This window comes from Narcine bancroftii, chromosome 4 (assembly GCF_036971445.1).
Source record: "Narcine bancroftii isolate sNarBan1 chromosome 4, sNarBan1.hap1, whole genome shotgun sequence".
NCBI classification, from domain to species: domain Eukaryota; kingdom Metazoa; phylum Chordata; class Chondrichthyes; order Torpediniformes; family Narcinidae; genus Narcine; species Narcine bancroftii.
In genome coordinates, this window is record NC_091472.1 from 208,957,952 (window position 1) to 209,030,040 (window position 72,089).

At 44.8% G+C, this 72,089-nt stretch overlaps 1 long non-coding RNA gene and 1 pseudogene across 2 annotated transcripts; one reads left to right on the top strand and one right to left on the bottom strand.

Annotated features, from left to right (window-relative positions):
• Positions 1 to 29,517: 29,517 nt before the first annotated feature.
• On the bottom strand, positions 29,518 to 55,795 carry LOC138761537 (zinc finger protein 432-like; annotated as a pseudogene).
• Positions 55,796 to 55,834: 39 nt separating this feature from the next.
• Positions 55,835 to 59,280, top strand: LOC138761569 (uncharacterized). 2 transcript variants are annotated; one of them, XR_011356376.1, is made up of 3 exons: positions 55,835 to 55,915; positions 57,510 to 57,572; positions 58,201 to 59,280. It is a non-coding gene; the product is annotated as an uncharacterized lncRNA (long non-coding RNA). The 2 variants fall into 2 exon arrangements; XR_011356375.1 differs by having other exon boundaries at positions 55,850 to 55,915; positions 56,293 to 57,572.
• The last annotated feature ends 12,809 nt before the right edge of the window (positions 59,281 to 72,089 follow it).

Consider the following 72,089-nt stretch of genomic DNA (forward strand, 5'->3'; position numbering starts at 1 on the left):
TTTGGGACCGATGTGTCGGAACTTGATGTCCCTTAGTGACTGGTCTAACACCCAAATACCGACAGTGCAGTTCTCCTCATCTGGTCAGGCATACAGAATTTTGTCTCCGACATATGATCAAGTCCTCCTTGAGCATAGACAGATTGAACGCTTTCATTGTAGAGAGAAGATGGATCACCCCGACTTGGCCCCTATGCTAGATTCTCTCCCTGAGAACCTGTGGTCAGTGGGACCAGCAGATGTGGGTTTTTGTCAGCAGGTTGATCCCATAACCTTCGAACTGTCAGATTACACCCCTATTTGGCAGATGCAGTATCCCCACAAACCTGAAGTTGAGGAAGGTTTGGCAGAGACAATTGATGGCCTTATGTATTCAGGGGTGTTGGAACATTCGCGTTCTAGTTGGAATACACCCATTTTACCTGTTCCTAAACAAGACACGGACAAATATCGGATGGCCCATGACTTAAGGCGCATCAATGGTATTGTGAGAACACCCACAGTTCCAGCACCAAACCCATATACTGCCATGACTGCTTTAACCCCCAACTACAAGTGGTTCTCTTGCATAGATTTAGCGGATGCTTTCTTTTGCTTGCCGCTGGCAGAACCATTAAGAGATGTGTTTTCGTTCACGTATAGAGGTAGAAAGTTGCGGTATACTAGGCTTCCGCAGGGCTTTATCTTATCTCCAGGGATTTTCAATCAGGTGTTGAAAGAACAGCTGGGGGGGCTAGCACTGCCAGGTGGGGTAGTTCTGATCCAGTATGTAGATGACATCCTATTAGCAGCACCTGATCATACTTCCTGTTTGGAGGCCACCTGTCTCCTGCTAGTGCAGCTGTTCAAGGCAGGCTTTAAAGTCTCTCACTCAAAGCTGCAATGCTGCAGACAGGTGGTCACCTTTTTAGGTAGAATGGTCTCAGCGAAAGGCACAAGGATTTCCCCTGCACATCGAACAGCGATACTACATCATCCAAAACCAAAGATAGTTAAGGAAATGCTTTCATTTTTGGGTTTGTCAGGTTATAGTAGGCAGTTTATCCCATCGTATGGTGAGTTGACACATCCACTGCGAACTTTGGTGAATGAGCAGGGGATGAGGAATCTGGGAGCTACACTTGATTGGACGGCACAGGCTGAGATGAGTTTTATTCTATTGAAGCAAGCTCTTACAACAGCTATAGATTTGGCGATTCCAAATTATAAACTACCTTTCTTTTTGGATGTTTCTGAAAAAGCACACACAATTGATGGTGTTCTTTTTCAGAAAAAAGGGGGTGGAAGATGTGTGCTCATGTATGTGAGTATCACACTAGACCCAACGGAAGACAGACACCCACCATGTACGAGACATGCAGCGGGAGTAGCAAAGATTTTACAAAAGGTGGCACACATAGTAATGGGACATGGCCTGACGGTATTAACAACACATAGCATTATAGCATTTGTGAGCTCGACAGCATTTACAATGACTTCACTAAGGCAGACGAGACTAGAAAAGATCCTGAATGCTCCAAATGTTACATTTACCCATGAAGGCATTAACATGGCAGACAATATGGGAGAGGGAGAACCACACTGTTGTGAGAAGAGGGTAGTGAAGGATATTAAAATAAGACCTGACTTACAGGCTACACCCTTAAGAGAACCAGATGAAACCTTGTTTACAGATGGGTGCTGTTACAGACACCCCACAGATGGATTGAAAGCTGCCTATGCGGTGGTACGAAAAACTACAGGAGGATTTGAAGAAATCATTACAGGGACAGTGAGAGGAAAGGAGTCAGCACAACTCGCAGAACTACAGGGAATGATAGCAGCATTAGAATGGGCAGAAGGGAAGGAGGTCAATATATATACAGACTCGGCATATGTGGTAGGGACAATACAGGTTGAACTTAGTCAATGGATTAGAAGTGGGTTTTTAACAGCAGCAATGACCCCAATTAAACACGAGAAGGATGTTAGGAAACTGGCTGAGGCCCTCCTGAAACCAAGGGCATTAGCAGTTCTTAAATGTAAAGGACATGATAGAACAGATACGATGATGGCTCGGGGAAATCAGGAAGCGGACATGGCCGCTAAAAGGGCAGCAGGATACGGCCCTCAGTTTATTATGATACAGGCAGACAGAACAGCACATGACTTATTACCACCGTGTAGGGTAGAAGTAATAGTACAGGAACAAGCAAAGGCATCAGCTCAGGAAAGGATGGTATGGGAGGAAAGGGGGGCAACCGAGGATCAAGGACTATGGAGATCGATAGACGGGAGGCCAGTTTTACCATCTGGACTCATGAAACCCCTCCTCGAGGAGGCGCATGGGCTAACACACTGTGGAAAGAAGCAGATGATAAAGTACTTGATACATTGGTGGCACCCCTTCCTGCCGGCGATGGTGGAGAACCATATTAGAGAGTGTGAGATATGTATAACTTTCAATGTCAAGGCGACTGTTAAGCCACATGAAGGACAGTTCCCGTTACCTAAGTTACCAGGGCAGGAAATTGTACTTGATTATACAGACATGATTGAGAGGGTAAGTGGCTATCGATACCTCTTAGTAGCAGTAGATGTGTTCACAGGGTGGCCGGAGGCAATCTCTGCCAAAAGAGAAGATGCAAGGACGGTAAGTAAATTCCTGATCAACCAGTATATTCCGAGACACGGATTTCCTAGAAAAATTAGGTCCGATAATGGAAGTCATTTTAAGAATAAAGATCTACAGGAGGTAGAAGCAAGGTTGGGACTGAAACATGCCTTTGGAATGGTGTACCATCCACAATCCCAAGGGAAAGTGGTGAGGATGAACCAAACAATAAAAGGTAAGATCGGGAAAGTACAGGCACGGACCAAACTAAATTGGGTGGATGCGTTGCCCCTGGCATTAATGTCAATAAGGAGTTCGGTAAGTTCTGTGACAGGATTTACTCCATATGAACTACAAACAGGGCACCAGTTTCCAGGACCAGGAGCCGGAATTCAGACTACGAAGAATGAGGTAAGTTCAATGGGATGCAAACTTTATTATGAAAAACTAACGGCTCTGGTGTCAGATTTTTCACAACAGGTCACAAGTCCCAACAGAGAAGGGGAAACACCGATACTTTCAGTCGCGGAGTGGGTTCTGCTAAAGTTCATCAAAAGAAAGTGGTCGGAGCCCAGGTGGACAGGACCCTACAGAGTGGTGGAGAGAACGTCCCACGCGGTTCGACTACAGGGAAAAAGCGAGACGTGGTATCATTGGAGTCTGAACAGCAACGGACCCACCGACATGGACACTGGAACAGATTCGAACGGAGATGACTGGGACTCTGTGAAGAAACCACGGACTAAGAACACTTAACGTCCCTTTTTAAAAAGACTATTGGACTACAGTGACTGTGTATCAGCGGTTGATGGTATAATCCATTTATTGGCATCAAAACAATGAAGGGAACTGGGATGAATACTATGTGGAGACTATGGGTGATGTTGTTCCTAGCCCTTGAAGCATCTGGAGAAGGAAACAACTGTACAAAGGGTTTGTGGTCAGCCTGGGAGGCCCACAACGAACTGAAAGAGTACTTTGCGGATTGGACTGACGTTTCTGAACACTGTGTTGGGGGCCCCCACTGGACTGAAGTGTGTTCATAATGGCTAAGTTTGTGAGGTTAAGTTTAACAAGGGGTCGGAGATGCTGGTCCTTGCAAAAACTCCTGAGGTCTTGGTCCCATAAGTTAACTGGTGGTTGGTCTCATGGTTGGTCTCATTTTCATGAGACCAAAAGCTGGACTGTTGGAATCTAGGGTTTAAAACATTATGAAAGAAATGATTAATTAATAAGTTTATATTTACTGCATGGTTCAGGGAAAAAGAGGAATGTGATTAAGTGGCAATCACAGCATGGAGCAAAGTTGGCAGAGCAAAATTGTCTGCTCCCAAATACAGGGAGAGGAAATGCATAAAACGATTTAGGAGGAATGCTCAAACTGAAGGAGGTGGTGAGTAGCACAGGAGACACAGGCCAGACCAGAACAAAGAATGGCCTGCAAGAAACAAAGGGAATGGAAAACCAGTCTAGGAGGAAGATTAAGGCAGGAGGAGGTGTTAAAGAGAACAGCAGAAATTGGCCAGACAGGAGCAGAATGGTGATTAGAAATATCTGGGGATGAATTAATTTCTGATCAACACAACAGGATAGTCTGGCCTGGAGGATTAAGATGGGAGTGCTACACCCCAGAAATCTGCAAAACAGGAGATGACTTGTGATAACCCTTATGCAAAAAGATCTAGCAAAGGAAGACAACTTTTGTTCTGTATGATAATGAAATCTAGCAAAGGAAGCCAACTTTTGTTCTGTATGATAAAGTTGATCTATATAAACTGAGCCAACTGGACAATAGGGGTCAGTCTTGGGGAGTAGCTCACTGTGCAGGTGACCTATGAACTAATGAGTGACCCAGAGCTCTGTTAAGTTTTATTCTTGTGCTGTGTAATAAATTGACTGTTGAATCGAATACCTTCTCCTATCACTCAGACTACACATAGACTAAATTAAGAGTAAGGTAAAGCCAGAGTCCGACAGGGTATCAGACTCCAGTTACCAATAAAAAGTCTAGTCCATCCCACACCGGACCAAGGTTGCCAAGTCTGAACCTGGGTATGGGAAGATTTTTGAACTCCTGAAGAAGTGTCTTTAACTGCCTGACTATTGTGAGCATTGTCCTTAACCAGTCTTTCACAAACACTGCCTTCGAGAGCCAGGCGGTTTTTTTAAACTGTGGCTCGTATCTGTCATTTTTCTTCAGCCCCTAAATTCAGGGTCATTGCTATCTGTTCGGTGATGATCTCCAAGGCTGCCTGGAGTCTGATTAAACGATTTAAATGCCAAGCAGCTTTAGTATTCTGGAGCAGCTTACTTCGTTTACAGCTGGAACTCCCCTTACAGTGGTGGTTTTTTTAACATTCCGAATGTCTGTGTGACCCAAAGGATGCTTTACAGGAGACCAAGTTGGGGAGGGGTGTTTCTTGTCACTTAACCTGTGAGTTGCAGCTTGTCTGCGAACATTAGCATAAGTATCACTGAGCCTGTGAGTTGCAGCCTGTCTGTGAACATTAGCATATGTATTAACTCTATCTCTGCCACATGTACAATCCTGACTACCATTCTGTCTGTCTTTGTCCCACCATCTCCTTTGTGCTATCCCTTTAAAACTCCTCTCTTTAATACCTGTAGAGGCCAAAATACAAATCAAATCTACTCCTCTAGAGCCGTTCTGTTCCCCTGGTCCATGTTGGGATCCTATATTAACCCATACCCCACTATGACTATACTTTATATCTGTGAAATAATTGTCACCTCTGCTGCCCCTATTTCAGGAGGACTTAATGCATCGTGAGTAATTTAGGGATGTCCCAAAAACGGGGAACCAACAAGTAAACAATATAGTAAATGGTAAATACAACATTACAGCACTTTTTCCCGGCGTAGTGTAACTTTCAGATCAGAAGGTTGAAGGACAGCACGCCCGGTGGAATGTAGATTATCAATGTCTTTAGTCTGTGGTTCAGCAGCTCGTTTAATTTGTTGGATGTGGCTCCATCCCTTTTCTTTCATTCGCACGGCAGTGTCTGTAATCAAAAGTACACAATAGGGGCCATCCCAGACAGGTTTTAGTTGGTGATCTTGCCATGCTTTTACATATACCCAATCACCAGGTTTAATAGAATGAATAGGATACTCCAGGGGTGGGCAGTAACAGCTGCATGTCTATTTTCTCCGTGAGCGCAGCCTGTTTGGCAGCTGCATCTGCCTGTCTGTTCCCCTGTGCTTCAGGTCTGTCACCACTTTGATGTCTCCGTACATGCACTACAGCTATTTCCTCAGGTAATGTAAGAGCATCTCGAGATTGGACAATTAAGTTTTCATGGATCAACTTTTGTCCTTTTCCAGTTATCATTCCCCGCTCTTTCCAGATCTTCCCAAAGGTGTGCACTACACCAAAAGCATACTCTAAGTCTGTGTAGATCATGCCCACCTTGTTCTCTAGACCCTGGAGAGCTCTACAGAGGGCATACAATTCACAAGGTTGTGCTGACCAATGACGGGGAAGGTGACCGGCTTCAATCACTACTCCTTCTTTCCCATCTACTACACTATACCCGCTATAGCAAGTGCCATCAATGCATCGAGAAGATCCATCAATAAACCACCTTTCACCCTCCTGTAAAGGCTCATCACTTAAATCCTCTCTAATTTTGGTCTGTAAATCTATTACCTTTAAACATATATGCTCTAATTCATTTATGGTATTGTCAGAATTTGGAGAAACCAAGAAAGCTGCTGGATTGTGATCTTTATTCGTAATCAGGGTCAAATCATCCCTATCCATTAGGATCGCTTCATATTTTAAAATTCTAGAGTCTGTAAGTCACCTTCCAGCATGTTGTAAGAGAATATTGCTGACTGTGTGAGGGGTGTGAACTATCATCGGGGCACCAAACATAATCTTTCGTCCTTCCTGAACTAAAATAGCAGTGGCTGCGATGGCTTGCACACACTCTGGCCAACCACGACAAACAGGGTCTAAAACTTTTGACAGAAAAGCAACTGGCTATCTGCAGCCAGCCCTCTCTTGTGTTAGTACTCCAGTGGCTACACCTCCTTTCGCATTGGTATATAGGTCAAATGGCTTCTTTAGGTTGGGTAAAGCCAACAGTGGGGCACTAATAAGGCATTGTTTCACCAAGTTAAAATCTTTAATCTCTTCCTCTCTCCAGACAACAGCTTCTAGAATCGTGAGTTTATCATAGAGAAATCTGACCAGGCTAGAATAACTTTCAATCCAGATTCTACAGTATCCCACTAAACCAAGGAATTTCCTAAGTTCTTGAGAGGTGGGATCTGTAGAATACCACGTATCCTCTCTGGACTTATTTTCCTAGTTCCCTGACTTACCAGATGACCTAAGTATTTAACTTCTGATTGAACAAATTGTAATTTGGATTCGCTCACCCTGAGACACTTATTCTCCAGAAAATTCAAAAGTTCAACAGTATACTGTTTAACTAATTCATAAGTTTTTCTCGTAATTAACAAATCATCAACATATTGTATCAACTGACAATTCTCTCTCCGAGGAGCCTCATCTAGTATTTGTTCTAAGACCTGTCCGAATAAATTTGGTGATTCTGTAAAGCCGTGGGGAAGGACCGTCCACCGGTATTGATTCTTGCGTCTAGTAAAAGGATTTTACCATTCAAAGGCAAACATGTCTCTGCTCTCTGTTGCTAACGGACAGGTCCAGAAAGCATCTTCGAGGTCAATCACACTAAACCATTTACTATGGGGATCGATTTTACCCATTATTGTATAGGGATTAGGTACAACTGGGTGACGGGTGAGAATAATTTTGTTCAGCTCCCTCAAGTCCTGCACTAATCGATAGGTACCGTCTGGTTTTTGGACAGGTAAAATTGGGGTATTAAAAGGTGACATACAAGGTTCGAGTATACCATCTTTCACCAACTGGTCAATTACTGGCTGCAACCCCTTTCGGCCAGCCATAGGAATTGGATACTGTTTTCGTCTAATTACTTGCTCAGGATTTTTAAAGTAACTTGCAGGGGAGGAATATCTAACACTCCTCTATTGCATCTTTCTGCCCATACTCCAGGATTTATTAGTTCTCGATCTTCTCGCTTAATACATACAATTGAACCTCGATACCTGATTCCTGTGTTCTGGTACTGATAGCTAATTGGTCCTGTAAATCTCGTCCTAACAAACAAACTCCAGCTTGGGGAACTAGTAAAATATCCTCTGTTATTACCTTTTCTCCCATTTGTATTCTTACATCTCTTAATCCAGGGACTGTAAAGTCTCTTCCTCCTACTCCCGAAATCATCACGGTCCCCTCTATCTTAACACCCTCGGGTGGTTGTAAGGTACTAGACCGGGCTGCCCCAGAATCTACTAAAAAGATCATCTTGTCACTGTGGGGTCCTATGCTTAAATTTACCAATGGTTCTCCGTGCAGCCCCACGGGTGTGTATTGACTGAGAACCGTGACCCCCCCTATTCATAATCTGCTTCCATCTGTCGGTCTCTGGCTTTACCCTACCCTTAATTTAGTCTATGCGTCGTCTGAATCCAGCGTGTTCGTTAAATGAAGTGATAGGAGAATCAGTTTATTACACAGCATAAGAATAAAGCTTAACAGAGCTCTGGTTCAGTCATTAGTTCATAGGTCACCTGCACAGTGAGCTATTCCCCAAGACTGACCTCTACTGTCCAGTCTCTACAGTTTATATAGCTCAACCTTATCATACAGAACAAAAGTTGGCTTCCTTTGCTAGATTTCTTGCTCTGCAATTATCTGGGGTGTAGAGCTCCCATCTTTTTTTTTAATCCTCACGGTCAGAATATCCTGTTGTTTTGATCAGAAATCAATTCATACCCCAGATATTTCTAATTATTTCTTTGTTCTCATCTGGCCTTATTCTTCTGTTCTACTAAACACCTCCTTCTGTCTTAGCTTCTTACTGATTCCATTCTCTTTTGTTTCTGACAGTCTCTGTCAGGATTCTTTTTGTTTGTGCTAATCAACACCTCCTTTTGCCTTCATAAATTGTTTCATACATATCCTCTCTTTTGTATTTTGGGAGCAGGCAATTCTAAACCTACTGTAATCAGCCAACTTTGCTACTTACTGTGGCTGCCCCTTACTTACATTACTCTTTCCCTTCACCATTAGGTAAATATTAAATTGTTACATAGTACTGAATTAATTAAAGTCGCCTCTCTCACTTGTCAATAGAGGTGGTAATCGAGTACTTTGTGAAGGGTCATCATACCACCCCTACTTTCTTCTCCTTTCTTTAGCTGTGGGGGAGGAGGGGAAGGTGCAGAAGGGTAGGGCATAGGAGGGGGAGGAAAGATAGGAGCCGGCATAGGAGGAACATAAGATGGTGGGAGGGAATGTAGCACATCCCACCCCTGTGATTCAGGGATAAAAGGTTCCTCCTCTCTCTTATCCCTGAGTTCTTTCTCATTCAAAACCAGTTGTTCAATGGGTCCCTTGAGCCAGCAGGCTGCATATTCCCTGCTCTCAACATTGTCTCTCTGGTTTTGATAGAGCCAGATGTTCAAAGCTTGACACATCCATTCATCCTTGGATCCGAACTTTGGCCAGTACACAGAGCTCCCTTTAACTGGGCGTTTAACCCATTCAATACAACAATACCTGACCATTGTCAGTTTGTCTTTCCCACGGGTCCTTCCCGTGCCCCACTCAGATAACATCAACCCAAGCGGGCTGTATGTAGCTATCTGGTGTTCACATCCTGAACCAGGCCTCTCTTCCTTGCTACTCATAATTTCCATACTTATAGGCAAGTAAAATTCCTCTTACCGAGTTCCAGTAGCAATGCTCTAGCGCGCTTCCTCCCGTTGTTTGTTCTCAATGCCTCTTCTCGGATATCACTCGCTTCTTCCACTGACCAGCCACCCGTCGCCCGTGAGTCCAGCTGAATCAGCCGGGGTGCACCTACTCTCGTCGTCGGGGTACTCTGTCAGTGGAGGGAGTGTGATCCCGGACGAGTCCCCATTTGATAGAAACAGAATTTACCTTTAAAGAAATAGCTCGAGACAAAAATTGAGAACAAAGAACATTTATTTTACAACAATGCAAAGTTGGGTGCTTCCCCTGACCCTGGAAATACACACATACACTGGGGCTCACCCAACTTTTATACAGTTGATTTCAGTATAGGAATACCTTCCCCCTTACATTCTTCTGTCCCCGGATGGGTTTGGCATAGGCAATCCTTCCTGCCTAAGTGCAGTTTCAGTACACTTGGAGGACCAGGGGGTATCCTGTCGGTGTCCCTTCATGTTATTGTCCTTATTCACACCTTCCTGATTCTCGGGGCTATAGTCTCTTGGTATGCAGAGTTGACTCATCCTATCTAGGATTGGCTAATTTAATATGTATAAATCTGTGTAAGGTTAGCTAATTAGATATGTAGGACTTGGTACTTCTATCTAGGGCTAGGAGACCCTTATCTGATCCAGACTACCTCAACTTCCTACATTCTATTGTACCTTACCATTCCTTATCTTAGTCTTATGACTAAGATTCTTATGTTTATCGTGCTGACTCTGCTTTCCTGCATCCTAATCCCCAAGCTCATCCTGTTTGTACTGGTTACAGCCATTAACTGATGAATTTTAGTTTCTTCCATGTTCATAATTTTAGATCAATTTTCCCATCTCTCACAGTCACCTGCACAGTGAGCTATTCCCCAAGACTGACCTCTACTGTCCAGTCTCTACAGTTTATATAGCTCAACCTTATCATACAGAACAAAAGTTGGCTTCCTTTGCTAGATTTCTTGCTCTGCAATTATCTGGGGTGTAGAGCTCCCATCTTTTTTTTTAATCCTCACGGTCAGAATATCCTGTTGTGTTGATCAGAAATCAATTCATACCCCAGATATTTCTAATTATTTCTTTGTTCTCATCTGGCCTTATTCTTCTGTTCTACTAAACACCTCCTTCTGTCTTAGCTTCTTACTGATTCCATTCTCTTTTGTTTCTGACAGTCTCTGTCAGGATTCTTTTTGTTTGTGCTAATCAACACCTCCTTTTGCCTTCATAAATTGTTTCATACATATCCTCTCTTTTGTATTTTGGGAGCAGGCAATTCTAAACCTACTGTAATCAGCCAACTTTTCTACATACTGTTGCTGCCCCTGACTTACATTACTCTTTCCCTTCTCCATGAGGTAAATATTAAATTGTTACATAGTACTGAATTAATTAAAGTCGCCTCTCTCCCTTGTCAATAGAGGTGGTAATCGAGTACTTTGTGAAGGGTCATGATACCACCCCTACTTTCTTCTCCTTTCTTTAGCTGTGGGGGAGGAGGGGAAGGTGAAGAAAGGGTAGAGCATAGGAGAGAGGGGAAAGATAGGAGCCGGCATAGGATGAGCATAAGGTGGAGGAAGGGAATGTAACACATCCCATCCTTGTGTTTCAGGGACAAAAGGTTCCTCATCCTTCTTGTCCTTACATTCCTTTTCATTCAAAACCAGTTGATCAACCGATCCACTGAACCAGCAGGCTGTATATTCTCTGCTCTCAATATTATCTCTTTGATTTTGATAGGGACAGATGTTCAATGCTTGACACATCCAGTCATCCTCGGATCCGAGCTTTGGCTAATATACTGAACTCCCTTTAATCGGACTTTTAACCCATTCCAAACAGGAATACCTGACCATGGTCTGTTTGTCCTTCCCACGGGTTCTCCCCGCACCCCAATCAGATAACATTAATCCTAACGGACTTTGCTTGGTTATCTGATCCTCTCATCCTTCACTAGGTCTCTCTTCCTTACTGCTCACACCTCCCATACTAACAGGTAAGTAAACTTTCTCTTTCCGAGATCCAGTAGCTAGTTCTAGCACGCTTCCTTAACGTCCTCTCGTTGTTTGTTGTCAATGCCTCTTCTTGGATATCACTCGCTTCATCCACTGACCAGTCACCCTTCGTCCGTGAGTCCAGCTGAATCAACTGGGGTGCACCTACCCCCGTTGTCGGGCACTCTGTCAGTGGAGGGAGTGGGATCCCGGACGAGTCCCCATTTGTTAGAAACAGAAGTACCTTCACAGAAATTGCTCGAGACAAAAATTGAGAACAAAGAACATTTATTATACAACAATGCAAAGTTGGGTGCTTCCCCTGACCCTGGGAATACACACATACATTGGGGCTCACCCAACTTTTATACAGTTGATTTCAGTATAGGAATACCCTCCCCCTTACATTCTTCTGCCTCCTGGATAGGTTTGGCATAAGGCAATCCTGCCTGCCTATGTGCTGTTTCTGTGAACTGGAGGACCAGGGGGTATCCTGTCGGTGTCCCATCATGTCATTATCCTCATTGTATTCACAAACCTGTCTTTGTTCTAATTTACACCTTCCCAACTCTCAGGGCTATAACCTCTTACATGCAGAACTTGCTAATACTGTCTAGGGCTTACTACATATGCAAAACCTGCTAATTCTATCTAGGGCTAGAAGACCTTTATCTTATTCAGACTAACTCTACTTTCTACATTCTAATATCCATTTCTTATCCTGTTCATACTGGCTTTATTCATTTACCCATATATCTATATTAGTTTCCTCATCTTCATATTTTTATATCAGTTGTGCTCATCTCTCACAATCCTCACTTTTCTTTTAGATCAGTGATACTGATCTCTCACAATGATCAGTGTTACTGATCTCTTACAAAAATGAAGCTGGAGAAATTATAATGGGTGAGAAGGAGATGGCAGAGTGTAATGGAAGATTCTAACCTGTTTTTTTAATTTGCTGCTCTTGGTTTTGCAAGGCTGAGAACCTGCTTGTGTTTTGGAATCAGCAGACATAAGCTAAATTCCACCGAGGGGCCAGAGATGCTGTTATCTGAAGAAAGGACATCTGTATACCAAGAACATTTAATCTTCCTGCTTGTTTTGATCACAGACTGTCAGAGGCCTAGCCTTGATGCAAAATAAATCATTGTATTCAAAGTGATAAGCTGAAAATTATGTTATTCGTTAATAGCCTAGCATGCTAGCTTGCTTGCTTATCTTTCTTGCTGTGCTGGGAATAGGTGCTTGGGTAAGCAGTTTTTGGGTAATATAAGCCCGCTGCTGAAGAGAGAGACTCTCTGAGAGGTGGCAACATCTCTCAGCAAGAAGAAGAACTTCTAGAGTCCAGCCAACGTCCCGGTCAGGGGAGGTGGAGGAGCTGCTGCTGGCACCCTGACAACCAACTACAAGTGTGCAGTCGTTGCCTCGCTTCGGCAGTTGGGACCAGTCCAAGCATTGATAAGTATAGTTGGGAAGGGCTTGCATATTGTAGTGTGAAATCAACTTTTGAATTTGTAATAAACATTTGTATAAACTGAACTGCTCTCGGTGTGTGTGTGTGTGTCTATTTTCTTTCGGTAGCTCAAACACTGTGACCAATCTAAAATGAACAAAGTGAGAGGTATAAGTTAACCCAAGACAATTGGCGCTGCGAGCAGGGTTGGTCTCAAGATGTTTCGCCAAAAGAGGTGAGCCCTGAGCAGTTCTTGATTCCTGGATGGACTTCCAAATATGATGGGTTTGGCATGTTGGCCAATACCCTGTCTTTGTTGGGACCACCCATTAGTTGGGCTGAGAAGTTAGACCCATCAAGTGCACCTCTGGGAGAGCGGGTTGCCACTCTCCTTCGAGAAAGAAAATTTCCTGATAAAAAGGGGATGCTGACGGATGGTTTTTGGTTGCTGGCCACAGCCTTATGCCACTCCATTCAGCGTGACACAGAATCAGTTCAGCGAAAAGTAGAATCTCAGCGCAAGAGAAAGCAATTAGAAGAGGAGCTAGAAGCCATGCGACAACGCTGTTCCATGATGAGCGAGATTCTTTGCACCAGTCAGGACAGAGCCAAACAATGGGAAGATAAGTAAGCATGTCCAAACGATCTGCCGTAATATTAAACTCCGGCAGCAGCTCTGTGCAGATAAGGAAAGGCAAGGAGTAGAACCCGATCCATATCGTATTTGTGCCATGATAATGAATGGTGATGATCCTGATGTAATTGAGGTTTGGGATGGGAATATCTGGAATGACAATGGTAATAATGCAGATACTCCTCAGCATCTGCCTAACATACTACCCTCTCCACCCGCTGTTTACGCCCGCCCCGTTAGGCAGCTGACTTCCCAAACAGACAGAAGGCGGGATGATGTAAGGGTAGAGATTGAAGGGATAGATACCCCGGTCTCCCAAGTGGATCCAGGGGAAAATGCCCAAACCCCTGCTTATGCTCTATGGCCTACTCCCTCTATGGGATGGCCTTGACCTCCTCCCCTAAACTGGGTAAAGGACCCTGTGGGCCAAAGTGGGAGCAGAAGTCAAGAGCAGTCAATGATCCGTGACTTCTCTGTAAAAGAGCTGGCTGCCATTGGAGATCGATTTAGGCAAAAGGCAGGAGAAACTCTGGCAGCCTGGCTCCTGTGTGTCTGGGAACAAGGGCGGGGGGGGGGGGGTAATGTATTTTTAACCCCTGAGGAATTGTTGGGATTAGGAACATTATCTACTGATATCAGGGTCACTGCTGAGCTGCGGGGTAGAGAGAGAGAGATGGATTACTTACTTACTACTCTAGGGGATGCCCTGCTACGAGTATACCCATCACCAGTAGATTGGGATTTACATTTGCAGAACAATTCGAGAACCCCAGAGGAGGGTATAGCAGTAATTCGTCAGCAGGCCCTGGCCTCTGCCTTGTATGCAGGGTGTTTGAGGCTGTGGGTACATGGGGGGAGCCCTGATGAAGAGATATTCACAGCCGGAATGCATACCCGATTGGTTCGTTCCACCCAACCCACTGTATGGGGACTGGTTCTGTCCGTAACTAGTCCGCTAATTGGGCACCCTGTGTCTGAGGCGATGCACGCCTTATCTGGGCTTCAAGAATTAGAATTGGGAGGTAAAATCCACTCACGTACAACCCAGGTTAAATCAGACAAGCAGGATGAAAAGAGAGGGGCTGCTGCTAATAACGGACCGACAAGAAAGGACCTTTTTCTAACCTTGTTAAAGTTAGGCATACCTAAAAGTGATATTGATGGGAAACCAACTGCAGTCCTTTATGCCCTTTATAAGAGGAAGGCAGGGGAACATCTTCCCCAGCCATTGAATCCTCCTGGCCCAGCTGTGCCCTCTGCTCCCCCTGCTGCTCCTATCGAGCCAGCTTCTCTTGCTCCAGTTATCCGTGATGAGGTATAACAAATAATTAACAAGGCTCTTATGGATAATAGTGGCATGTGGGCCTGGAAGCCCCCGAACCCTACTAAAGCATGAAGGTGTGGGCAGGGCTCCCGTGTCTACACCATTGAGATACGGCAGATACATGGGGACCCACGGCCCTCCATACCGTTAACAATCCATTGGGATGGGGTGTAATGACCGCCAATATTTGGCCTTGGTCGATACCGGTGCGGAGCACTCGGTGATACCGGGTAACGCCGACCTCTGGACTGGACCGACCTTTCGAATAGAGGGGATGGGAGGAGTGGTTACCCTGGCAAAGGAAATAAAAGTCCATGCCACGGTGGGTGATAGCCCTTCCCCTGTCTGGTTACATGCCCTGGTGGCTGCTACTGATGAGTGTATCCTGGGTATCAATATGTTGGCTGGTACGGCCCTTAATACTAGCCAAGGGGGATTTGCATTTGGAATTCGGACTATTACAAAAAAACTAGTAGTGGGTCAGGCTAAGTGGGATCCTGTGATGGTGCCACCCCCATGAAACCAGTGTGCATTCCACAATATCGCCTCCCTGGAGGGCAAGAAGAGATTACTGCCACCATCGATGCTTTGCAAGAAGAAGGGGTAGTGAGGCCCGTCACGTCGCCCTTTAATAGCCCTGTTTGGCCGGTCTCGAAGCCGGACAGCTCCTGGAGAATGACAGTTGATTATCGCTTTTTGAACAAACATGCCCCACCACTTGCTTCAGCAGTTCCGGACATTGTTACCCTTATTGAAAACATTGCTACTGGGAACTCAGGAACATGGTATGCTGTCATTGATCTCGCTAACGCCTTCTTCAGTATTCTTATAGCTGAGGTCTCACAGGATCAGTTTGCCTTTACCTGGAAGGGGCGCCAGTATACCTTTGCTCGCCTCCCTCAGGGTTATGTACACTCTCCCACTATTTGCCACAGCCTAATTGCCCGTGATCTGGAGACTGTGCCAGTATCGCCTTCCCCCTCGATTCACCATTATATTGATGATGTGATGATCCAAGGGGCCACAGAAGAGATGGTACAGGAAGGTTTGGAGAGTGTCCAAGATACCCTGATGCAAAGAGGGTGGGCCATTAACCCCACCAAGGTACAGGGCCCGTCCCAGACAGTTATTTTCCTTGGAATTCAGTGGCATGCTGGAGAACAAGTGGTTCCCGATAAAGTTCGCAATAAAATCACAGACTTGGCCACTCCTACTAACAAAAAAGAGACCCAACGTTTCTTGGGGTTATTGGGATACTGGCGATGCCATATTCCACACTTGGCATTGCTTTTACGTCCTCTGTATAAGGTTACCCGAAAGAAAACAGACTTTGTATGGGGTAACGATCAGGAAAGGGCGTTCCAGTCCACCAAATAGGCTATTCTTCAGGCCCTGCCCATTGCTCCCCGCATCCCAGATACCCCCTACGAACTACAGGTCTCCGTTACTGATGATGTGGCCTGCTGGAGCCTCTGGCAGAAACAAGAGGGTCGTCAAGTCCCGCTGGGATTCTGGTCATGTACCATGCCTGAGGCTGCCACTCGTTATTCTGCTTTTGAACAACAGTTACTAGCCTGTTATTGGGCCCTGCTGGAGACTGAAAGGATGACAGGTGATGCAGATGTTCAATAGCGACCTGCACTTCCAATAATGAATTGGGTTCTGGCTAATGATGCTAATCTAAAGATCGGGCGAGCTCAGCAGTCTTCTATTGTTAAATGGAAGTGGTATATTCAGAGTTGTGCAACCAGAGGGCCTGAAGGGGTGGGCTGCATACACGAACAGGTGGCTGATCTTCCGTCTCATCATGAGGACGTTGAACCTGCCTTTCCCCCTCCTTTACCCCCTTCACCAGTTCAGTGGGGTAAACCATATGATTTGCTCACTCCAGCAGAACAAGAGGATGCCTGGTTTACTGATGGTAGCAGCCGGTGGGTGCAAGGAAAGCAAAAGTGGAAGGCAGTGGCTTACCATCCCAAGTTAGGAACTCACTTATCAGAGGAGGGGGATGGTGGCTCCAGTCAGTATGCTGAATTGAAGGCAGTCACTTTACTACTAGATCCCCATGATCATCCTCTTTGCCTGTCTACTGATTCCTGGGCTGTGGCTAATGGACTTGTGGTATGGATGCCTGATTGGCAAAAGAATGACTGGATGATACATGACTGCCCAGTGTGGGGCAAAGAGTTGTGGCAGCTGTTGTGAGATGCTTCCCACCACCGTGAGATAACTGTGTATCATGTTGATGCCCATACCAATGTGGCGACTAACATGACACAACATAATGCAGTAGCAGATCAGCTTGCCACTATCAGCTGCGCCGATACCGTCCCCCTGGCTCGATGGGCACATGAACAGAGTGGAGGAGAAGAGATCAGCTATGTGGGCCTGAACACATGCTTTACCCGTCCATCAGGACGATGTCCGCATGGTCGTGCGTACATGCCCAGAATGTCAACTTGTGAAGTCCCATATCGTTCCTCCTGGTCCGCATGGCTGAATAAAACGGGGTGCTCGCCCAGCTGTGGTTTGGCAAATTGATTACATAGGCCCTATCCCAGACTGTATGGGTAAACATTACATCCTAGTAATGGTTGACACCTTTTCAGGCCTGGTTTTTGCTTTTCCCACCAAGACGGCTGACCAAGCTAGCACTATCCAAGGACTAAACCATTTAATTTCTCGTTATGATGTTCCAGAGGAGATTGAACCCGATAATGGCTCGCACTTCTCCAGGAAGGCAATCTGTGATTGGGCAAATGACAACAGTATCTTATGGGTTCACCATATTCCTTAATACCCGCAGGCTGCTGGGTTAATTGAACGAATGAACGGCTTACTGAAGGAACAAATTCGTTTGTTAACACCACTGGGAACCCTGAAGGGGTGATGTCATGTGCTGCAGCAGGCAGTCGACAATTTGAATCATCGCCCTTTAAAAGGAGGTACACCTTTCCACAGACTTCTTCACGCTTCTGAACTACAGCCTACTCCAGAGGAAAAACAATCATTGCCCCCAATTCCTGAACTAGAGAATGCCAGACAAAAGGTATGGGTGGCACCACCAGGTATTGGCCCTCCTATAAAAGGAGAAATAGTGACACCTGCCCAGGGTAACACTCAGTGGGTAGCTATTGAGGGACAGGATGATTTAATCTGTTTAAACACTGAACGCTTACGGAATCGTGAGTGACATGTGTCATGCTTCTTTGTTCTAGGTACTCCGTTTTACGCTCCTGGTGATCTGGCTTAACAGCTGCTTTGGTGCCAACAATTGGATTTGTAATAACGAGGACGTTCCGAGGAAGTTGCCCGTGGGAGACATGGTCCGATGCATTACATCAAGGAAGTCCTCGGTCACCCGCCTCAAGTGCAGCTTATATGTTTCTGTTATTATTCAGCATGTTTCGAATTCTGTTCGTGAGCTCCAGTGTCTGGGTATTGTGGCCCTCAATGATAGTTTGAGCCTTGGTTGGAATCCTTTTTCATGGTTAGCTGGTACATTTGGGGGGTTGGGCCACACTATTCTCCGTTGGTTGCTCCCTTTATTGCTTGTTTTTGTGATTATTGTAGTTTTGATTTCTCTTTTACGCTCTTTTTGTACTCTTATGCTTGTCAAGTCTCGTGTCTGACAGCCTGTGACCAAGGGGTGGAACTAAGTGGATATTTTGTGTCAGTCTTCACTAAGAAGACCACAGCAATATATGTTATTGTGATGCACAGCTGCAGCAGGAAGCAGACACAAAACTCGAGAAAGACTGTACAACAGGCTTTATTCAGTTAAAAGTCTCTGCTGCAGTGGTAACTGTACTAGTAACTCCTGAGTGACTAGCTCGGGAGGGGCCAGCTCAGGATTATATCCCGAGTGGTTGATTGGCAACCAGCCAGGTGTGGTCTGTCCTCAGGTGATCTTCCTGCATGTACAGAGATCACCCTCTGCAGTAGGTTAGTGGTGTATCACCACATTCACCCCCTTCTTTAAAATTGTTCTGGTTTGTGGTGGTGGGGGGGTAGCAACATTCTTAGGTGGTATATGTGTATTACAGGTTAAGATGGTCTGACGGCCATCGGAGACTCTGTGACTGTCGCAGGGTTAGCTCCTGGTCAAAGGTTGGCGAGGGTGTGCTGGGAGGGCTAGACGGGTTGGCTAGAGCGGGTGCTGGAGTGGTTGGTGTAGTGCAGCGTGGTGGGGTGGCCATGGCGGCCTGGATCGGCAAGCCTGTGAGGTGTTGGAAGGGCAGGGGCGAAAGGTCATCCCCCGCAGCGTGATTGTCTGAGATGCAGGGGGGACGCTTCGGGCCGACGCGATCCTAGGGCGGTGGAGGCTGCTGAGTTGAGATGGGTGCTCCCGCTGAGGCCAATCCCTAGTTGAGACACTGGGGTACCTGAGGTAGGCATAGTTGTGATTGCTGTGTAGGAGGAACACCTGCTCAACCAGGGGGCCCGCACATGTCTACGCAGGAGCACCAGTCCCGGAAACATGAGCCATGCTGGGAGGGAGATTCCGGTCGCCGATTTTCTGGGGAATGAAAACAGGTGTTCTTGGGAGCTGCCCATTGCCCCTTGGGTTGTAGCTAGTCGTGCGACTAGTTGCAATGTCCCTTGCTGTCAGGTACTGGCGGAGCTCCTCACTCATGAAGCTGGACCCCCCGGTCGCTGTGGATGAACAAGGGGTAGCCGAACAGAATGAAGCTTTGTGCCAGTGCCCTGATGATGGTGGCTGTGAAGGTGTCTGGGCACGGGATGGCGAAGGGAAAATGGGAGTCTATCACTGCAAGAAAGTAGACGTTCTGGATTATGGAAGGCAGGGGGCCCTTAAAGTCAATACTGAGGCATTCAAAGGGCAGGGTGGCTTTCACGACGTAGGCCTGGGGTGGGCGGAAGAAGCAGGGCTTGCATTCCGCATGGACCTGGCATGACTCAGTCATGGTCTGGACTTCCTGGACGGTGTATGGGAGGTTCCAGGACTTGAGGAAATGGTAGAGACGTGTGACGCCCAGGTGGCAGAGGGATTCATGGAGTGCCTGCAGTTGGTTGGCCTGGGCCGACGTGCAGGTCCAGGACTCTCCAGTGCAAGATCTTGTTGTTTTTGATCTTGCCTTTGTGGGTGGTGCTGACCATGAACGCCACTGCACGCTGGTCGGTGAGGAAGGTGAATCTCCTGCCTGCCAGGTAGTGACACCAGTGGCAAACTGCTTCCATGATCGCTAGGGCCTCCTATTCAATGGGAGAGAGCCCGAGTTCAGAACCATGGAGGGTTCTTGAGAAGAAGGCAACGGGTCACCCTTCCTTGTTGAGGGTGGCGGCAAGGGCCACATCTGAGGCATCGCACTCCACCTCGAATGGGGAGTCCTCATCCACTGCATACGATCTCCTGCCTTATGCGGGTAAATGCTGCCTGCACTTTGGGTGGGAGGGGAAAGGTGGTGGCCTGGGCCAGTGGGCAGATCCTGTCCGAGAAGCGGGAAACCCACTGGGAGTAGTAAGAAAAGAGGCTGAGGCACCTGCGGAGGGCCTTGAGTGTGTGGGGGAGGAGGAGCTCCATTAATGGGTGCATGTGCTCTGGATCGGAGCCAATAACACCATGTGCCACAACGTACCCCAGGATGGCAAGGTGGGTGGAGCTGGACACACACTGCTCCTTGTTATAAGTGAGGTTCAACTCTTCGGCCGTCCGGAGATATCTCTCCAGGTTGGCATCATGGTCCTGCTGGTCGTGGCTGCAGACGGTGACATTGTCCAGAAATGAGAAGATCGCTCTCAATTTGTGCTGGTCTACCATGCAGTCCATTTCACACTGGAAGACAAAGATCCCATTTGTGACCCCGAATGGAACTTGGTGGAACTGGCCTGTCTGCCTCAAAGGCGAGTAGGGCTTGTCCCGTGTGTGGATCGGGAACTGATGATAGGCCGACTTCAGGTTGATTGTGGAGAAGACACTGTAGCGAGCCATCTCATTGACAATGTTGGCTATCCTGGGTAAAGGGTAGGCGTCCAGCTGGGTGTACCGTTTAATGGTCTGACTATAGTCTATGACCATTCTCAGTTTGTTGCCCCTTTTGACTACCAGGACTTGGGCTCTCCATGGGCTGGTGCTGGGTTCTATGACGCCCTCTGCCAGGAGCCACTTTACCTCTGCTTTAATGAATTCCCTATCGGCTGTGCAATAGCACCTGCTTCTGGCCGCTGTCGGTTTGCAGTCTGGCTTGAGATAGGAGAAGAGGGCAGGAGGGGTGATGCACAGTGGAGAGACTGCAGGTGGGCTAGGGCTGATTGGACGGTGCGCTGTGAAGCGTGAGCAGTGGTAGGAGCCCCCCGAAGGCGAAGGTGATGCTCTGTAGGTGGCACTGGAAATCAAAGCCTAGGAGGACCAGGGCACAGAGTTTGGGCATGACCAGGAGCCTGAACCCATTGTATGTCTCCCCCCACCCCCATAGTCAGGTCAATGGAGCAGCGCCCAAGGGTTTTATGGAGCGGTCCTGGGCAGCAAAAGTGATAGCAAAGCTTGTAGGGTAGACTTTAAGTCTCAAAGTTCGGGCCACGTTCAGGTATATGAAGCTCTCGGTGCTGCCACTGTTGAATAGGCATTTTGTTACCTGACCCGTTAATAGCAATATCCATCATGGAGCGCCAGAGGCCGTATGGGATGTCCCTCTTTAGTGTAGTGGCTGCTAGGACCATCTCAGGGTCTGAGTCGCTGCTCCCCGATGGTTGAGGCGAGTGGCGGCCGGTGGCGTCCTTTGCAGCCGTGGGATGCGTTGATTGAGATGAGTGCTGGTCGCTGGCATCCACAGGTTTGGGGTGCGTTGGGAGGGCAGTCTGGTCAGCACCCATGTTGACCACGTCATCATTGTCATCCTGTTCTGGGTGGTAGGTAGGATTGTACGCTGCTGCCTGCTTGGGGGTAGGTGATGTCATCGCACTCTGCGTTGGCGGATGTGACATTTTCTGTGGCACCGGAAGTGATGTCTTCACTTGCTTTAGCTGGCAAGGCTTTGGGAAGGGCGACGCTTGTGGCGAGAATGCGGCAGTAATACCCGTCAGGGCCGGAAGTGGGGCTAGTGAGGAGGATGGAAGTTGCTGGGCGAGTAATGGTGGCACGCGACCCTCTTAGGTGGCAGCGTCCCGGGGGGATAGCGAGGTGATCGTAGAGGGCTGCTGAGCTGCCGGCCTCGAGAGGCATATTTTTGCGTAGTGGCCTTTCTTGCCAGGCAGTTTTGGCATGATCATCGATCTGACCCACACCGGGACCCACAGTACTTACACGGGCGCGGGGCTCCTGCGGCTGTGGTGCGTTCATCTACCAGCGGTCCCTGAGTCACGACAAGTCTGAGCTGTCAATGCGGAAGCTTAGGGAAGTCGCGAGTCGAAGGCTTCGGCATGGAGGGCTGCAGACCCCAAGGAGCGGACTACCTCTATAGTTCGGGACAAGGAGTAGATATTATCTTCTAGTAACTTCTGGCGGGTGTCTCTCGAGCGCAGACCTTGAATGCAGGCGTCCCTGACCAATCTCTCGACTTCCTTTTCGCTCAACCCGGGCTCAGCCAGGCACGAACGAGCTAGCTCAGGCAGGGCTCTCAGGTAAGCTTCGGCTGTCTCACCTGGCTGCTGGGCCCAAATACTCAGGAGGTATCTGGCGTAGACCACATTCATTGGGGGTTTGTACATGGCCTGCAGGGTAGCGATCGCTTCTGGGTACTCTGTACAGTCTTTGATGTCCTGGAAAGCACGGGCACCCAACTTCGTGTGGAGCACCATGAGTTTCTTCTGATCCGATTTCACCACATTGGAATGGGCCTGGATGACTGCCTCGACTGCATGCCTCCAAATTTCAAAGTGTGCAGTGTGCTTGGGCTTCCGGGTGGCGAGGGTCAATCTCTAGGCTCCCGACAGTTAAGAGCTTTTCCATAGCAGGTCTCAATTTTTAACTGAATAAATTGTGATGCACGGCTGCAGCAGTAGGCAGACACAAAACTTGAGAAAGACGGTACAACGGGCTTTATTCAGTTAAAAGACTCTGCTACAGTGCACTAGTGACTATGGAGTGACTGCTTGGGAGGGGCTGGCTCAGGATTATATCCCGGGTGGCTGATTGAAAGCCGGCCGGGTGGAGTTAGGTCTATTCAGGTCGGCTGATTGACAGCTGGCCAGGTATGGTCTGTCCTCCGGTGATCTTCCTGCAGGTACAGAGATCACCCCCTGCAGTTAGCTAGTGGTGTATCACCAGAGTGATAGAGTTCTCCGGGAATAGAATTTAGTACAGTCAGGATTACTAGAGAGAGAGTGCATAGTAAGATGAATGGTCTAAAAGAAGATATATCTCCGGGACCGGATGAGGTGCACCCACGGGTTCTGAAAGAGGTGGCCTTGGAGATTGTGGTGGCATTGGAATTGATTTTTCTCAGGTTTGGTTCCTGAGGATTGGAAGTCGCAAATGTGGTTCCGCTATTTAAGAAAGGAGGGAGGCAGAAGAAAGGAAATTATAGGCCTATTAATCTGATGTCGGTAGTTGGAACGTTATTGGAGTTGATCCTCAAGGATAAGGTCATGAAATACCTCAAGGTGCATGACATGATAGGTCCAAGCCATCATGGTTTCATGAAGGGAAGATCCCACCTGACGAACCTAATGGGATTTTTTGAGGAAACCTCAAGTAGGATGGGCAAGGGAGAGGCTGTGGATGTTGTGTTTTTGGATTTTCCAAAAGCCTTCGATATGGTGAATAAGAGGCTTCTAAATAGGAAAGGGCAGGAAGCAAAGGGTGGGAATAAAGGGATCCTGTTCTGGTTGGTTGCCGATTACTCGTGGTGTTCTGCAGGGACAGAAGCAGAACTGGGGCCGCTTCTTTTTACAACATATATCGATGATTTAGATTATGGATTGAATGGTTTTGTGGCAAAGTTTGCAGATGTCACCAAGATAGGTGGTGGGGTAGGAAGTGTAGAAGAAATCAAAAGTTAGGAGAGTGGGCGAAGAAATGGCAGATGAGATATAATATTGAGAAATATTCAGTTGTGCATTTTGGTCGAGGGACTCAATGGTCTGATTATTATTCGAATGGGGAGAAAATTCAAACCTCAGGGACATTTGTTAAGGCTACTCAGAAAACTTTAAACTAGAAAGGTTGGTGGGAGGGAACCAAGCGAAGAAGAACAGCAAGGAGAAGGTTAGACTGCAAACAGAGAAAGTTTGTAGACAGAGTTTGGGGGTGGATAGGCAGGTGATAGAGAAGGAAGATGCTCTGTACAAAGATGGAAGGGAGATGATAGAAAAAAAGTTGTAAGGATAGGGACAAACAAAGACTAAGTAGTGGGAAATCTCTGAAATGCATATACTTTAATGCTAGGAGCATTGTAAGGAAGGTGGATGACCCGAAAGTGTGGCAGTATGACATGGTGGTGATTAGTGAGACGGGGTAGAAGGAGGGTTGTGACTGACAGCTAACTATTCCGGGATTTCAATGCTTTAGGTGTGATAGAATTGGAGGGGCAGTGGGGGTAGCATTGTTTGTCAGGGAAAATATTACAGTGGTGCTTAAGCAGAATAGATTGGAGGGCTCGTCCAGGGAGGCTGTAAGGGTGGAATTGAGGAATGGGAAAGGGGTAGTCACACTTATAGGGGTTTATTATAAACCACCTTTTTTTAAAAAAACTTTATTTGTTCAAAATACAGATAATAAGTAACATATATAACAACTAAACAGGAACGATATATTTTATATATATAAAAGAAAAAAGAAAGATAAAAAAGAAAAAAAAGAAAAAGAGAAAAAAAAGAGAACCCCCCCCCCTTTCAGCCAACTCTCCTAAGGAGAGCCATAAAGAGAAAAAAAATAAAGAAAAATTAAGCATACATATTAAGATCTAATCAATGTAAATCAAAATGTAAATATTCTGAATATAACAACCACATTAATAAAAAAACTATAGTTATCACGTGAAACATATGTGATTTTTTCCATTATTAAACAATATTTCATCTCATTATGCCATCTACTAATATCAATCATATTCGTATCTTTCCACATACTAGCAATACATTTTTTTGCTACAGATAATGCTAAATATACAAAAGCAAGTTGCAATTTATCTAATTCCAGACCTTTCAGAGGTTGCAAACTACCCAATAAAAATACTGTCGGATCTAAAGGTATTTTAATCTTATACAGGTATTCCAGAAACAATTGTACTTGCTTCCAAAAAGATTGTATATATATATATGTATACATGACCAAACTGAATGAAAAAAAATTCCAACAGCGTTACCACATCTAAAACACAAATCTGATTCATGAAAACCATATTTTTTTAGCTTTTCAGGTGTTAAGTATAATTGATGTATTATAGACCACCTAATGGGGAGCGAGAACTAGAGGAGCAAATTTGTAGGGAGATAGCAGATATCTGTAATGGGCACAAGGTTGTGATAGTAGGATATTATAATTTTCCAAATACAGATTGGGAAACCCATTCTGTGAAGGGGCTGGATGGATTGGAATTTGTAAAATGTGTGCAGGATAGTTTTTTACACCAATACGTCGAGGTACCGACTAGAGAAGGAGCAGTGTTGGATCTACTGTTGGGGAATGAGATAGGTCAGGTGACAGAGGGATTTGTGGGGAGCACTTCAGGTCCAGTGATAATCGTGCCATTAGTTTCAATGTAATTATGGAAAGGAATAGGTCAGGGCCTAAGATTGAGGTTTTTGAATGGGGTAAAGCTAGATTTGAGGAGATGAGAAAGGATTTGCAAGCAGTGGATTGGGACAATTTGTTTTATGGGAAGGAGGTAGAGGAGAATAGGAGGTCTTTTAAAGGTGAGATTTTGAGGGTGCAGAATCTTTATGTTCCTGTCAGGATATAAAGCAGAGTCAAAAGTTTGAGAAAGCCATGGATTTCAAGGGATATTGGAAACTTGCTTCAAAAAAAGAGGGAGACCTACAATAAATATGAGAAACAAGGAATAAAGGAGATGTTTGGAGAATACATTGAATGTCAAAAGAATCTTAAGAAAGAAATAAGAAAAGCTAAAAGAAGGTTCGAGATGGTTTTAGCAAACAGGGTGAAAATAAATCCAAATGGTTTCCATAAATATGATAATAGCAAAAGGAGAGTGAAGGATAAAATTGGGCCCTTAGAGAATCAGAGTGGATGAATGTGTGTGGAGTCAAATAAGATGGGGGAGTTCTTTTCTCTGTTATTCACTAAGGAGAAGGATATTGAATTGTGCAGGGTAAAGGAAGAAAAGAGAGTAATTATGGAAACTGTAGTGATTAAGAAAGACGAAGTACTGGAGCTTTTGATTAGTCTCCATTTCCTGACGGGATTTTTCCCAGGATCTTGAGAGATGTCAGTGAGGAAAAAGCAGAGTGATTTTTCAAATGTCAATAGAGATGGGTATAGTGCCAGAGGATTGGCTTATTGCTAATGTGGTTCCTTTGTTTAAAAAAGGTTTGAGGAGCAAGCCTAGCAATTAAAGGCCTGTAAGTTTTATGTCTGTGGTAGGAAAGTTAATGGAAAGCATTCTTAGAGAGATAATATATATATAAGTATCTGGAGAGACAGGGTTTGATGAAGAATTCTCAACATGGGTTTGTGCGTGGAAGGTCATGTTTTACCAATCTTGTTGAAGTTTTTGACGAGGTGACTAGGAAGTTGAGGGTAGAGCAGTGGATGTTTTTATATGGACCAGTAAGGCCTTCGATAAGTTTCCACATGGAAGGTTGGTTAGGAAGGTTCAAGCTCTAGGTATTAACTTCGAGATGGTCAAATGGATTCAACAGTGGCTGGAAGAGAGATGCCAGAGAGTCGTAGTGGATAACCCTTTGTCAGGTTGGAGGCTAGTGACAAGTGGTGTGCCTCAGGGATTGGTGTTGGGTCCCTTGTTGTTTGTCATTTACATTAATGATCTGGATGATGTGGTGGTAAATTGGATTAGTAAATATGCAGATGATACTAAAATAGGTGGAAATGTGGATAATTAAGGTGGTTTTCAAAGATTGCAGAGGGATTTGGACTGATTAGAAGAGTGGGCTGAAAGGTGGCAGATGGAGTTTAATATCGATGTGTGAAGTGCTTCATTTTAGAAGGAATAATCAAAACAGGACGTGCGTAGTAAAGGGGAGGGCACTGAGGAATACAGTGGAGTGGGAAGATCTAGGAATAATGGTTATCGTTCCCTGAAGGTAGAATCTCATGTGGATATTGTTGTGAAGAAGGCTTTTAGTCTGCTGGCCTTTATAAATTAAAGTTTGGAGGCGATGCTAAAACTATTCAAGGCATTGGGGAGGCCAAATTTGGAATACTGGGTGCAGTTCTGGTCACCAAATTATAGGAAGGATATCAACAAGGTAGAGAGGGTGCAGAGAAGATTTTCAAAAATGTAACCTGGGTTTCAGAATCTAGGTTACAATGAAAGATTGAGCAAATTAGGTCTTTATTCCTTGGACTGTAGAAGGTTGAGGGGAGATTTGATAGAGGTATTTAAGATTATGAGGGGATAGATAGAGTTGATTTTTGTAGGCTTTTTCCCTTGAGGGTAGGAGAGATTGAAAAAAGAGGTCATGAGTTAAGAGGCAAAAGTTTAGAAGTAACAAGAGGGGGAACTTCTTCACATAGAGAGTGGTGGCCATGTGGAATGAGTTTCCGGGAGAAGTAGTGGCGGCAGGGTCGACTTTGTCATTTCAGAAAAAATTGGACAGGTATATGGATGTGAGGGGAATGGAGGATTATAGGCAGCGTGCAGGTCGCTGGAACTAGAGGAAAGGACTTGGTTCGGTGCGGACTAGAAGGGCTGAGGTGGCCTGTTTCCGTGCTATGATTGTTATTTGGTTATATGTACAAAGGGACTTGGGGGTCCTTGTGCAGGATAACCTGAAAGTTGACCGCCAGGTTGGATCGGCAGTAAAGAAGGTGAATGCTATGTTGACATTTATTTCAAAGGGGATTATGTATAAGAGTAAAGAGGTGTTGATGAGACTCTATGGGGCACTGGTGAGACCTCATTTGGAGAACTGTGTGCAGTTTTGGGCCCCATATCTTAAAAAGGTTACAGCAAGGTTGGAGAGGGGACAGAAAAGGCTTACCAGAATGATTCCAGGGATGAGAATGATAACATATGAGGAACAATTAGTGACTCTAGGACTCTATTAATTTGAATATAGAAGAATGAGAGGGGATCTCATAGAAACATTTCAAATAATGAATGGATTGGACAGAGTGGCTGAAAATAAGATGTTTCCCTTGTTGGGTGATTCCAGGACAAGGGGGGCACAGTCTTAGAACACAGATGAGGAGACATTTCTTTAGCTAGAGGGTCATGGATTTATGGAATTTGTTACCACGTACAGCTGTGGAGGCCCGATCATTGGGGAAATTTAATAGGTATCTAATTAGTTAGGGTATCATGGGATATGGAGACAAGGCCAGATCTTGGAACTAGATGCGAGAACAGTTCAGCTCATGGAGGTTTCACGGAGCAGACTCGATGGGCCAAATGGCCTGCTGCTGTTCCTTTCTCTTATGATCTTGTGATTCACAACCAGCTACAAACTGCTGGCAATTGGAGCATGAGAACCAGGTCTTGAAACTGGGTTTGAGAGGATGCTGAGGGCAGCGAGGGCTCCCCGAAGGGCCCTGCACTCTGCATCGTGTCAGAGGTTTGCCTCTAGGCTTGGCTTGCCAATGATGTGAACTGAACTGGGGTCTGGTCTGTCGAGGTTGTGGGAGCCTAAGAAGTGAATCCAGAATCTTCAGTGGTTCTGAGGGGACCTTCTTTTGCATCTCTTTCTCTGACTGTAATGGGAACACATTAGTATGTGATCTGAGACACTCTGTAATGGAGGATATTTCAAGCCATGCCATGAATTGACAGGTGGAATTCTGCATCTGCTGATTGTCAACAGTAATTCAGGGGCACCTGGTACTCAACATCATCCAAGATGGCAGCAGCCCCCACTGCCCACACGCGGCACCCCTTGGGTTAGAAGGTGGTTTGGATTTGCATCCCTTCGCATAGTGTCCCTTCGTCCTGCAGCCAAAACAGGCTGCGTCCTTCGCCGGGCAGCGCTTCCCGGGGTGCTACTGCTGGCCACAGAAGTAGCACATCAGGTGCTCGCATGACCATAGTCAGGTCATTGTTGTTCCAGGACATCCACAACTGATTTACTTCCATCAGCCACTTCAGTGTCTTGCTGACAAAACTTGCCCCCTCAGGGTTCTCCAGATGAGAACCTCTTTCTTTCAGGTCACCACAGAGTTCCTTGCTGTTTCGCTTATTTCAAGTGAAACATTAGACAGCCAGTCCTCTCCTCTTGTATGAACTACAAGGGCTTTGAAAAGGCTGAACTAAGAACTCACAATCCGTCTTCCAAATGGGGTTTTCCACAACCTTGCCAGCTTGTCCTGTTGCAGACCGAGCTGCTGTTGCTGGCTGTAACACTATAGAACTTATTTCTGTGTGTGTCTCTCTCTTTGAAAGAAAGCCTGTTTGACTCCTTCTGCTTGCAAAACCACAGTTCCCCACCAGACTGTCTGCAGCTCCAACATGCTCTTTCATCTGTTGCCTTTTTGTAAACAACAATCCATTAGTGAAGTCGCTTGGGCACTCTCCAAAACTCTTGGAAAGGCTGTTGGTCCTGATATGTCTAGCATGAGCAGAGTTCCAGTATTTCAAATAAGATCTATTTTAAAGTGTTCATATGTAACCTACTCTAACAAAGCTTTCCCAATTTATCTCCCAAAAACTTATCTATATACTCTGTCACAACCCGCTGGTGGGTCAGCAGGTGGGAGGACTGTGTGAAGCTTTTACTGCACTTGGAGCAGATGAATGGTTGTCACTGCTGTGAATCTTCTGATGACTTTGCAAGTTTGATCAGCTGGTGAACCCCTTTCCGCACACAGGGCAGATGTGGATCCGCTGGTGGGTCAGCAGGTTAGAAGACTTGGTGAAGCCCTTCCCACACTTGGTGCAGTTGATGGGCCTCTCCCCAGTGTAGACACACTGGTGCTTCAGCAAGCTGGAGGACTAGGTAAAGCCCTTCCTACATTCATAGCAGATGAAGGGCCTGTACCAGAGTATTCCACAAGATTGGACCTCTTGGTGAACCCCATCCCGCATTCGGGGAAGGAGAAAGGCCTCTCCCTGGTGTGTACCTGCTGGTGGGTCAGCAGGCTGAAGGACACGATGAAGTCTTTCCCTCATTCGTTGCAGATGAACGGCTTCTCCCCGGTGTGAACCCGCTGGTGATTCACCAGGTGGAAGGACACAGTGAAGTCCTTCCCACATTCATTGCAGATGAATGGGCTCTCCCTGGTGTAGACCCGCTAGTGGTCAGCAGTGAGGATGATCCGGTGAAGCCCTTACCGCATTTTGTTGCAGACGAATGACCTCTCCCCATTGTGGACCCACTGGTGGGCCAGCAGGTTGGAGTGCTGGGTAAACATCTTTCTGGATTCAGGGCAGGTGAATGGCTTCTCCCCGGTGTGGACCCACTGGTGCTTCACCAGGTGGGAGGACACAGTGAAGCCCTTCTCGCACTTGGGGCAGGTAAAGGGACTCACCCAGGTGTGGACCTGCTGGTGTGTCATTAACTGACTCAACCTTTTAAAGGTCTTAACACAGTCGGAGCACCGAAATGGATTCATGGCTGTGGGGATGAGAGGATGTAACCAGGGGATAAACTAATACAGTCCTGCCCCAGGGTGCACAGCGCGTGCTCAGCCTGATGAAGGCTCCCAGAGAGCTGGGCAGCATGTTAAATCAACACCAAGGCAGGAACTAGGGCCAGGTCCTGGGAAGAAGTGTCCTCTAGTTGGGTGTTGCAAGTCTCGGAACTACAGGAGTCCTCCGTTCCAGGACCCAGTGCTGCGCTCTGCTCCCTGCTCCCAGCACCTGCTGCTCAATTGCCTTCAGTCCCTGTGAAGCACCGGGAGCTTTAGGGAAGCTCACATACACGTGATACCACTTCCCGAAAACATGCACATTCCCTTCTTTCACTCGTTGATGGAGCACTTTCTTGGCCGAAGGGGTTTCTGGGTAACAGCCATCACCATGAAAGGCATTGAGCAACTGTCTTTAAATAAAGCTGTTCCCGGCCCATGTCTCCTAAATCAATCTTCCAGGGTGCGATTGCTATGATGGATGAAGCACGACCACCCATCAATGCACAGAAAGATCCCATCAATGATGACGATAATGATGGTTTTTTTAAAATGTTGAATGAGGAATGAATATTCCAGGATTATTTCCCAGCGACTCCTAGGAACAGATCAGCAGTGAAGCCAGGATTTGAAATTGGAGGAGCGAGAGCACATGAAAAAGGTGAAATGTGGGGTGGGCGGTGACCGGGGGCTTGGGGTGGCATTGTCCAGAGGGTGGGGAGAGCTGTCCAGAAGATGGGGGTGCTGTCCATGGGGTGGGGGGACCAGACCGAGGGAGTGGGCACTGTCCAAGGGTTGGGGTGCACTGTCCAGGGGGTGGGGGGCGGTGTCCGGAGGTGGGGTGCCCCTGTCCAAGGTGGTCGGGGGCCCTGTATGGGGTGCCCTGTGGGATGCGGGGACACCGTCCAGCAGGGTGTGGGGCATTGTCCACAGATGCGGGGTGCTGTCCAGGGAATGGGGGATGCTGTGTGGGGTGCTGTCTGGGGGGGGCATGCGGGATGTTGTCGGGGGAGGATAAAGGACGCTGTCCAGCAGGGTGCAGAGCGTTGTCCAGTGGAGTGCAGGGCACTGTCCGGGGGATGGGGATGCTGTCTGGAGGGTGCTGGGTGTTGTGTGGGGTGCTGTCTAGCAGGGTGCGGGGCATTGTCCGGGTTGGTGGGGGACAGTCTCGGGGGTGGGGGACGCTGTCTGGAGGGTGCAGGCGTTGTCCGGAGGGTGCAGGGCGTTGTCCAACGGATGCAGGACACTGTCTGGGGGGGTGGGGTTGAGGCTGTCCAGGGGGTGCGGGGCACTGTCCAGCAGGGTGTGGAGCATTGTCTGGGGGGTGTGGGCTGCTGTCAGTGGGGTGGGGGACACTGTCCGGGGTTGGGGGACACTGTCCGTGGAGTGGGGAATGCTGTCTGGAGGGTGCAGGGCATTGTCCGAGTGATGTGGGATGCTGTCCGGCGGTGGGGGATGCTGTCCTGGGTGCGTTGTCCAGGGGGTGAGGGACACTGTCCAAGGGGTGCAGGGTGCTGTCCAGCAGTTGTCCAGGGAGTAGGGGACGCTGTCTGGGGGGTGCAGGGCAATGTCTGGGGATGGGGATGTTGTCCGGGGGTCGGGGCTTTGTCTGGGGGGTGCGGGACGCTGTCTGGGGATGGGAACACTGTCCAGGGGGGGCGGGCTGTTGTCCAGGGTGTGCGGGACGCTGTCCAACAGGATGCAGGGCGCTGTCTGGAGGGTGCGGGGCATTGTCTGAGTGATGCGGGATGCTGTCCGGGGGGTGTTGTCCAGGGGGTGGGGGACACTGTCCAGGGGGGTGCAGGGCCCTGTCCGGGGTGTGCGGGGCATTGTTAGGGGATGGCAGATGCTGTCCAGGGGGGTGGGGTGTTGTCCGAGGGGTGCGGGACGCTGTCCAGCAGGATGCAGGGTGCTGTCTGAGGGGTGCAGTGTGTTGTCCGAGGGAATGCGTGGCGCTGTCCAGTGGGGTGCAGGGTGCTATCCGGGGGAAGCTCTCCAGTGGACCGGGTCCTGTTCCCGGGGGGGAGGGGGGTGGCATTGTCCAGGGGGATGGGTGCTGTCGGGGGAGGATAAACAGGTAGCTGTCCTGGGGGGGTGCTTGACCACGACCCCCTCCCATAACAAACACACCCCCTCACTGCCCCTCCCATTCGCTCTCCCCTTGTGGAGGCCAAAGCCAAAAACATGATGGTGCCCCCCCCAAGCCGAGCTCTCATGAGAAGTTGGCGTGATTTCCTGTGGACACCCCCCTTCACCCGCTGGCTAATCCTGGCCCTGCCCCTTGGTGTTGGGTCATCAACACTCCTCCCCCCAGAATTTATGGACATTTTGAGGCCCCCTGGGTTGGGGCTGGCATCCCACAATGACCATGAGTGTGGGCCTATTCCCTGCGGTCCCTGCCAAGTGGAGATCAGGCCGATAGACAAGTCCTTCTCCTCCAGCTGATCAACAAACTGTTCACCAGGACCAACAACCCATTTCCTCCAATTCCTGTTCCCGCTTTTTCTTCCATCTGAAGTCAACTGGGGATCTTGTGGCATCTGAAATGTATGTGGCACATCACGTGACTAATGATCATCCACACAACTCAAGTTTGCTTTCCTTCCTTTTCGAGGATGTGTCTGGAAGCTCATTGAGAATTGCTCGTTCTGACGAATGGCGTTTAATAAGTGGCTCACCCATCCAGCGCTGCCCAAATTCACACATTTAATTGTACAATCGCACAGGCACTTCTCGTGGATAACAGGGGGGTGGATTTACAATGAAAGCTACATGTCCGCGGCATTAGGAAATCATTCGTTGGCTCCCCAAAGATGGCTTGTTCCATTTTACTTCGCCTCCACTACATTGAATGATTCCTGCAGCAGAGTGAACTCGGATGCTCTGCCAGGAAGGAGCGAATATGCGGTTTTTGAGATATTGAACCCAACAGGTGTTGTTTCAGAAGCACCTGTATAAACACAGAGCCATTTTACTTCTATCTGTAAGGAGTTTGTATGTTCTCCCTGTGTCTGTGTGGGTTTTCCCTGGGGCTCCAGTTTGGTCCCACCATTCACAATGTACTAGAGATGTAGGTTAATGAGGTGTAAATTGGGTGACACAGACTCCTGGGCCGAAATGAACTGTTACCATGCTGTATGCTTAATTTTAAAAAAATAACTTTAAATTGAGATTCTGGTATTGAGTCCAAGACACACCAGTCCTGGAGAAACTCAGCAGGTCATATAGCACCTGTAGGAAGGGGAACCAAGGTTTCGGGCCTGGGCTGGTTGAAGAGTGGCGGTCTGTTTCATGTTGTGTGACTCCATAACACAGGGCAGGGATATGGAAGCCATCGCCTCAGTGAGGCAAGTGTGGGATGTATTTGTGGGCTGAGGGTAAGATGGGAGGAGGCAGTGGCAATGGCGCCAATACCGACAGACCACCTATGGCCTGAATATGCTCATTCTTTATCAGTCAAAGGCTGCAGACTCCGGGTTTCAAATGGAAATGTTTTATTTGTCATAGATTCAAAGCAGTAAACTCTAGCCCAATCACAGGGATTGCCTACATCAGCCATGCCCAGTGACCAGGATTCAGTCCTGGGCACCATGGGCAGCAACAGTGACTGCAGAACCCGACACCTGGCAGCCCCTGGTGAACCTGCCTTTGACCCGGCCACTGCTATGGTTAAAGATTCAACCCACAGCACATTTAAACTTTCTCCTCAGTGTGAACCCGCTGGTGTCTCAGCAGGTGGGATGACTGAGTGAATTCCCTCCCGCACTTGGGGTGTCGTGGGTTTTTGATGTCCAAAATCGGGTCAGGCAACACAGAGAATTCCTGAAAAGTTAAACTTTTATTTGCAATAAAGGCTGAGGCCGTCAGAGAACAAGTCACTGATCACCCGACAAACACAGCGAATATCCTCTTTTTATGTTAGAACCTTGACCTTGCTTGCTCAATCCATCATGTCCCTTATCTCAGCTGCACACCAATTCTGAACCTGCCACCATTGTTTCTTATTTATTTCTTATGGTGACTTGCACCACGTGCTTCATCTATTATCTTTTACTCCTCTATCAGAGTCTCGTCTTGTGTTTGTCTCAGCTTTCCCCCTCTTATTTTCCAAGACATCATAGTTTACTAATTGGAAACATATGGGTACATAGTAAGTAACAAGTAATCATTTGAAAGTATAGAATAATACAAAGTAAATATTAAAGTAAATGTTTAAGAATACAAAATAAATGTTTCCATATATTTTCCATAGGGGCAGGTGAAGGGCCTTTTGCCCGTGTGCCCCCGTTGGTGTCTGAGCAGGTTGGAGGACTGGGTAAAACCCTTTCCGCACTCGATGCAGGTGAACGGCCTCTCCCCGGTGTGGATCCGCTTGTGTATTATCAGGTCCGAAGAGTAGGTGAAGCCCTTCCCACAATCAGGGCAGGTGAAAGGTCTCTCGCCTGTGTGCACCCGTTGGTGTCTGAGCAGGTTGGAGGACTGGGTGAAGCCCTTCCCGCATTCAATGCAGGTGAACGGCCGCTCCCCAGTGTGGATCCGCTGGTGTATTATCAGGTCTGAAGAGCGGGTGAAGCCCTTCCCGCACTCAGAGCAGGAGAAGGGCCTCTCGCCGGTGTGGATGTGCTGGTGGGTCAGGAGGTTGGAGGACTGGGTGAAGCCCTTTCCGCACTCGGTGCAGACAAACAGTTTCTCCCTGCTGTGGATCCGTTGGTGGGTCAGCAGGTTGGCCGACTGGGTGAACCCCTTCCCGCAGTCGGTGCAGATGAATGGCCCTTCCTCTGTGTGGACCTGACGGTGCCTCATCAGGCTGGAGGATCGAGTGAACCCTCTCCCGCACTCGGTGCAGGTGAAGGGCCTCTCCCCTGTGTGGACCTGACGGTGCCTCATCAGGGAGGAGGAGCGAGTGAACCCTCTCCCACATTCGGAGCAAGTGAAGGGCCTCTCCCCGGTGTGGACCTGCTGGTGCCTCATCAGGCTGGAAGAACGGGTGAACCCCCTCCCACATTGGGAGCAGGTAAACAGCGACTCCATGGTCTGAGCCTCCTGGTGTCTCATCAGACTGGATGACAGGTGAATCCCTTCTCACAGAGGGAGTGAAAAATGGCCTCTCTGCAGCAGTGCGATTTTGCTTCTGTCTCATTAGGTTGGAACACACAGCAAATTATTTATTTCCCAAATAAGCCAGACTGAAAACGTCACTTTTAACTGTGGAACTGGATCAGGCTGATACTGTGACGTGGGTTGTGTGCATCTTGCTGCCCCTACCCGTCAATCTAGAGTTTGTAGCCTCTTCCCAAATGTGAAGCAGACGGTCAGCTCCCATTCCATGGTCAGGGGTGAGTGTTTACTCTGGTGCTGAAGAATTGACTAACGCCAATGCGTCGGGAATTGCATGGGAGACTGCATATGCTGGCCCGAATCTGAGGTGAAGACAATCTGATGGAGGAACTCAGCAGGAAGAGAGATATTAGCGGGAGAAGAAGAGTGGTCGCTGTTTCAGGTGGGATCCATCATCCAGTGTCTGACCTGATGCTGGGTTTGAGATTTCCATATATAAATCCGCTCCCTGTAAAGCATATTTTAAATAGGTCATGTACAGATACAAGACCACAGAACACGACAGCACAGAAACAAGCCCATCAGCCAAGCTTGTCTGTGCCAAACTATTATTCTGCCTGGTCCCACTGACCTGCACCTGGACCATCGCCACCCCCCATCCCCACATCCTTCCTATCCACTTATCTGTCCAAATTTCTCTGAAATGTCAAAACCGAGTGCACATTCACCACTTCCTCTGGCAGCCCGTTCCACATTCTCACCACTCACTGAGTGAAGGTCCCCTAATTATCCCCCTAAACATTTCACCTTTCACCCTTATTAACCCATGCCCTCTGGATCTTGTCTAACTTATCTCAGTGGAAAAGGTCTGCTTCCATTTACTCCATCTAAACACCACATCATCTTATCCACCTCAATCAAACACCCTCCCCTCATCCTTCAACCTGAGAAGGTACATTTTAATCCTGATGTTGAGCTGTGCTCTTGGTCAGAACTTTGTCCTTCTGCAAACCTGCTAGTGAAAACTTCAAGTCCCGATGGGTTGCTGAGAGATTCACTGTTCAATTTTCAATTAAGAGACACAACATGGTAACAAGCCTTTCCGGCCCACAGGCCCGTGTCACCCAAACACCCAAATATATCACCTGGGCGTGGCGCAGTTAGTGTAACGCTGTTACAGCACCAGTAGTCGGGACCTGGGTTTGCATCGGCCCTGTCTGTAAGGAGTTTGTTTGTGCTCCCCATGTCTGCGTAGGTTTCCCCGAGGGCTGGGGTTTCCTCCCACTGTTCGAAATGTACCAGATTGGGTGTAATTGGGTGGCACGGGTTCATGGGCCGAAATGGGCTGTTACCGTACTGTTTGTCTGCAAAAAAAATCAACCTACAAGACCCAGACATTTTCGAAAGGTAGGAGGAAGCTGGAGTGATTCCATGGACATTCAGTGACCTGTGGAACATAGAACACTACAGCACAGTACAGGCCCTTTGGCCCTCACTGTTATGCCAACCATAGATTCCTTCCTAAAAAAGGATTAACCCTCCCTATCCCATAAGTCTTTATTTTTCTTCCATTCATGTACCTCTCCAAGAGTCTCTTCAATGCCCCTGATGTTTCAGCCTCCACCATCACCCCGGCAAGGTATTCCAGGCACCCACTGTGGAAAAAAAATGTCCCCTTATGTCTCCCCTAAACTTCCCTCCCTTCACTCTGTACAAATGTTCTCTGGTGTTTGTTATTCCTGCCCTGGAAAACAGGCACTGGCTGTCCACCCCATCTATGTCTCTTATCTTGTAGACGTCTTTTAACTTTTCCCTCCATCCTTCTACAATCCCGCTGTTAACCTTGCCCCATAAGATTAATATTCCAATCCAGGCCACATCCTGGTAAATCTCTGCACCCTCTCCATAGCTTCCACGTCCTTCCGATAATGAGGTAACCAGAAATGGACACAACACTCTCATCGTGGTCTCACAGGAGATTTGTAGAGTTGCAACAGGACCCCTCCACTCTTCAACTTAACCTCGCTGTTAATGGAGCCCAGCATCCCATCGACCTTCTCAACTATCCTATCAACCTGTGTGGCAACATTGAGGGATGCCTGGATTTAGACTCCAAGAATCTGAAGCAAAATCCAATCTGCTGGAGGAAGTTGACGGCTCAAGGGGCTTTAGTGGGAAGAGAAGAATTGTCAATATATGGAGTCCGAGCCCTGAGACTAGTGGGTCTCAACCTTCTTTCTCCCACTCACAAACCACTAAAAGTAATCCGTTACTAACCACAGAGCACCCATGGCATCCAATGTAAGGGATACTTAAAGTGGGACGTGAGTGAAAAGAAAAAGGTTGGGAACCACTGCCTTAGACTCTGCCTGAATGTTCCAGTGTTTCTTGCTTCTTTTATATATTCCTTATTTGTACTTTGTATCAGTTCCAACTGTAGCCGTTACCTACCATGGTTTGGATCCCAGCAAGGTCTGCAGAACTGAATAGCCACAGTTCGCCGTCCGCCTTCCCGGACTCCGTCTGCTGAATAGCAAAAAAAAGCGATGGTTACAGAGGGATTAGTAAGGGATTGCTTTGTTACCCATAATCCCCCACACAGCTGGAACCGCTCTGCCAGTGCCAGGGATATCACTGCAAGGTTGATGGTACAAAGCAGGAGAAGTCCCCAGAGCTCATGTATGACGACCATGGGACAGGAAGGGTTCTCGCAGCAACCCACAGCATTGCATCCACCCTGCAGCACTGAGGGCTTGTTGACTCAGTCTCCGTGCTGAAGGAAGCTGTTCCCCTGCGCTTCCTTCCTCCTTGCCAATTGTCAGGGAGGCTCATACTACCCATGCATGTGAACTGCCTTCCAGTGTCTGCATCTGGTCTCAGAGCATGTGCCCTGGTCTCCTTCAGGAGCTACTGAGCATCTGCAGGGTCCCAGCGCTGTTCGAGGTGTAGGCTTCACGGAGCATGTCTAAGGGTTTCATTGTGTGGTAGAATGCGATAAACAGTCCCAATGCAATTCATTATCACGTCTGTACAGGTACAACCAGATGTAACAGCATTTCTCCAGACCACAATGCACGTGCACATGCACAACAGACATATATACTGTAAGGTAAAAACATCATGAGATGGGACCGGAGAAGGAGTCACCCAGTACTAAGGAGTAACAGAATGCAGATGTGACCTTGTACACTCAAGATAAGCTTTGCACTAACAAGAATGATGTGCAGCAGACTAACAGAGAAGGATAGCAACAGTTTATTCATTGGACAATGTAATGGTATGATAATTTACTAAGTACGTATCCTGAGGTATAAAAAAAACACCACTTGCTGATAACGGCAGAATGCGCCTTCTCCAACTAACACTGTTAGTTGCAAGTGTTACAATCCGGTAATAAAGAACAAAGAACCTTGATTTCGACTCAGTCTGGTGTCTGACTCACTCATTCATGAACAAAGCAGACCTAACAATACCCACACTTACCGAGTGACTTATCATGGACACTCAACATCTCCTCACTTGTCAGGAAGGTCCAACAGTGACTGCACTTCCTGAGAAGACTGAAGCAGGAAAAGCTACCGGCCACCATTATGTCAACCTTCTACAGCACCTCTAATGAGAGATTTCTGGTGTCACAGTGTGGTACAGTTACTGCAGAGAAATGGATTGGAGATCTATAAGAGCGACAGAGAGGACCACTGGAGTCTCCCTTCTCTCCATTGATGCGATTACCGGGATCATTGCCTGAAGGGGACGTGCAAAATCACTGAGGACTGCTCGAGTCGGGGAAGAGATAGATGAGGATCAGAGCTAGTACCACCAAGCTGAGGAACAGCTTCTTCCCACAGGCACTGAGAATGCTGAATGACCAAAGCAGTGGTTCTCAACCCTTTTCTTTCTATTCACATCCCACTTTAAGTAATCCCTATGCCATAAGTGCTCTGTGATTAGTGAGGGATTGATTTATTTTGAATATTTTATTTTTGGTTTTCCAACATATCAATTATGTATCGTACATAAATAGAATAAAGTAATCTCCTTACAGCTTATACATAAAATGTTTTCTTTAAAAAATACAAATTTTTCATAAATATGAAATATACAAAAATATAACAAATATTATTTAAACATATTGGCTAAACCAAACTCATCAGATAAAACAAAATTTTCAACAATAAACCTTCTTTCACCTCCCCCCCATCACTCCCCTCCCTTTAACACAAAATATAAACAAATACTTTGTCTTTCCACCCACTGCCGGAGCTTACAATCTAACTTCTTGTTAGAAGATCTAACATAGAGGGAAGGTCATGAATTTACAGGAATATTATTGTACTTGTGCACCAACATAATTCAAGTAGGGTTGCCAGATCTTGAGGAATGTATCATATTTGTTTCTTATGTTATATGTGATTTTTTTTCCCCCATAGGTATACAACTATTCATTTCAGATATCCATCATGCCAAGGTAATCGGTGTGCTTGATTTCCATGTGACTGCTACACATTTCTTGGTCACCTCCAGAGCAATCTTGGTGAAAGATATTTGAAATGCTCTGTTTATTACTAATATCTATAAATTTCCCCAACAAATAAAGTTCCGGGTTCCATGGAAGGCTAATTCCAGTAATTCTTGTTAAGACCTCTGATATTGTTTGTCAGGAAGAATGAACTTTCATACATGACCACACAGAATGAAGAAATGTTCCTTCATCTATTTCACATCGGAAAAATCTATCTGATATTTCTGGCTTTGATTTATGTAATATTTGTGGGGTCAGATATAATTGATGCAAAAAGTTATATTCCCAAGACTATGCCGGACATTAATAACCGAGCTTATCCCATCTTTACACCATTCAGACCAAGAACTTTCTGCTAATATTTACTTCCAATTCTGCTTCCCATCTTTCTCTTGATCTATGTAATGCTGGCTTTTCCCTTCCATTTGTAGGGCACAATATATTCAGGTATAAATTTGGGTATAATGCCCCTCCACAATGTGTGTTCCAATTCACTTGCTCTTGGGGGTGAGGGGGTCATATAATTTCCCCACATTTCTCTCAGAAAAGCCCTTAGTTGCAAATAGCAAAGGAAAGTGCCATTCAGGATTCCATAGAGTTGCTTCATTTGCTGAAAAGACATTAAGATGCCATCTTTATAGCAGTCCACAATATGACCAATCCCCTTTTGTAACCATCTATTCCCCACTATCATAGGTAACATCGGGTTATTGCATAATGGCGATCTTAATGAAATGTCAGTTTTCTTTCCTATGTTATCATTGATATCGTGCCAAAGTTTTACCAAATGAATCAATATGGGGTTTGAAGTCTTTTTCCTGATTCATTTCAAGTTCCATTTATAAATAAAAATCTTTAATCACTGTTTCATCCATTTCTCGTAATCACATATGTGCCCATTTTGGTGGGTTTGTATCGAAGAAAGATCCCAAAAATCTTAACTGTGCACCCAAGTAATATTTTTTTAAATCTGGGAGTCGCAGTCCCCCTAGTTTATGGTCCCATGTCAACTTTTCCAATGATATATTTTTTAAATATTTTAGTTATTCAATGTATATGTCAAGAATTAAGAATATTATACCATAAGTACATAATAAAATGTTAATAAATATATGCTGAAACTATATAAATACTAAAATCTAAAAAGTATTAAAAAAAAACTAACCCCCCTATTGACCCACCCTCCCCACTAAACAAATCTAATCCCAAAACTAAAATATAGAATATTTCATTGTTGGACAATTACAAATAATTAATTCAGATTGCGTCAGTTGACCCTCAAAAACATCATAAGGTTATTATTCTTTTATGGAAAACTTCACTGATAAATAAAATAAATTAATAAAATTATAATTTTAATTTATTATTTTAGCATATGCACTCCAAATTTGCAAAAATAAAGAATATTTATCTATTAAATTATATGTAATTTTTTCTAAAGGAATACAGTTTGAATCTCAGCGTGCCATCTATCTAATGTTAATGAAACATCAGATTTCCATGTTACAGAGACACATTTCCTTGCTATTACTAAAACCATCTTAACAAACTTTAATTGGGAATCTGATAACAATAATTTAACAGTAACATTTTCAAAATTTCCTAACAAAAGTATTCAGGATTTAAAGTAAAATTCACTCCCGTTATCCATTGTAGAAATTTACTGATAGTAACCCAAAAAGGGTTGACCTTTGAGCAAGACAGAGTGAAGGAAAGTTCCAATTTCTGTTCAACATCTAAAACAAAAATCCGATAAATCTGATCCCCATCTATTCGATTTCTGAGGAGTAATATACAAATTATGTAAAAATTTATAATGAAGTAATCTACATTTGTCATAACCTCTTTACCAAAATTTTGCCAGTTTTGTTGATCTATTATCATGTCCAAATCTCATTCCCATCTTTCTTTTGAATTAAACAAACCTACTTTATGTGTCTGTTCTTCAATATGCAATTGAAATAAATTTTTTAATCATTCCATCAATCATAATTTGTTCCAAATTTGAAAGAACTTTTAAAATAATTTCCGGTCCTAGTTTCTCTCTCAAATAAGCCCTCAGTTGAAAATAACAAAATAATGTATTATAATGTAGACCATATTTGATCATTAATTGATCAAAAGATAATCTATTATTATCATAACAATCCCCCAAATTAGAGATTCCCTTGTGATAGCATATGTTTAAAAAAGGATTATCTTTTGAAAAAAATAAGGGATTAATTCGTGGTGTTTTTAATGAAAGAATATATCCATCAGTTTCTAATTTAACTTTATTTCAGATATTCAACAAATGTTTTAATATCAGAGCTTCCTTGTCTATTACATTAGATTTACAATCCCATTTATAATTAAACTTGTCTGATTTAACTTCTTCTATCTTACTTAATTCAATATCCACCCAGGATGGTCTAATTTTAATGAACATAAAAACTAAAAATCTTAATTGTGCTACTCTGTAATAATTTTAAAATTGGGAAGTTGTAATCCTCCTTGTTCATATTTCCTTGTTAATTTTCTAATGAATTTCTTACCATCTTTCCTTTCCAAAGATATTAGGTAAAGTTTGAAATAAATATTGAAGTTGTGGAAAAATATTAATCTTAATTCAATTAACTCTCCTAATTAACGTAATTCGTAAATTTACCCATTTCTTTAAATCTTTTAAGTATTGGAATATAATTGAATTTCTATAAATTTTTCAATTTAGTATCAATAAGTATACCTCAATATTTAATCCTATCTGTCCATTTAAAACAAACTGGTTGTCTGCATATACTGCAATCCACTGAAGAGGTACTGGGCTTCTCCTCCAAGAAAAACGAGGACTGGTTTGACGACAACAGCCAGGAAATCCAGGAGCTGCTGGCAAAGAAGCGAGCTGCCCACCAGGCTCACCTTACAAAGCCGTCCTGTCCAGAGAAGAAACAAGCCTTCCGTCGCTCATGCAGCCATCTTCAGCGCAAACTCCGGGAGATTCAAAATGAGTGGTGGACTAGCCTCGCCAAGCAAACCCAGCTCAGCGCGGACATTGGCGACTTCAGGGGTTTCTACGAGGCCCTAAAGGCTGTGTACGGCCCCTCACCCCAAGTCCAAAGCCCGCTGCGCAGCTCAGACGGCAAAGTCCTCCTCAGCGACAAGATCTCCATCCTCAACCGATGGTCAGAACACTTCCAATCTCTTTTCAGTGCCAACCGCTCAGTCCAAGATTCCGCCCTGCTCCAGCTCCCTCAACAGTCCCTAAGGCTAGAGCTGGATGAGGTCCTCACCCAGGATGAGACATATGAGGCAACTGAACAACTGAAAAGTGGCAAAGCAGCAGGTATGGATGGAATCCCCCCAGAGGTCTGGAAGGCTGGCGGCAAAACTCTGCATGTCAAACTGCATGAGTTTTTCAAGCTTTGTTGGGACCAAGGAAAACTGCCTCAGGACCTTCGTGATGCCATCATCATCACCCTGTACAAAAACAAAGGCGAGAAATCAGACTGCTCAAACTACAGGGGAATCCATTGCAGGCAAAATCTTCGCTAGGATTCTCCTAAATAGAATAATACCTAGTGTCGCCGAGAATATTCTCCCAGAATCACAGTGCGGCTTTTGCGCAAACAGAGGAACTACTGACATGGTCTTTGCCCTCAGACAGCTCCAAGAAAAGTGCAGAGAACAAAACAAAGGACTCTACATCACCTTTGTTGACGTCACCAAAGCCTTCGACACCGTGAGCAGGAAAGGGCTTTGGCAAATACTAGAGCGCATCGGATGCCCCCCAAAGTTCCTCAACATGGTTATCCAACTGCATGAAAACCAACAAGGTCGGGTCAGATACAGCAATGAGCTCTCTGAACCCTTCTCCATTAACAATGGCGTGAAGCAAGGCTGTGTTCTCGCACCAACCCTCTTTTCAATCTTCTTCAGCATGATGCTGAACCAAGCCATGAAAGACCTCAACAATGAAGACGCTGTTTACATCCGGTACCGCACGGATGGCAGTCTCTTCAATCTGAGGCACCAGCAAGCTCACACCAAGACACAAGAGAAACTTGTCCGTGAACTACTCTTTGCAGACGATGCCGCTTTAGTTGCCCATTCAGAGCCAGCTCTTCAGCGCTTGACGTCCTGTTTTGCGGAAACTGCCAAAATGTTTGGCCTGGAAGTCAGCCTGAAGAAAACTGAGGTCCTCCATCAGCCAGCTCCCCAGCATGACTACCAGCCCCCCCCACATCTCCATCGGGCACACAAAACTCAAAACGGTCAACCAGTTTACCTATCTCGGCTGCACCATTTCATCAGATGCAAGGATCGACAACGAGATAGACAACAGACTCGCCAAGGCAAATAGTGCCTTTGGAAGACTACACAAAAGAGTCTGGAAAAACAACCAACTGAAAAACCTAACAAAGATAAGGGTATACAGAGCCGTTGTCATACCCACACTCCTGTTCGGCTCCGAATCATGGGTCCTCTACCAGCATCACCTACGGCTCCTAGAATGCTTCCACCAGCGTTGTCTCCGCTCCATCCTCAACATTCATTGGAGCGCTTTCATCCCTAACATCGAAGTACTCGAGATGGCAGAGGCCGACAGCATCGAGTCCACACTGCTGAAGATCCAGCTGCGCTGGGTGGGTCACGTCTCCAGAATGAAGGACCATCGCCTTCCCAAGATCGTGTTATATGGCGAGCTCTCCACTGGCCACCGTGACAGAGGTGCACCAAAGAAGAGGTACAAGGACTGCCTAAAGAAATCTCTTGGTGCCTGCCACATTGACCACCGCCAGTGGGCTGATATCGCCTCAAACCGTGCATCTTGGTGACTCACAGTTCGGCGGCAGCAACCTCCTTTGAAGAAGACCGCAGAGCCCACCTCACTGACAAAAGACAAAGGAGGAAAAACCCAACACCCAACCCCAACCAACCAATTTTCCCCTGCAACCGCTGAAACCGTGTCTGCCTGTCCCGCATCGGACTTGTCAGCCACAATCGAGCCTGCAGCTGATGTGGACATTTACCCTCTCCATAAATCTTCGTCCGCGAAGCCAAGCCAAAGAAGAAGAAAAGAAGAGAAAGATGAGTTCCATTACTTAATTTTTATCCCAATTTATCTTTTATCCTGAAATTTTCCCATAATCTAACAAATGACTATAAAGTCTTGGTAATGATATTTGTGGTTGAGTAAATAAAGTAATACATCATCAGCAAATAAACTAATTTTATGCTGTATTTTCAACCTCGTAATTCAAAGATCCATGTTCTTTAGCCCTTCTCATTGCCAAACCAAGTATCTTCTCTCTATCTTGATAATTTAAAAATCTGATCAATGTAGACTGATCAAATCAGTGCCGGATTTAGTCGAAGTGCTCTATGGGCTCCCTCGATCAAAATTTTCTCTTCAACGTTGTCTCGTCCAAATATTTGTGGTATCCAATCTTCAAATAAAATGAATTACATCTTATCTTCAGATATTCCAACAATTTTAAGATTATTCCTTCTACTATAATTTTCCAAGATATTGACCTTCTCCAACAATTTTTCATTCATAAAAACCAGTAACATTTCTTTCTGCAATGCGTTGGAATTCTTCATGGTCGTCTTGAACTCTTTCTTCTAATTTATCAACCTTTTGTAAAACATTTATTGATTTGGTTAGATCAATTTCAACTTTTTGTATTTCTCCATTCGCGCTTATCAATTTTAGCCTCATTTTTATCCATTTTTTTTCTTTAAAAAGTTTGTCTTGCCTTTGAATTCTTCTTGTTCTTTTGTGTTTGTATCTTCCTCTTCACATAAAATTACTAGGATCATCTTCCATACCAGGTAAGTCCTCTTCTTCCTGTAGAGCTGGAGCACTGGATTGGTCCTTTAAGAGGGGTGAAGACTTTTTCCCTTTAATTTTTTCATCCACAGTGTGCATGCATGACTTCTCACAGATGTGCAGTGTGGAAGTAACTTTCAGGATGACACCATCTTTGAGGAGAGCCACAGGGATAGCTCCATGGGATGGTCCCTCTCCAAGTCTTTCTCCAATGGGACCAGGAAGAACTCCAGCACCTGGTTTCATTGAAGAGGTAGGCCCAGGTTCTTTTTCTTTCCTTGTTTTTCTTTCAGAGTAGTGTTTGGAGTTTTTTTTCTTTTCAGTGGAAAGACTTTAAAATAATGTTGATAATAAAAACTTTATTAATTTACACTTTTTAAAGTCCATGGGAGTCATAAGGGAGCGCTGCATTCCCTATGGCATCATGTGACCTCTCCCCTCCAAAGCTATTCTTGGTACTTTATTATTCTACAGGAATTGTCTAACTAAATTATTTATTGCCATAAAAACTTTTTTTGGTAGATGCTTTGGTATCGGCTGAAATAGATATTGAATTTTCAGCATTATCTTCATTTTAATATATTAACGTTCGGGGCCAGTCCTTCCATTTTTGTAAATCTTATTCTATTTTCACAGCTTGGGGGGGGGGGGGGGGGGGGCGGAGAGAAGTAATTCAACTTATACAAATTATTCAAATTGTTATCAAGCATAATTCCCACATATTTAATCCCTTTATTTTTCTATTTCAGCCTGCTACTTGTTTTATATCGTTCATAGTTGTGATTTGTTAACAGTAGAATTTCACTTTTATTCATATTTTCTGCATACCCTGCTACTCTTCCATACTTTGTTAAAATTTCCTGTAGTTTCTCCAACGATCTCCTGGGTTCAGAAGTGCACATTAATATATCATCAGTAAACAAACTCATTTTGTGTTGATCTTGACCGACCTTGAAGCCTTTAATTTCAGGATCGCTTATAATTATTTCTGCTAATGGTTCTATGGCCATAACAAATAAAGCCGGAGAGAGCAGGCAACCTCGTCTGCTTGATTGGCTTAATGGGAACAACCCTGAAATTTGATTATTGGTTATTATTTTTGCTTGTGGTTTTTGATACAATGTCTTGATCCAACTATGCCCAACTTTTCCAGCGTTTTGAACAGAAATGGCCATTCGAGTCTGCTGAATGCCTTTTCTGTGTCTAATGATATTCCTATGTTAGGACCCTGTCTTGATTGGGCTAAGTGTATTATATTAAACAACCTTGCTAAATTATTTGATGCTTGTCTACCTTTAAGGAATCTCATTTGATCTGCATGTACTAATTTATTGCATTTATTTTATAATCAATGTTTAATCGAGATATTGGTCAATAAGAAGTTGTTTGGAGTGGATCTGTTCTTTTTCAGCAACATAGTAATTACTGGCATTAAAAAAAGAGTCCGGTAATGTCTGTGTTTTCGCTGCCCGTTTTATTACATCCACGAATAGCAGCATTAACAAATCCTTAAATTCTTCATAGACATGGAGTGGAAACCCATCTTCGCCCAGCTTTATTAACTTGAAGAGTTCTTAATGCTTTCTCAATTTCTCCCCTAGTGAAATATAACTCCAGTTCCTGTCTATCATTATCATACAGTTATGGGAGCTCCCACAGGAATTTTTAATTCCTCTATTTCCGTCTTGTCTCCCGGTGAATCGGATCTGTATAATTCCTTATAATACTGTCTAAATGTTTCATTTCTTTCTTTCTGGTTATAAATGATTACATTATTTTTCTTCTGTAGAGCATTTATTGCTCTTGCTGATTCTTCAGCCTTCAGTTGCCATGCCAATATTCTCTCCTACTTCATAGAATTTGCTTTGTGTTTGATATGATCTTTCCTGCTCTGTATGTTTGTAAAGTGTTATACTGAATGTTCTTGTTTTTCAAGAATGTCTTGCTCCCCCATTCTTTGTTTTTTTTTCGAATTCTCCTATTTTTTCTCCAATTTATTCACTTCAGCATTAAACTCCCTTTTGATCTTTTTTTGTAAATGAAATGACCTGTATCCCATAATCAGAAACCTATGTTGATCCTAAGTTCGTTTAACAAAAATTTCAATCTGTTGTCTTAAAAATTTTTTTTTTTTTTTTTTTTAAATCACCCCCCCCCCCCCCCCCCCTTTAAACATTATGTTCAATCGCCACCTTGTTTCTCTGGTGTTTGTACTTTTAATGTTAGTGGTGGATGATCCGAATGTAGTCTAGGTAAGTATTCCTTTATTTCTACTATCTTATAAACTCAACAATAACAAAAACAAGTCTATTCTTGTACGTGAATCATGGGTTTTTGAATAAAACACCTTGTCTCTTCCTGTGGGATTAGATTGCCTCCATAAATCCATCAAATTTATGTCTTTCATATATGAGAGAGTTAACGTAGCCACTTTGGCTCTTGTTTCTGTTCTTGCTGACTTAATCAAGTATTGGATCTAGACAGAAATTAAAGTCCCCTCCAATCAATATATTTTGCCTTCCCTCTGCCGCTGATTAAATTTTGCAGTTTACCATTACATATCTGCCCGCTTGATCTTTTGAAACATTCTCTATAAGAATTGGAACATTCTTATTGATTAAATTTGCCATTCCTGCTGCTTTTGAAATAAATGATGAAGAAAAGACCTGCCCCACCCATAGCTGTTTTAATTTATCATGTTCTGCTTTCTTTCATAAGATGTGTTTCCTGGAGAAATACCATATCAGCTTTCAACTTTTTTAAATATGTAAGTATTCACATCCTCTTGCTCGACCCATTCAAACCATTAACATTATAACTTATAAATTTCAATGTCTTATCCATAGCAGGATTTTGTAAATTCCATGCAAATAAATAAAGATGTAAACAGTTTCATGATCTGTACCCTCTCATTAAAAATAATGCAGCCTCCACTCTGGCGGTGACGTGGACAGGAAGTCCCTGAGGCTTGTGGAAAAAAGCCCGCGGAAACCTCCAAGAATGAAGAAGAACCCTACCCTAAAGTGCCATCTTTAAAACTAAACTCCCCTACGGACATCATTACTCCACTTAAGCCAGAGTTTGAACCTTCAATACCTTCTTTTCATTTTCCGAGCCCTCTGAGAGCTGTAGATAGGATGGAACTTTGACATTTCTTAATATAATTAAGATGACCTTCACAAAAAAACTGTACTAGCTCCTTAAATTATCTTATTTACATCAGTTTTTCTTTACACAGTCAACATTTCTTGTGTCTGCTTTTTCTCCTCTTCCTCTTCATCATAATTGTTGAATGAAACTCTTCCTTTATTTTAAAATTTCTATTTGCCTTCTGAGATTTCCACTTTCAAAGTGGCTGGGTATGACATCGCATCTTTGACGTTCTTTTCACGGAGCTGCCGCATGACCGTGTCAAACTCTCTCCTCATTGCTGAAGTCCTGAAAAAAAATGATCTCTGTATTGTCCCACTTTATTGGACAGTGGGTATTTTGTGAATGTTCAAATGCAACTCTGTCTTTGAAACTTAACAGCCTTACCAGAATGGGTCGAGGGTGGGCTTCACCCATTTTCCTCGGTCCAAGCGCTCAGTGAGCACATTTAATGTGGACATGGTTACCGAGTTCATCAGGGCAAAGGACATGAGGAATCCAAGTTTCAAAGAACTTCACAGTATCTCTGCCTTTGACACCTTCTCTCAGGCTGACTATTCTCACATTGTTTCTCTGACTGAAGTCTTCCACATGATCGATTTTGTCTAAGAGTAATTGCTTCTCTTTCACCCATTGTTGGGCTTGTTTTTTTTTCAGGTTTTCAATCTGTTCATCAGGTTTACCGAGATCTCTCTCAGTGCCAACCATCCTTTCAGATAAGTCAGTTATTGTCTCGCCCATTTCCTTTACTGAATTAGTGAGCTTTCTTGGCATTTTCAACACCCATGAATCGTTGACCCAGTCCTTCGAATTCTTGAAAAGCGTTTCCATCTCTCGCGTTGGCAAAGAAGTAGAGGCAGTTTCTCCCGCACAATCTGTTGAAGTAGTTGGTGAAGCTGCAGCTTCTTTTATCATTGATGTTGATTTTTTTTACTTGCGATCTTCCAATCATCTACTTCAAATGTTAAATACACACTTTTTTCAAGCAAAAATTCTAGCTTAAAACATCTATGGGTCATCTTTTAACACTTCTCTTGGGGAGCTTAGAAAAACGCATCTGCTCAGCCAGTCAGGATGGCCACGCCCCACTAGTAAAGGATTGCTTAAGGTGGGATGTGAGTAGGAAGAGAAGGTTGAGAACCACTGTTACTGAAATATTTTGCTTGATAAAAAATTGTCATTGGCCCATTTACTTTAGAGTTCTGAAACCATGCACATAACGAGTCAATGAGGGACGATTTAAATTCTCTTTCCACTCATACCATCTTAAACAATCCCTTACTAATCACAGAGCATCTATGATATAGGGAATTCTTAAAGTGGAATGTGAATGAAAAGAGAAAGGTTGAGAATCACTGGACTAAAGGAACTGCTTACACGAACCATCTGAGACTCAGAAGCTAAGCAGGCTCAGGCCTGGTCAGTACTTGAAGGGGAGGCCAATGAGGAACACCAGGTGCTGTAGGTTTCAGTGAGAGGTGTTAGACAAAAGTGGCAACTCTCTGCCTTATGGTAGACAAAAGTTAAAGAATTTCATGTATGTTACATTCTAAAACATAGGATTACATGACAATAATGAAACCATTACCTTTACTCTCATACATACAAAACAATATTTGTTTATTTGTTTAAATGAAATTTTTGTCCTGCACATGCATTATTTTTCGTATGTTATGTCTGACCGTGTGCCTGCGTGTTTTGCACCAAGGATCGGAGAACGCTGTCTCGTCAGGTTGTCCTTGTACAACCAGATGACAATAAACTTGACTAAAAAAATCCGAGACACTAGACACAGCTGGGAGTCTGGAGCTAAACTCCATCTGCTGAATGGTCAATGTTTTCAGCCAAACCACTTTATCAAGTCTCAATGTGGGGTTCAGGCCTGAAACGCACACAATTATTTTTCTCCCACTGATGATGCCTGAACTGCTGAGCTTCTCCAGCTCCCAGGATCTTTGACCCACTTCCATCAGGTAGAAGGTATCAGAGCATCAAAATCAGGGCTGGCAGGCTTCTTCCTGCAGGTTAATGCAGATGAACACTACCCTGTTATCAAGTAAATTTCAAAATATTTATACATATTCCTGTCTGGGGGGCACAGTTAGCATACTGGCTAGTGCAATGCAGTTACAGCACCAGCAATCGGGACGGGGGTTCAAATCCTGCACTGTCTGTAAGGTGTTTGTACATTCTCCCTGTGTCTGCGTGGGCTCTGGATTCCTCCCACTTTTCTAAGTATACTGGGGTTTGTAGGTCAATTGGGTGGGATTGAATCATGGGCTGAAAGGGCCTGTTTCCGTGCTGAATGTCTAAACTAAATTGTAAGCAACAAGTTCTGTACATTTTTGAAAGGTAGGAGGAAACCTCACCACCCAGAGGAAACAGATGCAGACACGGGGAGAACATATAAACTCCTTACTGACAGTGCTGGATTTGTACACTTTGTTGGCCCCACCAGGTGCTAAGCCAACAGTGCTGCCATAGGGGGTGGTATCTTTCACAGGAATCTTTTAGCATAGATCCCGATTGCTGGCACTTAACAGGGTTGCACTAACCCTGTCGCTTAATCCAATGGGCAATTCACAAGAGAATTCTTCCCTCAGAGAGCAGTGACAATATGAAGTCCACACTCACAGAGAGTGGCTATTCTGGCTTTGGAGACAGTACCTAGAAGGTGAACCAGGATGATTACAGTGAGAAGGGAGGGGGGAGGGATGGGAAGAGTTGATTGAGTAGCCTCAGTCTGTATTGATTAGAGTGTCTGGGTGATAATGTGGTAAAAGCAAATTTACTGATGACACTAAGATTCCAGAGGGATATGCGCCAACTGGAAAAATGGGCCAGAAAATGGCAGATGGAATTTAATTCTTGCATTTTGGAAGGACAAACCAAGGTAGGACATGCACAGTAAATGGTTGGGCACTGAGGAGTACAGAGGAACAAAGGGATCTAGGAATACAGATACATCATTCCCTGAAAGAGGTTTGTAAAGAAAGCTTTTGGCATCTTGGCCTTTAGTAAATCAAAGTTCTGAATACAGGAGTTGGCATGTTATGGTGAGGTTGTTTAAGACATTGGTGAGGCCAAACTTGGAGTATTGTCTGTGGTTCTGGTCACTGAACTACAGGAAGGATTTCGGTAAGATTGAAAGAGTGCAGAGATTTACTAGGATATTTCTGGGTCTTCAGGAGTTGAGTTACAGGGAATGATAGAACAGGTTAGGACTTTATTCCTTGGAGCGTAGGAGAATGAGCAGAGATTTGATAGAGGTTTACAAAATTAAGAGGGGTATAGACAGAGTAAATGTGAAATAGGCTCCTTCCTCTAAGATTTGGTGAGACAAATCCAAGAGGATATGGCTTTAGTGGGAAAGGTTTAAGGGGCACATTAGGGGAACATTTTCACTCAGAGAGTGGTGGGAGTGTGGAACAAGCTGCCATCAGATGCGGTAAATGCGGGCTCACGCTTAAGTTTTAAGAATAATTTGAAGATACAAGGATGGGAGAGGTCTGGAAGGTTATGGAAAGGGTGCAGGTCAGTTGGACGGGTGGAATTGTTTCATCACAGTCTGGATGGGCCAAATGGCCTGTTTTCTGTGCTGGTAGTGTTCTCGGGTTTTATGGATGAGGAGGGGTCTTATGGGGACGATAGGATCGGATTTTTTTTTCAAAAAATATATTTTATTCACAATAAATTATTTACAATATAATAAAACTCTTCCAGATCTTTTACATTCATAGTGCCAATTATATTGATACATTCTCATCATCGTACACTTCCTTCTCTCCCCGCCCCTTTACCGTCCCTCAACCTCTGCTGGTTGAGGGGCTTCCCCACAGTGCCTGTTAAGTGGAGGACACTAGACTCTGGTCCTTCCTCACAGTGCCCTCCCGTTGGCAGCACCGTGTCAAAACATCCCTCAGCATGTACTCCTGCTGCCTGGAATGAACCAGTCGGCAGCGTTCCCTCAGCGACAGCTCTGTGTGCATGTACTCCTGCTGCCTGGAATGAGCCAGTCTGCAGCGTTCCCTCACCGATGGCTGTGTGCTGAAAGACCAAAAGGTTTTGGGAAGTCAAAGAGTGCCGCACACTGAGTTGATGATCTCTAGCAGCACTGGGTGTCGGACCCCATGTGTCCCCAGGAACTGCCCATAGATCACGCTGCTGCTGGCGATGAATCCTGACAAGTACCCTTGCATCCTTCTCCACACACTCTTAGCGAACCTGCATTCATCAAAAAGGTGGACGACTGTCTTCAATTGACCGCAGCCGTCCCAAGGACAATGTACATGGAGGGTGAAGTTCCAGTTCTACAAGAAGGATCTGACTGGCAGGGCTCCTCTTACTGTCAGCCAGGTCAAATCCTGGTGCTTGTTTGTGAGCCCTGGTGATGAGACATTCCATCAGATGTCCTGGACAGTTGGCTCAGGGAACCATCCCACATGATCTATCAAGTCCTTATCTCTCAGAATCTGCAGAATGTTCCATGTTGACCACTCTCTGATGGCCTTGTGGTTGAAGGTGTTGTTCTGCAAAAATATTTTCATTAAAGGAATGTGTAAGATAAGAGCAGGTACTTGTTTCCACTGGCAGCTGACGCCAGAACTGGGGACAGGGCCTCAAGATACACAGATAATGAGCACAATGCAGAGAAGTGCTGGAGAAACTCAGCAGGTCACAAAACATCCACAGTAAGCGATTGCTAATTTACATTCTGGGCCTGAGCCCTTCTTAAATATGTCAAAAATCAGGCAAAAATGCAAATAAGGTGGGGGTTGGGGGGGGGGGGGAGAAGAGAAAAACAGAAGAGCATTCCAGCAGGGTGAGGTGGTTGGGGGCTGGTATGGAGCAGAAACACAGACAGGATGTGAGACACAAGGATGCTCCCAGTGTGGCCCCAGCTGGACTGAATGGCCTTGTCTTTGTATCTACATTGAGTGTATTTTATAGAGACACAGTTTTCAAACAAAGCTGTTTTATTTGGTCCAGATCCAGGACATGAGATTCATTTCCTGTAATTGGGTGGCATGGTTAGTGAAAAGTTATTAATCACCAACGACCCAAGATCGAATCCAGTCCTGTCTGTAAGGAGTCTGCACGATCCCCCTGTGATTGGGAGGTTAATTGGGCAGCACAGGTGTCAACTGTGCTGTAATGTTAATTTTATTTTCAATTTAATCAGCATTACTAACATTGAGGGAGAGCATCCATTCTACCAACCAACCAACATATTAAAAGAGTCACCACTCCCCAGACACATTTCACCAGATTCAAGGACAGTTCCTTCCCTCTGTTATCAGACTCCTGAATGATCCTCGTACATGTTGTTTTTACCTTGTACCAATTGATGTCCCTGCAAATGCACTCTTGCCCTGTGACTTATTTGCTGGACTATGTACAGGATGTCTAGCTAGACTGCTCCAAAACAAACTTCCTCACTGCAAGTTTGTACATGTGAAAATAAACTTGAACCTGATCACAAATTGCAAATTGACAAGACCTGTTTGGATTTGTTGCCTCAATGACCACAAAACTTCAGTCCCTCCTGGTGTTTGAGTGAGTGATGTTTAAATATTCCACATTCTGCAAACTTTACGTGTAAACTCATTGGTGTTTCAGCAGGCTGTTCGACTGGCTGAACCCTTTCATGCACTCGGAGCAGATGAATGGCTTCACCGCAGAGTGGACCTGCTCCTGGGTCAAAAGGGTGGATGATCAGGCGAACCCCTTTTCGCACTGGGGGGCAGACAAATGGCCTCTCTCTCCAGAGTAGACCTGCTGGAGGGTCAACTGGGTGAAGCTCTTCCCGCACTCGGGGCAGACGAAAGGCCTTTGTGAATCCTTTGATGGGTCAGCAAGTTTGGTCCTCTCTGAAGCCCTTGCCTCACTCGGGGCAGGTAGAGGGTCTCTCACCGATGTAGACCAGCCAGAGTATCTCAAGGCTGAACCTGTTGGTGAAGGCTGCGTAGTACACGACGAAGGTGAATGGCTTTTCCTGGTGTGGATCAGCTGGTGCCTCTGGTCAGAGATCTGGAAGAAGCCCTTCCCACAAGGGGGCAAACGAATGGCCTCTTCCTGGTGGGTAAGCAAGTTGGAGGTGCGGGTGAAGCCTTCGCGGCACTCAGGACAGGTGAAGTGCGTCTCACCGGTGTGGACATGCTGGTGTATCCTAAAGATGGACCTATTGTACCTATGTATTTATTTGTGTTTTGCTTCAGTCCCGACTGTAGCCATTACCTACCAGGCTTTGGATCCTGGCAAGGTCTGCTTACAAGGTCTGAGAGGGATCCCCTCCCCCCTCACTCCTCACTCCCCCTTCCCCCAACCCCCTCTCCCCCCCCCCCACCCACCCCATCACCCACACACCCTCCCCACTGGGGGTCCTACTGCTGCCCCACCCATCCGTGCGGCCAGGACCCACTCGCTGCCCAAGGCGTTGTCAGGTACCCTTATCCCTGATTCCAACCACCCACCCACCTCCCGTGTGACAGGAGGCGCGGTCCCTGCCTCACCCCCCTCCCCACTTCCCTTACCCCATCGGCCCTACTGTCGGGGTACAAGACCCCGGCCGGACCTCGGTACCGCTCGACCCCTCCCCAAGGCCACACTCACCCCCCGGCAGCACCGGCTTCACCTCAGGGCAGCGCGGCTCCAACCGACCACTCGGGATCCGGGGAAAGTCTCACTTCCACCCGCGGGTCCAGGCCGCGGCCTCTTCAGTTGACCGGCCGGTTGCTGAGGAAACGGCGCTCAGAGACGTTCATGGTCCGATTCTGTGACGTAATCGCGCACACGCCTCAACCGGAGCCATCATCACGTGATGGGCGGAGAGGACCATCAGAGGAGCGAACCGGTGCAAGGGCACAGGGGCTTCCTCAGCCGTTTTCAGGTGGAATGTGTCCCCGCGGAAGCGAAGTGTTTTATTGGGGCCGGAAACAAGGGGGAAAAATGGAGGGAAGTGGGGGGAAATGCAGGGACGGGGAAATACAAGGAAGGGGGGGGGGGGGAAATGCAGGGAAGGGGGGGGGAAATGCAGGGAAGGGGGGGGAAATGCAGGGAAGGGGGGGGGAAATGCAGGGAAGGGGGGGAATGCAGGGAAGGAGTGGAGAAATGCAGGGAAGGGGGAACTAAAACAATGAAAAAGGGGGAATAAAGCCACGAAGGGTGGGGGTGGAGTGTCGAATCTTCTCCAAGCATCTATTAAATTCAAATCTTTCATTAACGTCAAAGTTGTTTATGCTGACTTTGCCCTTCTTTTGATTCTAGTTGATCTGTCGAAGACTGGGTCTAAACAAAAGTTAAAATCCCCACCTATTAATATATTTTCATGTGCTTCTGCCAAGTTAAGTAATATTTCTTAGTTAAATTTTTCATCATCCAAATTTGGTGCATAAGGGTCCAGAACGCCAAAACAAATCTGACAATTTGCAATAACATTCCTCCCAGTAGGGTCAATTGTGTGAGAAGCAGAAGTATCTTCACAGAATTTGCTCGAGACAAAAATTGAGAACAAAGAACTTTATTATACTATTGTAACAATGCAAAGTTGGGTGCTTCCCCTTACCCTGGGAATACACACAGATACTGAGGCAGACCCAACTTTTATACATTTCATTTCAGTACAGAGATACCTTACCCCTAACATTCTTCTGCCTCCTGGATTGGTTTAGCATTAGGTAATTCCGCCCACGTGGATTCTAACTTCTTATCAGTTTATGTGCCTTCCTGCAAACTTGTTAGCTAGGAAATATCATGTCTTTGTTCTTTACTCATTAATCAATGCCCAAGACTTGCTAAAGCTATTTACTTGCTATCCTGTTTTGAAGATCCTTATTTTGTTATACTTTTATAACCCTTCCTCCCATTCCAGCATCCCTTCACCCTGATTTAACCCATAATACTTCATTTCTAATGAGCACTTGCTTGACTCCTCACATTCCAGTATCCCTTATCCTTAAGTTAACCCATAATACTTCATCCTTAATTAGCACTTGCTTGACTCCTCACATTCCAGTATCCCTTCACCTTAAGTTAACCCATAATACTTCATCCTTAATTAGCACTTGCTTGACTCCTCACATTCCAGTATCCCTTCACCTTAAGTTAACCCATAATACTTCATCCTTAATTAGCACTTGCTTGACTCCTCACATTCCAGTATCCCTTATCCAGTATCCAGTATCCCTTACAATTGCTACATTCTGTAATTTGACCGGAAGGGTCTTTATCAAATTTGGCACTCCCCTTGCTTCAGCCCTTCGTTGCTTTATTCCCCCTCTTTCGTTGCTTTATTCCCCAGTCTCTTTTTGATTTCTGATGCAAAAAAAAACTATCTACTCTCATGAATGTGTCAGTATTCTTTTTCTCTTCACCAATCTGTTTCTCCTGTTAACATTAAAACTTAGAAAACTCAGTATGGTACTCATTGACATTTAATTTAATCCATGTCTCCCAATGCTTCCCCTTCACTTCTCTCCGCGCAGCTTCTCGACAATTCAAATATTTGTCATCTACCATGTTAAGGGATGACCTCCTCGGCAATTCAGGTAAGATAAAGAAGAAAAAGTTATACATAATCAATTTACAATCATAACAGTTATAATATTTTAAAAAACGGGTAAGTAGAAATAACAAAAAAAAACCCTTTTAATATTGCTTAAATAATACGCAACATTACCCCCTCCATTTTACGGGTTGCGGTATTTACCATAAACATTCACGAGACTCGATAGTAGTTCATCCATATCAGCTTTAACCATCCCGGATGATTACCATATATATCCATCCTTCATTTCAAAAAGAAAAAACACTGAAAACCCACTCTTCATTAATCAAAGCATTTTTATGTTCCTGCCTGATGAATAACTGGCAGTGTGTCCACACATTTCTCTGCCCAGACATAGTTTGTGAAGATCTTGTTCTCCTTGCAAAAGATTTTCAAAGTGGCAGTTGATGCAGGACAAATCTGTAACCTTTTGCCATAAGGCATGCTTCCTTGTGTTGAATTATTTTCTTCTCTTCAGCCACTCCACACTTATATCAGGATAGAAGAAGATCTTGTGATTCCAATCGACCTTTCCCCGCCTCCAGCTCCCTGTGCTGCTCGTGCTAATATTTTCTCTCTATCTTGATAATAAAAGCATTTATCAATATAGATCTTGGTTCATATTACAGCTGGTCCACGGTGGAGTCTCTTCGAGGAATGCCCACCCTGAAGAGGTTTTCCTTTGTGGACAATACAAAGATGTTGAGGAAGTCTGCAGAAGGTCTAAGACAGGTTGGAAGATTGGGCAAGGAAATGGCAGATGGAGTGCAGTTTGGGGAAGTGTATGATCATGCACTTTGGGGGAAGGAATAAAGACGTGGACTTTTTGTGGTGATATACCACTGGCTGACTGCAGGGGGCGACCTGAGGACAAGACAACACCTGGAGCCTATGAATCAGTCTTTAAATCTTGTGTCTGCTTTCTGAACAATAGGGCACCACATCTTTAGAAGTCAGAGGTGCAGAGGGCTCATGCAAGCCTCCCTGAAGGTGAACTTACACGTAGAGTCAGAAAGGCAAATGGAATGCTGGCATTCATTTCCAGAGGGATAGAATGACGCTTTACGATGCATTGATGAGCGCTCTGCTTTGGACTCCACATCAAAGGAAAGGTGTGTTGGCATTGGAGAGGGGCCTGGAGTATGAATTTTCATATAAGGAGAATTTGAGACTTTGGGATTGTACTTACTGTGGTTTAGAAGAATGAGGGAGGGGGTCATGGAGAACTGGTGGTGGGGGAGTCAGCAACCAGAGGGCACAGCCTCAGAATACAAAATGTCTCTTTAGAAGAGAGAGAGAGAAGGAATTTCTTCACGCAGACGGTGGTGAATTTGTGGAATTCGTTGCCATGAGTAGATGTGCAGACCAATTCATTGGGGATATTTAAAGCCAAAGTAGGAAGGGAATAAAGGGTTGGGGGCAGATGACAGGTGAATGGGATTGCAAAGGATAATAAATCAGCCATGATGGAATGGCAGAGATGGAGATTATTGTTTTTATTCTAATAGATTTGATGCATACTCTAGAATTGATTTTTTTAAAACTTTTGGCTCAAAATCAATCGAGAGTTTTGAACATTAATTATAAAGCAATAATATCAGATCATTCTCCATTATTGGTGGAATTGGCATTTACCAAAAAACAGCAGTCTGTATATAGATGGACATTACATTAATTGTTATTAAAAAGTGAAGATTTTTGTGCTTTTATAAGACATCATATTGAATTATTTTGTGATACAATTTTACATTCAATAGAAGATACCTTTATTATTTGGGATGCGTTAAAAGCTTATTTGTGAGGTTTTACTTCAAAAATTAAAAATGACATATGAAAGATATAGATAAATTAGAAAAAGAAATAACAGTATTGTTTAAATAATAAGAAATTACATTATAATACAATGTTGACCTATAGAACAGAGAAAATGATACTAAAATCTAAACAGAAATATTATGAATTAGGAGAAAAATCTCAAAGCTTTAGCTTGGCAATTAAAAGCAGAACAGACTTTGAGAATGATTAATACAATACAATGAGATAATAATAAAATGACATTTAAACCACAAGAAATAAATGAAACTTTTAGGGAATTTTATGAAAAATTATATACATCAGAATCATTACAGGATGAAACTATCAGATAATTATTTGTCACAAACAATATTACCTAGATTAACTGAGATAGATAAAGATGATTTGGATGGACCTTTTACTGAGCAAGAAGTTTATGAAGCACTTAATTGTCTACAAAATAACAAGTCTCCTGGAGAAGATGGATTTCCAGTTGAATTTTATAAAGAATTTAAAGACGTAATAATTCCTTTATTTATGCAGGTAATAGAACAATCTTTTAGATTGCATATTTTTCCAGAAACTTTTTCCACAGCAATAATTATGGTTATTCCTAAAAAAGATAGAGATCCATTAAAACCAGCCTAATATAGACCTACTTCATTGTTAAATGTTGATTATAAAATTGTAGCAAAGGTATTAACAAATAGAATTAATGATTGTTTTCCTGAATTAATAAATATGGATCAAACAGGTTTTGTCAAAATAGACAAATTTCTGAAAATATAGAAAGATTCTTCTTCTTTGGCTTGGCTTCATGGATGAAGATTTATGGAGGGGTAATGTCCACGTCAGCTGCAGGCTCGTTTGTGGCTGACAAGTCCGATGCGGGACAGGTAGACACGGTTGCAGCGGTTGCAGGGGAAAATTGGTTGGTTGGGGTTGGGTGTTGGGTTTTTCCTCCTTTGTCTTTTGTCAGTGAGGTGGGCTCTGCGGTCTTCTTCAAAGGAGGTTGCTGCCCGCCGAACTGTGAGGCGCCAAGATGCACGGTTTGAGGCGATATCAGCCCACTGGCGGTGGTCAATGTGGCAGGCACCAAGAGATTTCTTTAGGCAGTCCTTGTACCTCTTCTTTGATGCACTTCTGTCTCGGTGGCCAGTGGAGAGCTCGCCATATAACACGATCTTGGGAAGGCGATGGACCTTTATTAAGTATAAATCATTTAGCACAAAAGAAAAAGAAGTTTAGCAGTAGCATTGGATGCAGTAAAAGCTTTTAATAGGTTAGAATGGAATTTTTTAATTTAAGGTTGTAAGTAAGTTTGGTTTTGGATCTAATTTTGTAAATTGGATTAGAGCTCTTTATAAAAATCCAAAAGCTAAGGTAATAACTAACAACAGATACCACAATAATTTAAGTTGACTAGATCAAGTAGGCAGGGATGTCTTTTATCTCTAGCTCTGTTTGCTTTGGCTATAGAACCACTTGCACAAATGATTAGTATGGATCAGCAATTGAAAGGGTTTGTGGTAAATCAAATTGAGCACAAGATCAGTCTATTTGCAGATGATGTGTTGATATATTTAACTCAACCACAATCATCATTACCTAGATTTTATAAACAATTGATAGATTATGGAAGAGTTTCAGGATATAAAATAAATTGGAATAAAAGTGAGATAATGGAATTAGTACAGGTGATTATTCACAATGTCAAAAACACATTTATTTTAAGTGGACTGATACTGAGATCAAATATTTAGGTGTACATACAGACAATAATTTGAAAAATTTACATAATTTAAATTATATTCCATTATTTAATAAAATAAATGAAGATTTTTAAAAGTGGACAAATTTGCCTAATTGGAAGGGTTAATTGTATTAAAATGAATATTTTTCCAAGAATTAATATTTGTTTCAGACTTTACCAATTTCTATACATAAAAAAATGTTTCCAGGATTGAAATAAACATGTTAGAACATTTCCTTGGAAAGGTAGGATTGCAAGAATATCACTATAAAAATTAACATGGAAATATGAATTTGGTGGATTACAACTTCCTAATTTTAAGAGTTATTATAAAGCAGCACAATTAAGGTTTTTTGTTTCTTTATTTGGGAAAAATTAAATCATCATGGGTGAACATTGAATTAAATAAGATTGGAGAAATTATAGCTGAGGAATTTATTTATAAATGGGAACCAAGGTTAATGATCACTGACAGAGATGCTTCATTACTGAAACATTTGATTGATGTTTGGACTAAAGTTAAGTTAGAAAATGATGGAAATCTTTTGTTGTTAAAAATTTCATTAATTAATCCTCAATCCTTTTTTAAAATATTTAGAAAATAGGGGATTATTATGAAAATGGTAGATTGATGTCATTTGATCAGTTAAAAATTAAATATGATATTCTACATAATGTAGTGCTGGACACAGCCAAGAAAGACTCAGCCACCACACTGAATGTCATTAATGACTGTTTTTATTCAAATTCTGTACACACCCTTTTAAGGGCACCGTGAGCTCAGTCATCTTGTGCATTGTGATGTCATAATCGCTGCCCCAGGTGCACACAGTGCAGGAGACTTGAGGCAGGGAGAAACCCTGACAGCGCCATCTTCCCATGGCTACTCCGCCATATGGCATTACACGTGGGACCGGTTCGCCATGAGAGAGTGCGCCGGCACAATAATACACTTTTTTGTTATTTTCAATTAAGAGCTTATTTAAGAGAGAAATTGGGACCAGATATGGTTTTAAAAGATCCTACAGATTTTGAACAGTTAATTGTTGATGGAATGGCTAAAAAAAAATTATTTCAATAGCATATATGATTTTACAAGAAAAAAAAAACCTAAATTGTTCATTTAAGTCAAGAGAAAGGTAGGAATGTGGCAGCACATCACAGCGCAGACAAACCAGATCCATGTTTGTCACAGCTAAGGCAGCGGAGCAGCCGTATCATGATGGTGCTGTTGGGTTTTGTTCCCCTCATGGTCAGAGAGACCATACATGTGCACTTGGCTGCGTCATTGCATCACTATTAATGCAGGGGCGGGACTTGACGGCCTCCTCATAAGGCGCAGTACAGGCTTTTTCGAATAAACTGTTGGAAATGAAACTGACTCCAGTGTGTAGTCTCTGTTCTTGTTTCTCCCTCACAGCTACCACTACAATTGGTGACCTCGACGAGTCCAGACACTTCTGGACTCTATACCATGGACACTACAGCAGTTATCACGGTGGCTATGAAACTACCGGGACACTTTGCCCATGCACTTGGCTTGGGCAAGCAGAAGCACAATTCCACCTCCGGCAGATCACCTCCGACTCGACAATGTTCTACCACATCGTCAGCGCCCTCAACAAAGAGACTGCAGCCAGAGTGGAATGCCTGATTCACGAGCCCCCAGAAGATAAATACCCAGCTCTCGAGAAGCTCCTCTTAAGTACCTTCAGCCTGTTCAGGTGCCTAGATGGCCTGGGAGACAGAGCACCATCCACCCTCATGGACAAAATGCTCGTGCTGTCACAAGTCCACAGGTTTGAGCAGGATTTCCTGGAGCAGATGCCGGATGATATACAGCTGCTGTTTGCAGACGAGGATTTTTCAGACCCATGCAAGGTTGCGGCCAGAGCAGATATCCTGTGGCACATGAAACATGAAAATGAATCTGCCATGAACCAGGTGTCATGCCCCAACTCCCAGACTCAGCATCAGATCAGCATCCAAAGAGGACCTACAGGCATCTTCTGCGGAACTGGTCTATGGCGCACCGGTCTCACTGCCTGGTGAGTTCTTCGGCCCGGAGTCCGCTGTCATGTCCAAATACGCGAACCTTTTGGTGGATCTCCGTAAGAAGCTATCCTCACTAGCCACCCCCCCTCGCCTGCCTCCCTTGCATCACGGCGTCTGGCCAACACATCATCTCAAAGAGCTGGACTTGGCAGAATTCATATTTGTTTGGTAAACTCCACATATGGCACCTTTGCAATGTCCGTATGAGGGTCCATACAAGGTCCTCCAGTGGTCCGGCAGGACTTTCACTTTGGACATAGGGGGTAAAGATGAACTTTTCATCGAGGACCGTTTGAAGGTAGTGCACTTAGACCTATCACGGCTGGTGCAGATGGCCATGCCCAAATGCCAGTGCTGCCCATCCAAGCAGCGGGATGCGTAGCCGGTTCTGGGGGTGGGGTTGTGTGGCAGCATACTCTCTCATGGCAACCCGGCCCCGCATATAACGCCACGTGGCGGGGCAGCCTTGGGAAGATAGCGCTGTCAGGTTTTCTCCCTGCCTCAAGTCTCCTGCCTAGCGCATGCCTGTGGCAGCGATTATGATGTCACCACACATGCAGTGACTGAGCTCATGCTGCCCTTAAACAGGTGCACGCTGAATTTGAATAAAGCAGTTGTTAACAACCTTCAATGTGGTGGCTGTGTCTTTCTTGGCTGTGGCCAGCTCTGCAGTAGTTTTTTTCTTTTATATAAATTAACATGTATTCAGTTTAAAATAATGTGATATTTGATTTTTATTCATTGTTATATGTGTTGACGTTAAATAAAATATTAAAAAAGAGAAGTTATAGAAACATTCGGCACATTTACAACATTTTGCCGATGAGGTGTGTAGCATGAATAAAAGATCTCACTACTGGAGGGAGAACATACACTTTTATTAGCTTATAACTGAGGATAGGGTCTTCAGAGGGGCTTAGGGTTTAGATGGGAAACCAGGGTAATAAATGGGTAGATGGGGGTGGAGCCAGCCATCAGTACAACATACCGCCAGTGAATCTCAGTTCACTGCAAGGTGAAAATGTCAGTCACAATGGCACAGCTCCAGGCTGTCCTCAAGTAGCAGCAGAAAAACTTTGAAGAAATCCAAGCAAGGATAATTGACCAGGTGGCAGTGAAAATGTCTGCTGGGACTCCAGCCGTTGTAGGAGGTGAGCCTGCAGTTGATCCAAATTCTGCAGATGATTTAATGAGCTCTATCAATGAATTCTCATCTGACCCAGAGTCAAGCACATTTGAAATGTGGTTTAAAAAGTATGAAGATTTATTTGCAGTCAACTTTGCCAAATTCAATGATGTGTGGAAAATTAGGTAGTTGTTGCAAAAGTTAGGTGCTCGAGAACACAAGCGCTACACAAACTTCATTCTGCCAAAACTTCCCCTTGAGCTCAGCTTCAGGAAAACACAATGTGTTGGCCGAGATGGTCGGTGACCAAACATCACTGTTCAACATTCGGTATCAGTGCCTCAAAATGACTGAAGATTTCGTGACATACACGCGTATGGTGAATTGACAGTATGAGTGTTTTAAACTCCCTACACTGACTGAAGACCAGTTCTAGTCTTTGTAATGGGAATGCAGTCGCACCTAGATGCTGATCTCAGAACGTGTTTGCTAGCAATGATTGAGCAGGAGTCAGATATGACTCTTCAAAGATTGACAGCCAAATGCCAACTCTTAATTAATCTGAAATGTGACAGCAAAATGATGTAAGCGGCAACACCCATCTTCAAATGGTTGTGTCCAGTCAAGTCAGCAGACCTCACTGGACAAAAGTGTGACCCACCCAGTCAAACTGTCCAGAGCCTGTTAAAACTGTAGTGAATGGCATTACGCTGGTGACTGCCCATACAGAAATCAACGCTGCAGTAAATGCAAGCATCTGGAGCATAAACCAGAATGCTATAGAGCTGGAAGACAGTAAAAACTTGATAAGTTCGCTTCACCCTCAAAAGAGAAACCTATCATAGTGACTTTCAAGGTGGCTAACGCCAAATGCAGGAAATATGTGAAAGTGCACATTAACAGCATCCCAGTGAGTCTTCAAGTTGATATTACACCAATATCAAAGAAAAGTTGGAAACTGATTGGTCAGCCAGAGGTGACTCCAACTGAGTACATGGCACAGAACACTTCCAGGGGGATCCTGGAGTTGTTCAGGTGACTGTTCCATCAGCTTAAACGATCCAGAAGAAAATGGAATGTGTTATCTGGTAAAATGTCCTAACCTCAATCTCATGGGCCTCGATTGAATCAAAAGGTTGAACCTTCTGGACTTGCCACTCAACAATATTTGTCACAAGTTGCAAGTGGTACATACCCTACAAGTGGCAAATACCCCATAAAAGGCAAAACTCTGTCTTCTGCCAAATGTAAAACTGACTTTCAAGCCAAAACGACCAGTCCCATATGCAGCACTGCAAGAAGTGGAGCAAGAATTGGGATGGCTGCAACATGAAAGGGTAAATGAACAGGTCAACAACTCATCATGGGCTACACCTATGGTGGTGATAAAAAAAACATCAAATTGTTCCATACATCTGTGTGCTGATTTCTAAATTGATCTGTATGCAGAATTGGACACCCATCAATACCCATGGCAATTGCTTGATGACCTCTTCGCGAAGCTGGATGGTGATAAATGCTTTGCGAAGATCAACTTAGCAGAGGTTTAGCTACAGGTGGAGCTTGATGATGAATCCAAGCAATTGCTAACCATTAATACCCACTGTGGACTCTTCAGATACACACATCTACCATCATCTTAAATATCCCCAATGAATTGGCTTCCACATCCACTCATGGCAACGAATTCCATAAATTCACCACATCTTTGTAAAGAAATTCCTCCCCTGTGTTCCAAAGGGATGTTTTGTATTCCAAGGCTGTGCCATCTGGTCACAAACTCCCCCACCAAAGGAAGCATCCTCTTCACGTCCAGTATATCCAGGCCTTTAAGTATTCCATGGGTTTCAATTGACCCCTGCCCTCATTCTTCTAAACCCCAACAAGTACAATCCCAGAGCCTTCGAATTCTCCTTATATGAAAATCCGTCACTCCAAGAATCATCCTTGGAAACCTCCTCTGAGCCCCTCTCCAATGGAACACACCCTTCCTTTGATATGGAGCCCAAAGTAGTGCTCTCACCAATGCTTCATAAAGCCTCATTACATCCCTTTTTCATATTCGATCCCTCCGGAAATGAACACCAGCATTCCATTTGCCTTTCTTACCACTGACTCTACCTTCAGGGTGTCTTGCACGAGAACTCCCAGGTCCCTTTGTGCCTCTGATTTCTAAAAGTCGACCTCTTTACTCCTTCCCCCAAAGTGCATGATCATACACTTCTCTACACTACACTCTGCCATTTCCTTGCCCAATCTTCCAACCTAAGGCCTTCTGCAGACTTCAATACTACCTGCCCCTCATGATCCCACCACTAGACACATATTCCCCTCTCCTCCCTCACCCCCTTCTACAGGGACCGCTCCATTGTCCACTCCTCCCTCCCCACCAATCACCCCCTTGGAACCTACCCCTGTGACTGCAAGACATGCTCCACCTTTGTCCAAGCCTCCTCCCTCAACATCATTCAGGGCTCCAAACAATCCTTCCATGTGAAGCAATATTTCTTTTATTTTAAAAATATTTTTATTGAGTTTAAATGAAAAATTTTAAGGAAAACACAGCATCTCATATACATACAAGCACAAAAAAGGAACTATATTAGACAGTTCCTTAATTTACATGAGAAACAAATTATATGATAGCCATGTTGAAAATCATGTTTGCTGTTTGTCAAATTAATTTAAAAAATTGATAAAAAAACAAAACAAACAAAAAACTTAAAAACTAAAACTAATCTACCCCTTCCCTCTAAACAAGGTAACCTTTAAAATAAATTGTGGATCTGATGGTGATGTCTAGACATTGGTTAAAGGATCTCTGGTACATTCAGAATTCTTAAATCTTCCAATCTATGAATGGGTCCACATCTTTACAAATTGAAGCTTTCTATCTTTAATATTGTATCTCCTTTAAATTGGAGAGATTACATAGACTGAGACATCACTTTGTTCAGCACCTTGGCTCTGTCCACTACAATAGCATGGATCTCCCAGCAGGCACTCATTTCAATTCTCCAACCCATTCCCTTGCTGACATCTCTGTCCATGGTCTCATGAATTGCCAGTGTAAGACCACCTGCAAATTGGAGGAACAACATCTCATCTACCCATTGGGTGCCCTTCATCCGGATGGCATTAATATTGACTTCTCTGGCTTTTGTTAAATCCCTTTTCCTGTCTCCTTTCACACAAACATGAAAAATTCTTACCTTGTCCCTTATCGTATCCAATTAACTCCTTTTGTTGGTCTGGATTCTTCCCCTTTGAATTCTGAAACTTCTTGCTTCTAGTTTATTCTAATTATCCCTTGAAGAAGGGCTCAGGCCTGAAATGTCGGCGATATATCTTTGTCTCATACAGACGCTGAAAAGATCAGCTGAGTTCCTCCAGCATTTCAATGTTTTTAACTACCTGCCCCTCCACCCATCTTTCTATCGTCCACAAAGAAAACCTCTTCAGCGTGGGCGTTCCTTTTTTTTAAAAATTTTTAAAATTTTTCACACTATAAACCATGCTGACCAAAATACATACAGACATTTTTCTCTTGAATACATAGTGTCATTTTCTCCCCTTTTCCCCCCTCCCTTCCCTCCCTCCCTCTCCCCCTTCCCATTTATTCAAAGTTCAATCGATAAGATACATTAAACCCATTAAACAATGTCGTCACTTAATAAAAATAAACAAGAAAATTTAGTCTTTTACTTTTATATACTGAGTCAGTTCATTTCGTTGTCTTCTCCTTCTGTCATTTTAGGTGGTGGAGGTCCACGGTAGGATTTCTCTATTGTATTTCATGTATGGTTCCCATATTTGTTCGAATATTGTGATGTCAGATGAATGGAGTTAAACAAGAAAGTCTGTGAAGTCTATTCCAGTCATTACCCATTCAGATACCAATGAAGTTTTTTCAAGAATTAAATAAAGGTGAAAGCAAATTTATTTGGCAAGATAAAATTCCAAGGATAGCTTTGGAAAAACTAACGGAAATTTGATCAGGGAGGATTACGGTTGTCAAATTTTAAAAATGATTGTAAAGCAGTTCAATTGAGATTTCTAACCTGTTATCAAATTGGGGAGAAGACAATGTGGGTACATATTGAAATGAACAACATAGGAGAAACTAATCTAGAACATTTTTTGTATAAATGGAATGAGGAATGTTTGAAAGGAGTACCAATTAAAAAAAAATATTCAAGATATGGAATGGAATTCATATAGAAAGAGAAATTAAGAACTACCAAAATAGCTAAGATGATGTTAAAGCAGAATCCATTTATTCCTTTTACTTTAAATAATCCCTTTTTTGATATCTGGCACAATAACGGGATAAAGAGGATAAAAGATTGTTTCTCTGGTTCTTTTTTTCTTGACTTTTGAACAAATGAAAGAGAAATACAATATACCAAATAAAACTATTTTTTCATACTCTTGTGGCGGCGCACTTACTCGTAGCGAACCAGCCCGGCTTGTACCGCCACCACTCCATGGTGTCATCGGGGGACCTCCTTGCCTCATTGCTTGAATTGAGTGCGCGCTCCAGGCAGCGTGATGACGTCACCACCCGCACGGGGGCGAAGCTCACACTGCCCTTAAAGGGCACGCGCGGATTTTAAATCGGCGTTGAAACTCCCAATGTGGTGGTGAAGAGTCTCTTTCCTCATAGCTACCGCTACCTTGGTGGCCCCTACTAGTCCAGATGTTTTTCTGGCCTCTCACTGTGGATCCCTCGGAGATCAAAGCAGTTGCGATGAAATTACCCCCCTTCTGGACACATCGCAGGCGGAAGCGCAGTTTCGCCTCAGAAACATTTCATCAGACGCCACGATGTTTTTATCACGTCATGAGCGTACTCAATGAAGAGACCACGGCCAGGGTGGACGATCTCATCCACAAACCGCCAGAGGTCGGTAAATATCCCGCCCTCAAGAGCCTCCTCCTTGGAACCTTCAGCCTCGCCCCGCAGCGGCATGTCTCCAGGCTCCTTCACCTGGATGGGTTGGGAGACAGAGCCCCGTCTGCCCTGATGGATGAGATGCTGGCGTTAGCAGAGGACCACAAACCATGTTTTCTGTTCTAGTAAATCTTCCTCAAGCAGATGCCCGAGGACATACAGCTCCTGCTGGCAGACAACGACTTCTCCAACCCACGGCAAGTTGCGGCCCGTGCGAACGTCCTCTGGCGGACCAAGCAGGAGAACGAAACCGCCCTCAGCCAGGTCACCCACCCAGGGACCAGCTGGCTGCAGGTGTCCCCCAAACACAAGCCAGAGGAGCACCACCCCACCTGGTGTTCCAATCATCAACTCTGGGGGGCTCAAGCCCGCAAGTGCAGACAGCCCTGTACCTTTCAGGGAAACAACTCGGCCAGCTGCCGTGAATGGCTGCGGAAGCTGGCCACACGAACAGTCTCCTGCACGTGATCGACAAGTCCACTGGCCGACAGTTCTTAGTCTATGCCGGAGCGGAGCGTGCTCCCTCTGACAGCCCTCAAAACCCGCACCAGAGCATGGGGCCCTACCCTTCGGGCAGCCAACAGATACTCCATCAGGACCTTTGGAACTCGCAGAGGGCAGATCCAGATCGGAAAAGACAGGTTCATACTGGCCTCGGTGGGCACGGCGCTGTTGGGGGCCAACTTCCTCTGGGGGCACAGCCTATTAATGGACGTCACGGGCACCCGCACCTTTCAATCATTCCACCTGGATGTCACAGACGCATGCAACCCAGGGATAGGTGCCAACAGCGCCCCCAAGGATGAATACACGAGTATCCTCGATGACAAGCAATTACCCCCAGAAAAACTGGCCAAAGAATTCTCCCGACTGCAGGAACTGGGAATCGTCCTTAGATCCAACAGCCTCCACCCCTCCACATGGTCCCCAAGACTTCAGGGGGTTGGCACCCTTGCGGGGACTACCGTCGCCTTAACACGACCACGCCGTATCGATATCCCATCCCGCATATTCAGGACTTCTCGGCGAACTTGCATTGCGACCAAGTGTTCTCAAAGGTTGACCTGGTATGGGGCTACCATCAAATCCCAGTCCACCCTGATGACATCAGCAAGATCGCAATCGTCACCCCGTTTGGCCTTTTCGAATTCTTGTAGATGCCCTTCGGGTTAAAGAATGTGGTCCAAACTTTCCAGTGCCTGATGGACACAGTGGGCAGAGACTTAGACTTTGTGTTCATCTATCTTGACTACATCCTCATCGCCAGTCGAGATCACGACGAGCACAAGGTCCATCTCCACGCACTGATCACCTGTCTCGCAGAGGAGGGGGTATTGATGATATGCATTATTTGTTTTTCTGATTGTAATGTATCATGGTTTTAATACTTTAAATAAAATATTCCAAAAAATGGTCTGCAGATACTGGTTGAGAGCAGAAGATTACAGAGGGGAAACAGTAAGAGGGACTCTCACAGAACTGTATTCTCGGTCGACAGTTTTCCCCTCTTATCCTTTGACGTGAACAGCAATGGGAAAGAATTGGTCACGGGGTTTGTTAAGATTGGCCAACGCCAAAGATTCTGGAGGGTCTACATTGTGAAGAATATTTGCTTTCAGTTCTGGTGGCCTTGTTAAGGAGGGATGAAGATGAATTGGAGTGGGTGAAGAGATTGGGGTTGCACGGTTAACAGCAGTTAGCACAATTGTTACAGGGCTAGCAATTGGGACTGAGATTTGAATCCCGTGCTGTCTATAAGAAGTTTGTCCGTTCTCCTCGTGTTTGCATGGGTTTTCCCTGGGAGTCCGGTTTCCTTCCACCAGTACAGGGGGCTGTAGGTTAATTGGGCGGTACAGGCTCGTGGGCCGAAATGGCCTGTTACCGTGCTGTATGTCTAAAATTAAATAATTAATTTGGTCCAGTGAAACACTGCTTGTTCTGGTTGTAATAATGTGGGGTTGGGGTGGGGGGAGGGAAGGAGCACAGATCAGCAAATGGAAACAAATGGAAGAAGGAGGTGTGGTGATGGGGGGGGGGGGGGTCAGGGAAAGAAAAAGATGCTCTCTGATAGGGGAAAGGAATGGGGAGGGACCTGGAGGAAGTCAGAGGGATGGGGGAAAGAGAGAAACCAGGGGGTTACTGAAAATTGGAGGTCGATATTGACGCTATCTGCCTGGAATTAAACAAGAACATCTGCAGATTCTGGGGTCAATTTCAATACAAAAACGTGGTGGAGAAACTCAGCAGGCCACACAGCTTCCGTAGGAAGTAAAGGACTATTGAGGCATTGTTATCCTTTACTTTCTCCGATGCTTGTTGACCTGCTGAGTTTCTCCAGCACGTTTGTGTCTCACCATCTGGGTGGAAGTGGAAATTGGCGTCTCACAGAGTGGAGAATCTGTGGAATTCTCTGCCCAATTCAGCAGAATCAGAATTTATTGTCACTAATAAGTCATGAAATTCGGTGTTTTGCGGCAGCATCACAGTGCAAACATTCATATAAAACACCTTATAATAAATAGAAATAAGGCACGAAAAGTAAGACAGTGTCTTTAGTTCATTGATTATTCAGGAATCTGATGGCAGAGGGGAAAAAACTGTCCCTGTGCTGCTGAGTGCTGGTCTTCAGGCTCCTGTACCTTTTTCCCAATAGTAGGAGACAAGACCTGGGTGGTGGGGGTTCTTGAGGATAGAGGCTGCTTTCTTAAACCACCTGCTCTTGTAGATTACCTTGATAGAGTGAAGTCTGATGCCCATGATGTTGCAGGCCAAGTTAACAACCCTCTGGAGCTTTTTTTCCTGTCCTGAGCATTGGATGCAACCAGCCAGAATATTC